The 68,876-nt window shown below is 54.3% G+C and overlaps 4 protein-coding genes, 2 pseudogenes and 1 gene segment (V, D, J or C); 6 read left to right on the top strand and 1 right to left on the bottom strand.

Moving 5' to 3' along the window:
* The first annotated feature begins 648 nt into the window (after nucleotides 1-648).
* On the top strand, nucleotides 649-1,501 carry LOC142595331 (feather keratin Cos1-1/Cos1-3/Cos2-1-like; annotated as a pseudogene).
* A 7,229-nt stretch (nucleotides 1,502-8,730) lies between these two features.
* LOC142595299 (T cell receptor alpha variable 26-2-like) lies at nucleotides 8,731-14,427 on the bottom strand. The segment is given in 3 exon segments: nucleotides 8,731-8,772; nucleotides 10,592-10,875; nucleotides 14,382-14,427. Coding segments are annotated over 3 exon segments (372 nt in total).
* Nucleotides 14,428-15,539: 1,112 nt separating this feature from the next.
* LOC142595178 (feather keratin Cos1-1/Cos1-3/Cos2-1-like) lies at nucleotides 15,540-16,301 on the top strand. The gene is made up of 2 exons (XM_075722763.1): nucleotides 15,540-15,618; nucleotides 15,994-16,301. Exons 1-2 carry the CDS (start codon nucleotides 15,540-15,542, stop codon nucleotides 16,299-16,301), a joined length of 387 nt encoding a protein of 128 aa, XP_075578878.1.
* A 13,651-nt stretch (nucleotides 16,302-29,952) lies between these two features.
* On the top strand, nucleotides 29,953-30,258 carry LOC142595258 (feather keratin Cos1-1/Cos1-3/Cos2-1-like). Its single transcript, XM_075722992.1, has one exon. The coding sequence runs from the start codon at nucleotides 29,953-29,955 to the stop codon at nucleotides 30,256-30,258; it is 306 nt and encodes a 101-aa protein (XP_075579107.1).
* Nucleotides 30,259-38,931: 8,673 nt separating this feature from the next.
* Nucleotides 38,932-39,694, top strand: LOC142595257 (feather keratin Cos1-1/Cos1-3/Cos2-1-like). Its single transcript, XM_075722991.1, has 2 exons — nucleotides 38,932-39,010; nucleotides 39,387-39,694. Exons 1-2 carry the CDS (start codon nucleotides 38,932-38,934, stop codon nucleotides 39,692-39,694), a joined length of 387 nt encoding a protein of 128 aa, XP_075579106.1.
* A 3,416-nt stretch (nucleotides 39,695-43,110) lies between these two features.
* Nucleotides 43,111-43,963, top strand: LOC142595256 (feather keratin Cos1-1/Cos1-3/Cos2-1-like; annotated as a pseudogene).
* Nucleotides 43,964-58,548: 14,585 nt separating this feature from the next.
* On the top strand, nucleotides 58,549-58,854 carry LOC142595250 (feather keratin Cos1-1/Cos1-3/Cos2-1-like). The gene has a single exon (XM_075722985.1). It carries the CDS (start codon nucleotides 58,549-58,551, stop codon nucleotides 58,852-58,854), a length of 306 nt encoding a protein of 101 aa, XP_075579100.1.
* The last annotated feature ends 10,022 nt before the right edge of the window (nucleotides 58,855-68,876 follow it).

Raw genomic sequence — 68,876 nt, 5'->3', positions numbered from 1 at the left:
ACCTGGTCACGTGTGCATGGCTTGCTTCATCACGCGATCAGAAGGGAACCCACAGGCTGTCCTACCAGAGCCTACAAGCACCTCCATCCCATGGCTAAAGCCCACATCCATGTCCATGGTACTCAGGGACAGACAGAGAGCAGGGAAAGGGCTTTGGTGTGGGCAGATGGGCTCAAGCTGGGCACGTTACTCTCATCACCTGCATCTCCCACTCTCACCCAGTGCCGAGCAGTCTTCCCTCAGCCACACTGAACCCTTGCAAAAAGGACACGCAGAAGAGGACTCTGTTCAAGTCCAACACTGTGCAGTGGTCCTGGACAGTGTAGACAGCCTTTGTTTGGGTGCCTTGAGTCTTCTCCATTAACTCAGGTGACTGGACGTCTAGATCTGTGTGTGTGTATGTGTGTTGTCTAAGCCAGTTTTTCAGTCTATCTTCAGTGTCCTTCACCGGACTCTTCCGGCATGTTGAGATGAGTCCTCTGCCCACGCTGATGTATTTTGCACCGGAAATGCTTGGGCCTCTCATCCTGTCATGCAAAATACGCCTTCACTGGGGAATGTGCCTGGCATAAAGCAGGAAATGAAAAGCAGCAATTGAGGAAGCCAAAACACAGCCCATAGCATCAGCTGGCATGTCTTGCATTCAAGATGAGCTTGTCAGAAAATAACCACCTCTACAAGGGATGCCTCTGGCAGCCTGGGGCAGGAAAGGTCCATGATAAAAGCCAGCCCAGCTCCTCGCTCTCTCATCCACTTCTCTTGCTTCCTTCTCCTTGGGAGTCAGGTGAGTCTGAAGCCCCTTCTCCTTGTCTGCTTTGTCTAAAAGGAGGTCTCACCTCAATGGACCTCTCAGCTGACACCAGCCTTGTCCTGTGCCCGATCTTGTGGGTGCTTGTTGTGGGAGAGGGAAGTGGTGAGAAAGTTAGCCATGGAGGGAAGCTGGGACTGTAGTGAGGTGGCTTCTAGACTAAGAGGCTGGGCAGTAGCTGCACAGGAGGTGGTGGGTCTTTTTGGGCCCTGTCAGGATGAGGCCAAGAAGCCCTCATACATCTCTGCACAGCCCCCAACTCCCGGTCCTGCATGGGCTTTGGCTCCCTCATGGTGTGGTGACAGGCTGCTCCTCATGCATCCCCGTGTTTTGCTTCCTCCCTGCCCTCTCTCCCAGGTGCCCCTCAGGCCCCAAGACATGTCCTGCTACGACCAGTGCCAGCCCTGCCAGCCCTGCCAGCCCTGCGGCCCGACCCCGCTGGCCAACAGCTGCAACGAGCCCTGTGTCAGGCAGTGCCAGAACTCCACTGTTGTCATTGAACCCCCTGCTGTGGTGGTGACCCTGCCCGGCCCCATCCTCAGCTCCTTCCCGCAGAACACCGTTGTGGGCTCCTCCACCTCCGCTGCTGTTGGCAGCATCCTCAGCTGTGACGGAGTGCCCATCACCTCCGGGTGCTGTGACCTCTCCTGCATTACCAGCCGCTACTGTGGCAGCAGATGCCCCCCCTGCTAAAGATGCTGGCAATCGACCATGATAAGGACCCCCAGGAACTCAGAACGTGGTGCTGGACACAGGATCAAACTTCATGCCATTGTTTTAAGAGCAGCTGACCATGTCTGACTTGCCCTGCAAGGGCAGACTGGAAGGGGCCAGCCTGGGCTCTCTGAAAACATGGCCAATGTCCACCTTTCCTGTATTCCACTCACCGTTTTTCTTTCTTTTCTATGTTGTCTTGTCCTCCTCTCAAAGCCTGCAGTGAGGACCCCAGAAACCAGCCTGCAGGGAGCTGCTAGCCTCTCTCCCTTTGCCAGGCAGGTCCCCACATGCCCTGTGGGAACTCTGCCACAGCAAAAGGGAAACAGCTTCTTGGCTGCTCCTGCTGCTCCCCTCACTGGGGACCTCCACTTGGAGGGACCTCATTTCCCTCTCCAAACTCATTAAAATTTGCTGCAACCCTGCCTGTGTCCATTAGGTGGTCTGACCATCTGCATACTGAGTGCTGATGAGGAAAGCCATTGCTTTGTGGAAGGAAATAGGTGGGGGCACAGGGCAACCCTTCATCACTGCTCGAGGCATTGGAGGGTGGGACGCACTGCAGCGATTCCTCTTCCAGGCACTGCCTCTTGAAGCTGAGGAAGATAATCCTAGTTACTCCGCTGCCAATGGCCATCAGTCCTTGCCTTGCTGCGTCTCTGCTCAGAATTACCCCCTTGGCCCTGGAGCACGCCATATGAACAGCAATCTGTTGTCCTCCAGAGAGGCACTGTGGGCATGTGGGAGGCCCTGGGGAGGTCAGCAGTCTCACAAACTCCCCTGTCCCTGGGAACGCAACACCCCCTTGGCTGAAGGCAGGCCCAGGACAGTGACTGTTGCATGAACATGCAGCGCTGCTCTGTGCTGCCTTGTCTGCCTCAAGCACAGCTTTCCTGAGGCCCAGCAGCTCTACAGACCCACAAGTGCCGCAATGCAACTCTGCTCTGGAAAGGTGCTGTGGGAGAGGAGATAACGCCCAGCTCCACAGGGTCATGTCACTGACAGTGGGATTTGATTCCAGCCTAAATCTACCCTCCTTTAGTTTTAAACCATTCCTCCTTGTGCTGTCACAAGAGGCCTTGCTAAAAAGATTCTCCCCATCTTTCCTGTAGGCCCCCTTTAAGTACGGAAAGGCTGCAATAAGGTCTCCTCACAGCCTTCTCTTCTCCAGGATGAACAACCCCAACTCCCTCAGCCTGGCCTTGTAGGAGAGGGGCTCCAGCCCTCGGATCATTTTTGTGGCCCTCCTTTGGACCCACTCCAACAGGTCCATGTCCTTCTTGTGCTGAGGGCTCCAGAGCTGGAGGCAGGGCTCCAGGTGAGGTCTCACCAGAGCAGAACAGAGAGCCAGAATGACCTCCCTTGACCTGCTGGCCACGCTGCTTTTGATGCAGCCCAGGATATGGTTGGCTTTCTGGGCTGCAAGCAAACATTGTTGGCTCATGTCCGGGTTTTCATCCACCAGGACCCCCAAGGCCTTCTCGGCAGGGCTGCTCTCAATCCCTTCATCCCCCACCCTGTATTGATATTGGGGGTTGCCCCATCCCAGGTGCAGGACTTTGCACTTGGCCTTGTTGAACCTGATGAGGTTCACACAGGCCCACCTCTCCAGCTTGTCCAGGTCCCTTTGGATGACATCTTGTCCTTCTGGCGTGTCAACTGTACCACTCAGCTTGGTGTCATCTGCAAACTTGCTGAGGGTGCACTCAATCCCACTGTCTATGTCATTGAGGAAGATATTAAACACCACTGGTCCTGGCACAGACCCCTGAGGGACTCCACTTGTCATCGGTCTCCATGTGGACATCGAGCCATTGACCACAACCCTCTGGATGCGACCACCCAACCAATTCCTTACCCACCGAACAGTGCACCCATCATATCCACTTCTCCCCAGTTTAGAGAGAAGGATGTTGTGGGGGACTGTGGTGGTACATCTCCCCCCAGCCCTCTGTTTTTCTGTTCTGTTTTTCCCCTTCACTTCGGCTGCTTTACAATCTCAGGAATTCCAGGCCGCAGCTTTTGTGTAGCGAGTTGGTCAGTTAAGTGCCCCTTAATTGTACCAGAAACTCGTACATGGCTGGAGCAGAGAGCGGCTCTGTTCTTATCAAGATTCGTATTATGGCTAACGAGGGGAACGAGAACAAACAGCTACCCCGGACAGCCTTGAAACAGGGTGGTATCATCATTGCTGGAATTCCAACAACAAGCCCACCCGAATTGTGGCTCGGATGGAAATTTACTGGTGATTAAAGTCAATCATCTCACAATCCTAGATATAGTACTAGATATACATATATACATATATATATACACACATTACATCATCCTTATCCATATAAACCGTTGACCAAGTCTGAGACTAGACCTAGCTTAACCTAGGCTCCTCTCTGAGAAGGATTTTAGAAAGCAAGGGGGTCTAGTCTAAACCTCGTGACCCAACGGGAGGGTTTCTGTATCCCCTACATACAATTTCTCTCTCTCTCTCTCATATAACACAATTTCCTTTATGCACTTTTCCTATGTACTAGATATACATATATACATATATACACACACATTACATTATCCTTATCCATATAAACTGTTGACCGAGTCTGAGACTAAGACTAGACCCAGCCGCACCTAGGCTCCTCTCTGAGAAGGAGTTTAGAAAGCAAGGGGGTCTAGTCTAAACCTCGTGACTCAACGGGAGGGTCCCCCTTATTCCATATACACGCAAGCCCTTTATCAATCATTCTAACTCAGTGTGATTTAAGTCTCTTTTATGCGCTTCTATGTAGTCATAGAGTGAACCTTGCCATCTGCGAATCTGTAACTAAGTCACGGTTTTGATCAATTTTGTCTAATCACTTTATTAATCGTTGATGATTGAGTGCTATTAAAAATATTATAATCAAATTCTGCGATTTGCTACAAGTAAATTCTAACTGTTACTAGATCAAACTGTGTAAAGTCACTCATTCATAGTGAATTGACACAATCAGCAGGATTCACAAACCTGCATTCGTGACACATTCTTACTGGGATCCATCTACACGCATGCTCCAACCTCATGGATAAAAACAAAATAAATTCCAAATTTCCAGTATAAATTTCCCCTGTTCCAGACTGCGTTCATTACCTTAATTTCTATCACTACACTCAGGAAGAGTTTCACTCCCTCTAGGTTCCTCCAGTCATCCTCCAAGTTTGTCTCCAGAGGCTCCCTCCTCTCTTCATCCTCCAGTCAAGTGTTAGTAGATTAGAAAACTCTTCCTTTAGCTTCTCATCTGAAGGCTGAAGAAGGTAATTTCTCTCAGCCTCCCCTCATGTCTTGTGTAACAGAAACACAGAACTGTTAAATTTAGAAGGGACCTGTGGCGGTCACCTGGTCCAACCCCCTGCTCAGGAACGCTCACCTAGAGCTGGTTGTCTGGCTTTTGAATGTCTCCAAGGATGGAGATGGCACAACATCTCTGGGCATCCTGTACCAGTGCTTCCTCTCCCTCACAGTCAAATGTTATTTCCTGATGTTCAGACAGAGCCTCCTGTGTTTTACATTGTGCCCATGGCCTCTTGTCCTGTCACTGGGCACCACGGAGAAGAGCCTGGCTGCACCTTCTTCACAGACTCCCATGAGATATTTGTACACATCGATAAGATCTTCCCTGAGACTTTTCTCTGTGCTGAACAGTCCCAGCTCCCTCAGCTGGGATCACCGTATGAGAGAACCTCCAGTCTCTTCATCATCTAAGTGGCACTTTGCCTGACTGTCTCCAGTGTGCCGGTGACATACGGTTCCCTAGTGAAAACGCACACACCTCCACCCTCGGCACTCACAAGCACACTCACATTCGTGCACCACCAAATGTCTGCGCAAGCCTTCAGCCCATCTAATAGCCCTGCCTGGAGCCTGGGCCCTCTTCCCCAGCCCCTGGGTCTCCTCCTTCTCTCTGGCTAGGCCAGCCTGATGTTCACTACCAAACAGATGCATGCAATCACCCACTCCTCTCACAATCACCCCCACACTCTTGGATCCCTCAAACATTGCCACGGCTTGGTAATATCAGCCTGTGACATGTTTTTCATTCTCCAGCTGCTGGCACCCAGACCTTGCTTACACCCGAGTCGCTCCAGCTGCTGGCACAGAGACTGACAGGTCCTGTGACCAGTGACCCCTGCTCCACTTGCTGGCACTTAGACCTTGCCGCACACACCCCAGTCCATCCAGTTGCTGGCACCCAGGCCTACAATGCCTGTGGCCTTTGGTTGTTTGCCCACTTACTGGCACCCAGACTCTCTCTCACACCAGTCTCTCCAGCTGTTGGCACTCCGACCTTGCAGCACTCACACATGGGAAAGGGAGTGAAGAGACACAGAAGGATGGTTAGGAAAGGGTTTAAGGCGGCAGCTGTGGTGGTCAGGCACAGGGCTCATCCCAACAAGTGCACTGACCAGCCCCTGCTAAGGTGCAGGTGCCTCCTTTTAAGCTTCCTCCTCTCTATTGCCTCCCCTTGCTCCTCCCCACTGCCCTCTTTGCCCCCACCTTTGACCCTTCCCCTAAGGGTGCCTGAAGAGGTGTTGCCTAGTCCCGCAGGACCACCCTCAAACACCCATAGTCCTCATGTTCCTCTTGTCACTTCTTGTCACTTGCAAAGCTGAGCCTCACCCACTTCAGAGCCACACCCAGTCTCCTAGTGGCCCATGGGTGAGAGGCTGCAGAGCTCTGGTCTCCCTCCTTGCCTCCCTTATCACTTACTCAGAGATTGGTGTCATGGTGTGCTTTGTTTGTCACTCTCCCTTTTACTTGTTCCCCCTTTGAAAGGAAAAGGGACTTGACCTGACAGCCTTAGTGAACCATCAGCTCTCACCTTCCTGCACAAGCCTTTGCAGTGACCACTGCTGAACTTGCTCAGGCGTGCGAGTTCCTCAGGACACTGGAAGGTCCCTGTCCACAGAGAAAATTGTGTCTCTTCAGTCAAGGTGTTACCTCAAACGTATATATTTCTCTTGGATGAAATGGAAATGGTGCAGGAGTTAGTAGTTAAGAAAGGATCACAGTGAAGAGTGGGAACTAACACATGAGAATTTTAGAATATTCAAGGTAGTAAATAATGCTTAGGCCAGATAAGAGGGTATCAGCAATGCATGCCTCACTAACGCGTACCTTCTCAGAAGAATACAAACCTGTAGAACTTCAAGGACTGACAGCGGAACTATCCTCCTACGAAGAAGGTTGTAAAGGGAAGGCCACAAATGTGGGGTCAGCAGTGATAAAAGGAACATCTTGCCCCAGAAGATGCTGAGAAACTGGGCAATTGCTGAAGCATGGTAACTGGGGGAAAGGTAATTCCGGCTGGGGGACATTGCCACCACTGACTCAATTGAGGGACGAAAAGACTAACCCCCCACTGCTTTTGAGCATGCGCAGTGAAGAAAAATCATACTGTAGATTTACAATTAAGCAGAAAAGGTACAGACCCATGGAAGAAGAGGATGCTCAGTCAGTGCAATGATTCCGTATTAGAAAGGAGTGGTGTGTTAACGGTCACATATAAATGTCAAATGAACTGCAGCAGGTGTGTTTGATTTGTGGAAATATTCCACCATGCACCCTGCGCAGAGTAAAACAACGTCTCCTCTCTAAATATACTTTGTGTGTTTTGGGAGTTATTCTAAATGACAGGTAACAAATGCTCTGGGGGGAAAGCCCATGTTGAGCTCACTCTTTCAAGCGCCTCCCTGCAACACCTGCAGCAACACTAAAGCATGGCAGTCACTTTTCAGGACACCTGAGAAGTTACAAACATGAAGAAAAAGGGAAAGATTGGCCAAATGAGCAATCAGTTGCAGATGTAACATGGGTGGGTGTAAAAAAGCACCCAGGTCACTTACAATGTCTGGAATGAGACAGTTTGCACCCCCATATTCCAAACTATTTCTTGTTTACCCTCCCAGCTGTCCTGTGTTTCCTGCAAGACCCTGGAACCTCTCTCACAGGTCTTTGTGCAAAGCACAGCACAAGGACAGACCTGAATTCCAGACCATTGTTTCCTTACCCATCAAGGTGGGAATGGGGCTTCTCATCCACCTCCCGGTACCTCACAGAGACACTTTTCTCCAGCTGTCTCACTCTCTTTGCCTCCTTCCCTTTCCCTCTGCCCTTGTTTCCCTTGGATGTATTCCCCACTCCCTCTCTTTCACAAAGCCTGAACTTCCTTTGTGAAGTCCTCACTGCAAACACCTGCTGGCATGGCCTACTGAGGTGACGTCACTCCAGGAATTAGAGCATGTTGGCCTGCCACCATGGCTGCTTTTCTCAGCTTTCCCCAGAGCTTCCCCTCTCCAGGGCCAGCTCTTTGCTTTCCAAAACAGACATAGCATAACAAGAGGTGATTGCCCAGAGGGACAAACTAGATCCCAGAAACGCACATCCCAGGAATGCAGCCACCAGCAGTTTTGTGCTGGGCAGGGAATCCACAGGGCCTCAGGGACACAGCGACTCCTCCCAGCCAAGCACTGGTGAGTCCCCAGAGCTGGAGGAGAGGCATGAAAAGCAGGGGGACAGCTCAAGGGGTTGAACAGAGAATCTTGTCCAGTGTCTGTCTGATGGGTCTTGGTCACATGTTGAGGCTTTTGCTGATCCCCAGGTGCAGGGTTAGGAGGACATTTTCCCTCCTTGGGCTTCTTTAAGTAGGAGGTAAAGCCACAGGAGCAGTCATGTCTGCTACCAAGAGCCCCCTTCTCCAACAGTGGTCACTGATGGATGCTGAGGAAAGAGTAAGAGCTGGACAAGCAGCTGGGCTACTTCTCCTGAATACTCACGGCTGTGTCCCACTCAGTTTCAGTGGCTCAGGTGCTTTCCTGAGTCTGCTCTGGCAATGCACCCTCGTGGCAAGGAAGGCCAACAGCATCCTGGGCTGCAGAAGGAAGAGCATTGCCAGCAGGACAAGGGACCTGCTCCTTCCTCTCTACTCAGTGCTGGTGAGGCCACCTCTGGAGTGCTGGGTCCAGTTCTGGGTGCACCAGTACAAGAAAGGTAAAGCCCGAGAAAGATACAGACAAAGCAAGGCCAGCAAAATGGTGCAGGGACTGGAGCATCTTTCCTGTGAGGAGCAGCTGAGAGGGCTGGCAGTGTTCAGCCTGGGGAAGAGAAGGCTCCTGGGGGATCTTGGCAACGTGTGTAAACAGCTGATGGGGGGGCATGAAGAAGAGAGTCTTCTGAGTCAGGTGTGCTTGGGACTCCACACCTCTGCCACGAGGAGGCTCTGTAGGGAAACAAATGGGAGGTATTAAAATACTTAGCCCAAGGAAAGACACCAAACCGCAACCCTTACCGTGTTCCAGGTTTGCAAGGACCAAGAGGAGGTCGTTCAGCACTGGGAGGCTTGTCTTTGGGCAGACAGGCCACAGCTGAAGAGCTGATAGCTTCTTCCAAGTGAGAAGGTGCTCGAGCATCCTCTCAAACACACCCCTCTGCTGTAGAAGTGCTGCCTCTCAGCTCCAGGAGAAGCAGCAGAGGCAGGGAAAGGGAAAGATCAAGGTGCTTTGGCCTGGAGTAGCATAGGAAGACAGGTGGAGACAGTGACAAAAGGTGATGATGGCGTGTGAACATGTGGCTTCTCCATGTGATCTCCTGGCCATGCCTGTTGCTCTGCCATGTTTGTCCAGCTGCCAGGAGTTCCCTGGAAACAGAGCTATGAAGTCCAGCTGTGACAGGGAGCAGGGCTGATCCTTCCCTCTGTGCCTCTGAAGCCTCTGGCCATGGGCTTTGAACAGCTGTGGCAGCTACTGGAGCCACACAGAGTTCCCCGGGGACTGGCTGGAGCCACAGTCTCTTCCCAGAGGCCTCCTTCCGGCTCTCACTCACCTCACACCTCCAGCCCCTTAGGGCAACTCAGCAAATCTGTTTCTGACTCACTCATCGAGTAGGAACCTGGCATCCCTTGAGGCTGGGGTCCGTGTGGCCAGTGCAAGCATTTGCCGTGTCTCCTGGGCCTCAGCTCCAAAGGTTCTGAATCCTGTCAAACAAGCTCATAGTCTCAACACTGAGCCACTGTGGGGAGCGCTTGAACGTGCCCCTCACCTCAACATCCCCTTCTCCGGTCGGTGTGGAGCTTGAACTCCTGACTCCATGGGGTGACTTTGTAGCACTAGCAGGAACGTTCTGCAAGCTCCCTGAAAGCCTGCAGCGTGAAGGGTTTAATTGTATTTCTGAGCTCTTACACAGTAACAAAATGTGAAACCCTTTCTTCCTCTTTCACGAGGAAAGTTCTGCCTTAGCAACTGGCGCGTGGAGTCCCTGTGTTTGCAGCGCAGAGCAGAGCACCTGCTCAGGGCTCCCTTGGCTGTCCTAGTGGGGAAAGTCAGAAGCCCGAGAAGAGGCCCTGCGTGTTGCGTGTCAGCAGTGGCCGGTGCATGTGGTGGGCCCGAGGGCTGCCGGCTGCCCGTGGGCAGGAGGATCTCTGCTGCCTGCCTCCCTGCACAGAGCAGAAAGGCGCTGCTCTTCACCGGGAGCCAGCGGCACCGCCAGCTGTAATCGCTCCTTCCCGGGCACTGCGGGACACCACGGCCGCTGCGGTTGCGGTTCCTCCCGTGCCACCGCCACTGTCGCAGGGGATTTCTGTCTGCGTAGAGGTGGGAGTGTGGGGGTGATTGGGTGCTGAGGGGCGGGAGAAGGTTTCTGCCTGGTGGGCAGCTCCGGAGCTGCGTTGGGGGACCTCCCGGGGCCGTGGAGCCTCTTCAGGTGTGAGGCTGCTGCCAGTGGCAGTGCCAGAACTGGTGGCAGTGCCAGTGTTGATGCTGAAGCCATTGCCAGGACGGGTGCCAGTACCGGTGTTGATGCTGAAGGCGTTGCCAGTACCAGTGCCGGTGCTGGTGATGCTGCTGAAGCTTTTGCCACTACCAGTGCCGGTGCCGAAGCCGTTCCCAGTACCGGCGGCGGTGGCGGCGCCAGGGGGCGGAGCGGCAGCGCCCCCTGTCGGTCCCGGCCGGGGCTGTCCCCCCGCCCCCCACACACACGCCCGGCCCCGCCCGCCGCGGTTCGTGCCCGCCCGCAGCCCCGGCTCCTCTCCCCGTGCCTCCCACGCCGCAGTAATACACCGCCGCGTCCCCGCGCCGGGGCCGGGAGAGCCGCAGGGCGCTGGACCGGCGGTCTGCCGCCACCGACAGCCGCCCCGGAGGGTCCTGCACTTCCTTGGAGTCTTTAACAATGAACGCGATGAATGCGGGGCCTTGGCCCGGGAGCTGACGGTACCAGTGGATAAAGTCGGTGATCCTTATGTTGGGGTGTGAGCAGTTGATGCTGATGTCGGTGTCCTCGGTGGTCTCTGCCAAGGGGTCCTGCTGCACCTGGGCTCTGCCCACAGCCACTGCACAGAAAGGAGAAGGGAAGCCCAAAGGTCATCAAAGATCGCCCAGCTCTGATTTTCCCACAGAAACTGTTGTGAAGAGTGGCAGTGAGACAGAGCCAAACTGGAACGGATGGAGAGCTGTTCAGCTGGCATGGAGAGTGATCCTGGTGTGGGTGTGTGGAGTGAGGGACAAAGGCTGGCAGGGAATTTGGAACTGGTGCATGCAGAGATGGGAAGAAAGTCAGGTGCATGGATGGATGGACGGACGGCGAGAGGGAGAGGCGACGGGAGAGTTGGGTGTGTTCCAGTGAAGGAAGGAGGGCTGAATTCAGAACAGAAATAAAGGCTGAATGCACGGGGGGATGAGAGGATGTATGGCACAGTGCAGGAAAGCAAACCTGTTGCCACAGCTAGGAAGGAAGCAGAGGGAGAGATGAGAGAGGGGTCTCAGAGTAGGAAGAGGGGTTAGGGATGGTAGCTGCATGGAGAGATGGCTCAGAAGAGGGGTGGATGCACGGATGAAGAGAGGAAGAGACAGTAGAGTAGTAGACAGTAGTACCCAGCGAGAGTGGGTGTTGCAGTGAAGGAGGGCAGAAATCAGGGCAATAGTAAGTGCGGAATTACCAGAGGCCAGAGTGCGTGCCCGGAGCAGCAGGCGCACGTGCCAGCCAAGTTGTGATGGTAGAGATGATGGGAACAAAGGAGGCTACGTAGGGGGGACTGCAGAGCTCTGGGAAAGGGGGAGCAGAGAGGGCAGAGAGGCCGGGAGGGGAAAGAGACGGTGCAGAAGGAGAGGCCCGAGCTGGCGCTGGGCTCCCTGGGGAGCAGCCCGGGCACAGAGCCTACCCCCCCGCCACCGCCGCCAGCCCCGCGCACCCAGCAGCACCGCGGCCAGCCCCGCCAGCCCTGCGCCCCGGCACCGCCGCATCCCGCCGCTCCGCCGCCCGCGCCTCGCTGCCCGCCGCCAGCCCCGGCTCTCCTCTCCTCTCCTCTCCTCTCCTCTCCTCTCCTCTCCTCTCCTCTCCTCTCCTCTCCTCTCCTCTCCTCTCCTCTCCTCTCCTCTCCTCTCCTCTCCTCTCCTCGCCGCTGCCGCCAGCTCCGCCCCGGGGCTGAGCCCTGCGCCGGCGCCGCTCGGGGGCTCGCCCGGGCTCCCAGTGCTCAGCGGCTCTGCACGGGCACAACTTTGTCTCCTGCAAGCCCACTCTGCCCGTCCTCTCCCACCAACAACAAGCCTGCCCAGTGCCCGCTCCAGCCTGCGGCAGCTGCAGGGCCCTCACCCGCCACATGCACCAGCTTCCCAGAGCTGCCTGCCACCGCAGGGGCTGCAAAGAGCAGCCACGCATTTCCTGCCCAGGGGAAGGAAGGAGCAGGCTGCAGAGCCTCCCTTCAGCTGCCTCTCCCCAGTGCCGGCACAAGGCCTGACAGCTCTGCTGAGGCCGAGGGGGTGTGAGGACAAGTGAGCCCATGGGTGTGCAGGGCTCAGGGAGGGCTGGGAAAGGATGGGAATCTCAGAATGCAGGTGAGAAGGCACCTCCAGAGGTCATCTAGATTCAACCCTCTGCTCAAATAGATCCAATCAGATTGGCTTGGCAAAACTCACATTCGGTCCATCCTTGAACACCTCCTGGGATGGTGTCCTGGTTGCGGCTGGGATAGAGTTAATTTTCTTCCTAGTAGCAGGCATAGTGCCGTGTGTTGGATTTAGTAGGAGAAGAATGTTGATAACACACTGATATTTTTAGTTGTTGCTCAGTACTGCTTATGCCAGTCAAGGACTTTTCAGCTTCCTATGTTCTGCCAGGCGCACAAGAAACTGGGAGGGGGCAGAGCCAGAATAGTTGATCCCAAATGACCCAAGGGCTATTCCATACCATATGGTGTCACGCTCAGTATAGAAAGTGGGGGGGTTTGGCCGGGGAGCAGCGATCGCTGCTCGGGAACTGTCTGGGTATCAGTCGGCAGGTGGTGAGCAATTGCATTGTGCATCACTTACTTTGTATAATATTATTATTATTATCATTATTATATTGTTATTATTATCATTACTATTTTATTTTATTTCGATTATTAAACTGTTCTTATCTCAACCCAGGAGTGTTTCTCACTCTTATCCCTCCAATTCTCTCCCCCATCCCATCAGGGTCTAAACCACGACAGATGGACATTGCACAGCCTCACTGGGAAACACCTTCCTTTTCTCATTATTTCTTTTAGCCTATTGCTTAATCAGCTTTCTCCATGTCCCAGTTGCTTCTTCACAGCCTCTACTCCTATCACTGACACCTTCCAGTATGTTGGTCCGTCTTTGTCTCCTCTGATTAAGTATTGTAGAAAGCAAGCAGGTCTTCCCTGAGCCATCTCTTCTCCAAAACAGGCAGGCCCGGTTCTCTCAGCTTCTCCTCGCATGTCATGTTTGACAGCGCCCTAACCCCTGGGTTGCCTCTGTTGGACTTGCATGGCTGTGTCGCTATCCTTCCTTGATGTGGGAGCCCCAGTCTGGAAGCAGCACTGGGGAGGTGGTCTCAAATGGGACAGAGGGGCAGGGACACTTCCCTGCACCTGCTGGCAACACTTTGGCTGTCACAGCTCAGGGTGCGGTTGGTCTTCCTTGCTGCAAGGGCACGCTGCTGTCTCACATTCAGCTAAGTGTCTCCTAAAACCACACATCCTTTTCTGTGCAACTGCTTCCTAGGCAGCCTGTCCCCAACGTGTCTGAGTGCGTGGTGTGGTTTCTAGCCCAGACGCAAAGCCTTGCCCTTGCTCTTTTTGGCCTTCATGAGGTTCCAGCCAGACCATTTCTTCATGGTCACAACCTTGGAGCCTGCTAGTCGAGCACATTTTCCACCCACCTTATCAGCCTCTTAATGAACCTATTCATCATCAGGAAGTACTGGAGAGGGAGTCAAAGGTCCTTCTAAAATCCAGGTGCACACATGTCCCCTGCCCTTCCTCTTCTCTAGACTTCCTCTCACATCATGAGAATGAGCAATGAGGTTGGCCTTGGGCAACAGTAGAGCTGCAGCTCAAAAGAGACTCCATGGAGAGGGGAATCAGGCCTGGCTGAGCTCTCCCAGCAGAGCTCCCTGGCACTTGGCTCACTAAGGTCCCCAAGGGAACGGGGGAAGCCCTTAGCTCAGTGCCTCCAAGCTGGAGCTGAGCTCAGGCTGACAGATATTCCGGAGGGGAGATGCACTTAGAAAATTTGCCCAGTGTGCAGAGCCCATGTGAGAAAGAGGGTCTGTTCTGGACATGGCTGTGGGAGAGCAGCAGGCTTTGGGGGATGCGGTCTCAAACCCAATGTCCCGTCCCTTCCCTCCCAGGGGCAGTTGCTGGGCACTCAGACTGACATTCCAATGCAGAGCATGAAGGTGTTTGTGGGCTGAAGCCCAAAGCAGTCCTCAGGTCTTTGGCTTTCCCTGCGCAAGCCACAGGGTCTGTCCTTCCACTCACAGCACAGCGACATCAGGCTTCATGTTCCTTTAATTCCATACCTGTTCAGGACAAGGTCTCAGCCCCTGCCTCACACAGCAGCACGTCGAAGGGCTGCACAAGGACATTTGGCATTGACATGGACATGAGAGGGGGCTGTGTCCCACACCAGGCACCACTGACGCTGCATTGGAAGCAGATCCACTGGGGGATGGCCAGCACGAGGTGGGCAGGATTCCTCAGCCTTTCTCCCTGCCCATGAAGCAATCCCCATCCTTTTGAACTCTCTAGCCCTGTGGAAGGCAGCGGTGTCCTGGCTTGGAGAGGCAGGGAGGGGGCACTGCCAGTTCTGCTGAGACACTCCCAATACTGTTACCATTGAACTAAAGTCAGGATCCAAGCTGGAGTGAACCTGTTGTTGTCGTGTCCTGAAATCGGCATCAGCGGAGCGTGAGCTTTGGAGGGGCAGGAAGAGGAGGTCTCAGGAGGCAGGGGTTGCATTTCCGTGCCTCTTCCCTGGCCAGATCTCGAGCAGGCTGCTGCCATCAGCACTCAGCTGCACTCAGGCTCCTTCTGACCCTGGGAACCTGCTGCTCTGTGGTGCTCATGGACAGAGCAGAGGAGAGTGTCCCTGCCATGAGCGGCACATTCCCTCCTGATGAGGGGCACACAAGGACACACACACATGGACAGTAGACACAAGTAAAGAACACACAGAGGAACACAACGAACCATGGACTCTGCTAAGGTCCCCTGGGGAGTGGGCAGTGTGAGGCAGGATGAGGTCAAAACCTAGGAGCACAACGCACACACCTGGGGAGGCAACAACAAGTGAGCATTGGGGTGATGTGAGGAGGGAGGGAAAGATAAGGACATAGGACGTCCTCATGCATGGGAGCCCATGGTGTTCACCTGAGGACAGCTGGACCTTCTTCCTCAGAACACCACTGCAAACAGCCCCACCGCAGTGACCCAGGCTGACATCACTTGCCTGCCCTGGACTCATCCAGCACTTGAGCTGAGACTTCTGCCAGCACTGCTGCATTCCTGTCCTACAAATGCCGCGGCCTTTCATCCAAGTGCTCAGAAGAATTCTTTCCTGGGAAATGGGCATGGCACAAATCTGGAAATGAAAAGGCAGCAGTGCAGGAAACCAAAACACAGCCCATGTCATTAGCTGCGCTGGTTTGCATTCAAGATGAGCTTGTCCGAGAATTGCTACCTCTGCCGCGGGTGCCTCTGGTCCTGCAGCAATGAAGGGCAGGTATAAAAGGCAGCGCAAGTGCCTGCTCTCTCATCCACTTCTCTTGCCTCCTTCTGCTTGGCAACTAGGTGAGTCTGAAGCCCCTTCTCCTCCTCTTCCAAACTGAGATCTCTCCCTGATGGACCTCTCAGCTGAAATTGGCTCTGTTCTTTGCTGCATTTCAGATCTTCTGGTCATGGGAGAGGGAAGTGGGGAGAAGGTCTGGTTAGAGAGAGGCTGGGATGTGGCTGCGGGGGCTTTTGGCTCATGAATTAGGAGAGAGTGTCCCTGGGCCAGGCTGCTCTTTGTAGGGTAATGGAGACCATGTGGCGCCTAGCGTATCCCTCTCACCACTGAATTGTGGCCTTGCCTCCTTTGTGACTGTGTAACCAGGCTGCTTCTCACCCACCCTTGTGCTCTGCTTCCCCCCTGCCCTCTCTCCCAGGTGCATCTCCAGCCCAGAGACATGTCCTGCTACAGCCCGTGCCTGCCCTGCCGGCCCTGCGGCCCGACCCCACTGGCCAACAGCTGCAACGAGCCCTGTGTCAGGCAGTGCCAGAACTCCACCGTCGTCATCCAGCCCTCCCCCGTGGTGGTGACCCTGCCCGGACCCATCCTCAGCTCCTTCCCGCAGAACACCGTTGTGGGCTCCTCCACCTCTGCTGCTGTTGGCAGCATCCTCAGCTCTGAGGGAGTGCCCATCTCCTCTGGGGGCTTTGGCCTCTCTGGCATTACCAGCCGCTACTGTGGCAGAATGTGCCTTCCCTGTTAAAGTTGCTGGGAATGCCCCAGGAACACACCTTGAGGAACTCAGAACATGGTAATACACAGGGGATCGGGGTTTCGGAGGTGTTTTCAGTATAGCTGAATGGTTTTGCCTTGTTTCCCCTTTTCTTTGTTTGCTTTGTATCCCCTTGGCAGCAAGGTCCCACCAAAGCCAGCCTGGTGGGGACCATCTGGCTCCTCTCCCTTGTATGGCACAGGCAGATGGACATCATGCAAGAACTCTCCATGCACAAGGACTGCAGGCTCTAGGCTCCCTGCACTGCTGTCCTCCACTCAGAGTGACTTTGTTTCCCTCTTTAGCCTCATTAAAGTTCTGCTGCACTCAGGCCTGGCCTCCATGTGGTCCTTCCCTCTGTGGACACTCCCCAAGGTGCCAAAGGGGAAGGGTCTTGCTCAGGGGTGGAAGCAGGTGAGGGCACAAGGAGACCCTTCTCCTTTCACAGAGGAATGGGAGGGTTTCACACGCTGTGGTGGCTCCTCTTTTGGGCACCGTCCCTGGGAACTGAGGAAGTCATCCGTGGCTGCTCTGCTGCCAGTGACCATCAGGCCTTGCCTTGCTGTGTCTCTGCCCAAAAGTGGCCGGAGAGGCAGGAGGCGGTGAGGCATCAGCAGCCCCGTCAGCTCTTGAGGAAGGGCTTTGGTCTTGCTGTGTCTGGAGCTGTACTGGGGTAGCAGCGGGTGGGTGTGGGCTCCAGAAGGCCATTTGTTTTGCAGAAAAGCAAGAGTGGCAAAGCAAGAAACATAGAATCATAGAATCATAGAATCATAGAATCATGGAATCATTTAGGTTGGAAAAGACCTTTAAGATCATCCAGTCCAACCATTACCCTAACATTACCACATGCACACTAAACCAATTAAGGGTAGACTAGACTAAACCATGTCCCAAAGTGCCACATCTACCCGTTGTTTGAACGCCTCCAGGGATGGTGACTCCACCACCTCTCTGGGCAGCCTCTTCCAATGATTCACCACCCTTTGCGTGAAGAAATTTTTCCTAATATCCAATCCAAACCTCCCCTGGCGCAGCTTGAGCCCATTTCCTCTCATCCTATCACTACCTACTTGGGAGAAGAGACCAACACCCACCTCACTACAACCTCCTTTCAGGGAGCTGTAGAGAGCGATAAGGTCTCCCCTCAGACTCCTCTTCTCTAAGCTAAACAACCCCAGTTCCCTCAGCCGCTCCTCAGAAGGCCTGTGCTCCAGACCCTTCCCCAGCTCTGTTGCCCTTCTCTGAACACACTCCCGCACCTCAATGTCTTTCTTGTATTGAGGGACCCAAAAGTGGACACAGTATTCCAGGTGCGGCCTCACCAGTGCCGAGTACAGGGACAAAATCACCTCCCTGCTCCTGCTGGCCACACTATTCCTGATAGAAGCCAGGATGCTGTTGGTTTTCTTGGACACCTGGGCACACTGCTGGCTCATGTTCAGCCGGCTGTTGACCAACACCCCCAGGTCCTTTTCGGCCAGGCCGCTTTCCAGCCACTTGGTGTCATTTGCAAATTTACTGAGGGTGCACTCAATCCCCTCATCCAGATCATTGATAAAGATATTAAACAAGGCTGGCCCCAAAACGGAGCCCTGGGGAACACCGCTCGTGACTGGCCACCAACTGGATTTAACTCCATTCACCACTACTCTCTGGGCTTGCCCACCCAGCCACTTTTTTACCCAGCAAAGACTACGCCCGACCAAGCCATGAGCTGCCAGCTTCCCAAGGAGAATGCTATGGGAACATATATGGAACACAACAGCCTTTGGGATTGCCCATAGCTGCTACTCCAGCTTCCTCTCCCCTCCACCACCCAGTCTAGGGGTCATGGCCAGCACACATGGGCAGCAGGAGCAGGGAAAAGTCACCCATGCTGCTGAGTGCACCAAGGGTGGAAATTGGATCTAAGCATGTGGGAGCTGAGGGCAGTCAGCACAGAAACAGGGACAGTGAAATGGTGTATTTCTGAGGGAGAGCAAATTGCTCTGATACAGAGCGTGCAGGAGAATGTGAGATCAGCAAGCACGAGGGTACTGGGTGCACTTCCCAAGAGAGCTGCAGGGGGGCTCAGAGCTCTTGACGGCTTCACTGGTCCTCCCGAAGAGTTTGTGCTCAGGAATTGGCTGCCATTCTCAGGGGAGAGGATTTTTTTCTATGTAAATCTCATCCCTTCTGGTGGGTGGAAATGTCTTGGCAGCTACTACAGTCTCATATCCTGTTTTCTGCATGAAAATCCAGATGTCTTGACAAAAGTGTACAAGTGGAAGAATGCAAATCCCCACACTGATGTCCTTCACCAACAAGGAATTACAGCTCATGAAGCGTATCTCAGCACGACTGAAGGCCAAAAGCTTTATAAGGGCCTTTCATTTCCATGGCTGACATCCTTTTTCCCTCATCATACTATTAATAACCATCACCTCCAGCAGCACAGTTGGACTTCCTAACCCTACTGCACTAAACCTTGTAACAAGCAGAAGTACCTCAGGTCCTTCGCAGTCATGATACCATCTGCAATTGTCCTTGTAGAAGAGGAAGGGATGGCATTTCTTCTGACAGACGAGTAAGCCCTTTGGCCAAAGCACCGCCAGAGCACTGCTACTGGCTCTTGCCATGACCTGTAGTTCGGCTGCGCAACCGAGGAGATTTGGAAGGGTAGGAAAAGGGCACAGGATCCATGCAGGTTTGACACTTCCAACTAAGGGCACTGTTGCCAGAGGTTGTTTTTTCTGATGGTGATTTAAATCGTGCTGTGGCTCCACTGTGTGGAAGGCAGGCACTGATCTGTCTCAACGTGTGCTGAGACTTCTGCCAGCACTGCTGCATTCCTGTCCTACAAATGCTGGGGCCTTATAGCATCATAGAATGCTTTGGGTTGGAAGGGACCTTTAGAGGTCATCTAGCCCAACCCCCCTGCTGTGAGCAGGGACAGCTTTAACCAGATCAGGTTGCTCAGAGCCCCGTGCAACCTGACCTGGAATATTTCTAGGGATGGGGCCTCCACTGCCTCTCTGGGCAACCCATTCCAGTGCTTCACCACCCTCACTGTAAAAAATTTCTTCCTTATATCCAGTCTAAAGTCTAGCCTCCTTTAGTTTGAAACCATTGCTCCTTGTGCTGTCACAACAGGCCTTGCTAAAAAGATTCTCCCCATCTTTCCTGTAGGCCCCCTTAAAGTACAGAAAGCCTGCAATAAGGTCTCCTCACAGCCTTCTCTTCTCCAGGATGAACAACCCCAACTCCCTCAGCCTGGCCTTGTAGGAGAGGGGCTCCAGCCCTCGGATCATTTTGGTGTCCCTCTTCTGGATCTGCTCCAACAGGTCCATGTCCTTCCTGTGCTGAGGCCTCCAGAGCTGGAGGCAGGGCTCCAGGTGAGGTCTCACCAGAGCAGAGCAGAGGGGCAGAATCCCCTCCCTTGACCTGCTGGCCACGCTGCTTTTGGTGCAGCCCAGGATACGGTTGGCTTTCTGGGCTGCAAGCACACATTGTTGGCTCATGTCCAGCTTTTCATCCACCAGGACCCCCAAGGCCTTCTCGGCAGGGCTGCTCTCAATCCCTTCATCCCCCACCCTGTATTGATATTGGGGGTTGCCCCATCCCAGGTGCAGGACTTTGCACTTGGCCTTGTTGAACCTGATGAGGTTCACACAGGCCCACCTCTCCAGCTTGTCCAGGTCCCTTTGGATGACATCTCATCCTTCTGGCGTGTCAACTGCACCACTCAGCTTGGTGTCATCTGCAAACTTGCTGAGGGTGCACTCAATCCCACTGTCTATGTCATTGAGGAAGATATTAAACAGCACTGGTCCCAGCGCGGACCCCTGAGGGACTCCACGTGTCACCGGTCTCCGTGTGGACATCGAGCCGTTGACCACTACCCTCTGGATATGACCATCCAGCCAATTCCTTACCCACCAAACAGTCCACCCATCAAATCCTTATCTCCCCAGTTTAGAGGGAAGGATGTTGCGGGGGACTGTCTCAAAGGCTTTACAGAAGTCCACATAGATGACATCTGTTGCTTTTCCCTTGGCCACTGATGCAGTCAGTCCTTCATAGAAAGACACTAGGTTGAGTCAGGCAGGACTTGCCTTGGTGAAGCCATGCTGGCTCTCTCGAATCACCTCCCTGTCCTCCCCGTGCTTTAGCATAGCTTCTAGGAAGATGTGTTCCATGATCTGCCCAGGCACAGAGGTGAGGCTGACAGGTGGGTAGTTCCCAGGGGCCTCCTTTCTTCCCTTGTTAAAAATGGGCACAACGTTTCCCTTCTTCCAGTCACCAGGGACTTCACCTGACTGCCATGACTTTTCAAATATCATGGAGAGTGGCTTGGCAACTACATCAGCCAATTCCCTCAGGACTTGGAGGTCCCATATACCTGTGTACGTTCAGGTTCCTCAGGAGGTCTCAAACCTGATCTTCCCTTACCGTGGGAGGGGCTTTACCCCCCTGGTCCCCATCTTGCGGTCTATCGGCTCGGGAGGGGTGAGGAGAGAGGTTGCCAGTGAAGACTGAGGGAAAGAAATTGTTGAGTGCCTCAGCCTTCTCCTCACCTGTTGATACCAGGTCGGCATTTGGGGGGGATATACTTTCTTTAACCTTCCTTATAAGAATAATACTCTTGTATTATTATGTGCAGAAACTGTTTTGTATGTGAGAACTTTGGCTGCAGGATAAACTCAGTCTGCTCATGGTGACAGAGGAGGCTGCAGGCAGCTCCCTCTCGCTACAGGCAATTACACCACGTGCACCTGCATGCAAAACACAAGAAGAAAAAACGCCAGCACATCAATTAGAACTGGGGAAAAGCAAAAAGAATGCATGAACTTTCACAGGATGGCCAAACCACTTTTTCAGCTGCTCTGTAAATTAGTGTTGCTTCTGCATTTCTCTGCCTTTTGAAGAGAGGGTATTTGCCTTACAGTGAGTCTAGAGCCAGGCTCACTGCTACATCACTCCTGATGTCCGAGCCTCAGCGTCTGTAGCCTGAGGGGAGTCTGGCTTGTCCCAGACACAGCCTTCTGCAGCCACCTGAGTGTGTCACTGTAGCAGGGCTCCCTTTGCAAGAGCAAGGGCTGCTCCCTGGAGATCACACAGGTCAGGTGGGAGCTTCTAACACTAGAGGATTTTTATTCTTCTCCTTGGAATGTGGGAATTCTTTGTGGGGCTGTGGCGATGGGCATGTTCTCTAGTTTTTATATTATTGTTCACACACAAATGTGAGACGTGGAGAGGCTCAATGTGTGGAAAGGCCATGACAGCTTCAACTCTGCTGCGGTTTCTCTCTGCCTCACAGTGAGAAAAACACTAGACTGAACCACTGTGAGACCCTTGAGCTCACTCAAGCTGATGGGGCTGGCCAGGGACTGATTTGTTGCCTTGACTGTAGGGTCTGAAGGACTTGCCTGGAGCTGTCCAGAGGGGCTGAGAGCTGGTGTTGGGCGTCCTGGTTCTCAGTGGTGTGCGTGCATGGTCGTGCTCATGTACATGTTCTTCTGGCTGTGCTCATGTGTGCATTCGCATGTACATGTGTGTGCCTCTGGTAAAACTCATGGCAACTGTGGCTGTGCACAAATGTTCTCTATGTGTGAGCAATTGTGTCCGCGATTGTGTGTCACAAATGCAGGTTTGTGACTCCTGCTGATTATGTGAATTTATTGTGAATGAGTGACTTAACACAGTTTGATTTAGTAGCAGTTTAGATTTTACTGTAACAAATCGCAGGATTTTGTTGTAATATTTTAATAGCACTCAGTTATCAGTGATTAATAAAGGGATTAGACAAAATTGATCAAAACAGTGACTTAGTTACAGATTGGAAGATGGCAAGGTTCACTCTATTACTACATGGAAATGCATCAAGGAAAATTAAATTACAGTGAGTTGGAACGATTCACAAAGAGATTGTGTATGCAGGGGATAAGGAGGACCCTCCCGCAGAGTCATGAGGTTCAGAATAGACCCCCTTGCTTTCTAAACTCCTTCTCAGAGAGGAGTCTAGGTGCGGCTGGGTCCAATCTTAGTCTCAGACTTGGTCAATGGTTTATAGGAATAAGGATAATGCAGCAGTGTAAGACTCACTTTAAAATCAAATTATACATCTACAGACTACTTAAACTGATTCACGCATGCATACACACAGACAAAAACGGGTAGATGTGGCACTTTGGGACATGGTTTAGTCTAGTCTACCCTTGATTGGCTTAGAGTAGACTTGGTGGTGTAGGTTGATGGTTGGACTGGATAATCTTGAAGGTCTTTTCCAACCTAAACGATTCTATGATTCTATGTATACTTATATAAAAAGATCTGGTATACCAGTTTAAAGATTCCCCTCGAGTTCAGTGAAATGCTCAGGTCTAATGTCTTGGCGTTTCTCAACGGGCGAGGGTTGAGCCTCAAGGAGTGAAGGGTTTCAGCCCAGGCTCCACTGTCAGTCAGCAATGGACCTCCGATTGTAGCAAACTGAGTCTGCTAGCTGTGAGAGGAGTCCTGCTCAGGGGGAGATGCTGGTGCAGCCCGCTGCAGTCCAGGAGAGCTCAAAGGGCCTCACTTAGGACTGCTGTTTTATAAAATCGTGAGATGATTTGCTTTAGTCACTGTGAATCTCCATCCAAGCCACGCTCTCAGTCGGTAATTACTGCTCTGTTTCAAAGCTGTCAGGGGGTAACTGATTGTTCTCACTCCCCTGTTCTCACTCCCCACTTCAACCACGTAAAGCTTTCTGATAAGGACAAGGCCACTCTCCGCTTCAACCATGTAGCAGTTTCTGGTACAATTACAGGGCACCTAACCGACCAGCTCACTACACAAGGCCGCGGTCTGGCAGGAATCCCTGAGGTTGCAAAGCGGTTGAAGAGAGAAAAAAAAAAAAGGGGGGGGGGGGATGCACCACCAGAGTGTGCATGTGATTTAGCACACACATGTGCCTTCATGCAGGAGAGGCAGCTGAGGAGAGTCACCGAGGCGAAGGGCTTGGGAGCAGACGCTCGTACCGGGGCACCCTTGCTAAGGCGGCAAAAAAACGCAGGGCAAGAGCGGGCAGCCCAGCCCCCAGCCTTGAGTGGGATAGGGCGAGCTGCTGACGTGCAGCAGCTCTGACGCAGCGTGGGCGGGGCCAGGAGTGAGGGCGGCCAAACCCCTACACCTATAAAAGCAGCCCCCAGGGAGCGCGGCGAACAGGACGGGCAAACAGGGCGTGGCGTGTCAGAAGGGCGTGGCGCGTCAGTTTGCGCGGCAGTTCGCGAGAGCAGGGCGGGTGGGGAGGGCCAAGTGACCCCCCTCCTAGTTCCAAAGGGAAACTCAGGCAGTGGTCACCATCCACCCAGGAGAACACCTGGCAGCCATGGTCACCACCCGCCCAAAAGCCTCTGCCAGAAGGAATGCGGGGACCCAGACGGAGCTCCCGCACAGACATGCAGCCGTCCAGGTCGCCGGCTGCGGGGAGTGCCTGAGCCTGTTACTTGTACAGCAGGGAAGTGGAGACGGCAAATGTCTTGGCTGTGAGCAGGGAGATGATCTGCTCAGCCTGGTGGCAGAGCTAAAGGAGGAGGTGGAAAGGCTGAGGAGTATCAGGGAGTGTGAGAGGGAGATAGACTGGTGGAGCCTCACCCTCCCGTCCCTGGGGCCAAGGCAGCAGGCGGAGGCCCCACAAGGAGCGCAGGATCCCCTGCCCTCTTGCTGGCAAGCAGAAGGAGGGGACCTAAGAGACGGGGGGGAATGGAAACAGGTTCCTGCCTGGGGTGGCATGAGAATCCCCTCCCGGCCTCCCTCCCCTTCCCAGCTGCCCCTACACAACAGATACAGGGCTCTGGAAGTTGAGGGCCAGGCAAGCGGGGAGGGAGGTGAAGGCGAAGGTCCAGCCAGGGAGTTGCCGAGGGCCAGTCAGTCAACCCCACGGATTACAACTGCCCCTGTTAAGAAAAAAAGGAGGGTAATTGTGGTGGGTGATTCCCTCCTGCGGGGAACTGAGGGCCCGATCTGCCGCCCGGACCCATCCCACAGGGAAGTCTGCTGCCTCCCTGGGGCCCGGGTTAGGGATGTTACTAGGAAACTCCCCGACCTCGTGAGGCCCTCCCATTATTACTCGTTGCTGGTTGTACAGGTGGGCAGTGATGAGATTGCATATAGAAGTCCTAAGGCAATGAAGAGGGACTTCAGGGCACTGGGGCGATTGGTCGCAGGATCGGGAGCGCAGGTAGTGTTTTCCTCTATCCCGTCAGTGGCAGCTAAGAGTGCTGAAAGCAACGGGAAAACTCACCTGATGAACAGGTGGCTCAGAGGATATTGCCGCCAGTGGAACTTTGGGTTTTTCGATCACGGGGAGGTTTACACGGCACCGGGCCTGCTGGCGGCTGATGGAGATGGGCTGTCTCCAAAGGGGAAAAGGATTCTCGCCCATGAGTTGGCAGGACTCACTGAGAGGGCTTTAAACTAGGTTTGAAGGGGGAAGGGGATATAAACAGGCTCGCTAGTGAGGAGCCCAGGGGCGGCATGGCAACGTTGGGGGCGAAATCGATAGCCCGGCTCAAGTGCATGTACACCAATGCACGTAGCATGGGCAACAAACAGGAGGAGCTGGAAGCCCTTGTGCAGCAGGATGGCTATGACATAGTTGCCATCACAGAAACGTGGTGGGATGACTCTCATGACTGGAGTGCTGCACTGGAGGGCTATAAGCTCTTCAGAAGGGATACGCAAGGAAGGAGAGGCAGTGGGGTGGCTCTGTGTGTTAGGGAGTGTTTTGACTGCATAGAGCTCGACAGTGGTGATGACAAGGTCGAGTGCTTATGGGTAAGGATGAGGGGAAAGGCCAGCAAGGCGGATGTCCTGTTGGGAGTCTGCTGTAGACCACCCAACAGGATGTAGAGCTAGGTGAAGTGTTCGATAAGCGGCTGGCAGAAGTGTCGCAATAGCTAGCCCTTGTTCTCGTGGGGGACTTCAACTTGCCGGACATCTGCTGGAAATACCATACAGCAGAGAGGCAGCAGTCTTGGAAGTTCCTAGAGCATGTGGGGGATAACTTTCTGACGCAGCTGGTAAGCGAGCCTACCAGGAGAGGTGCCTCACTTGACCTGCTGTTTATTTACAGAGAAGGGCTTGTGGGAAATGTCGAGGTCGGAGGCCGTCTCGGGCTTAGCGACCATGATATGATAGAGTTCTTGATTCTGGGTGATGCCAAGCGGAGGGGCAGCAAAAGTGTTACTATGGACTTCCGGAGGGCAGACTTTGGCCTGTTCAGGACGCTGGTTGGGAAAGTCCCTTGGGAGGCAGTCCTGAAAGGCAAAGGGGTCCAGGAAGGCTGGGCCTTCTTCAAGAAGGAAGTCTTAAGGGTGCAGGAGTGGGCTGTCCCCGTGTGCCGTAAGACCAACCGGCAGGAAAAATGACCGGCCTGGCTGAACAGGGAGCTTTTGTGGGGACTCAGGGAAAAAAGGAGAGCCTACCACCTTTGGAAGAAGGGGCGGGCAACTCAGGAGGAGTACAGGGATCTTGTTAGGTCCTGCAGGGAGGACATTAGAAAGGCAAAAGCCCAGCTAGAACTCAATCTGGCCAATGCTGTAAAAGATAATAAAAAATGCTTTTATAAGTACATCAGCAATAAAAGGAGAGCCAAGGAGGATCTCCATCCTTTGCTGGATGCGGGGGGGGGGAACATTGTCACCAAGGACAAGGAAAAGGCTGAGGTACTTAACGCCGCCTTTGCCTCTGTGTTTAACAGCCAGACCAGTCATCCCCAGGGTACTCAGGCCCCTGAGCTAGAGGATAGGGATGGGGACCAGAATGGAGCCCTCATAGTCCAGGAGGAAGCAGTTAATGACCTGCTACGCCACCTGGACGTTCACAAGTCTATGGGGCCAGATGGGATCCACCCAAGAGTACTGAGGGAGCTGGCGGAGGAGCTCGCCAAGCCACTTTCCATCATCTATCAGCAGTCCTGGTTAACAGGGGCGGTCCCTGATGACTGGAGGCTTGCCAGTGTGACGCCCATCTACAAAAAGGGCCGGAAGGAGGACCCAAAAAACTACAGGCCTGTCAGCCTGACCTCGGTGCCGGGAAAGATTATGGAGAGGTTCATCTTGAGTGAACTCAACAGGCAAGTGCAGGTCAGCAAGGGGATCAGGCCCAGCCAGCATGGGTTCATGAAAGGCAGGTCCCGCTTGACCAACCTGATCTCCTTTGATGACCTGGTGAGCTGCCTGGTAGATGAAGGAAAGGCTGTGGCTGTCATTTACCTGGACTTTAGCAAAGCTTTTGACACCGTCTCCCATAATATTCTCCTTGGCAAGCTGGAAGCTCATGCCTTGGAGGGGCGTAGTCTTTGCTGGGTAAAAAACTGGTTGGGTGGCCGAGCCCAGAGAGTAGTGGTGAATGGAGTTAAGTGCAGTTGGCAGCCAGTCACGAGCGGTGTTCCCCAGGGCTCTGTTTTGGGGCCAGCCTTGTTTCATATCTTTATCAATGATCTGGATGAGGGGATTGAGTGCACCCTCAGGAAGTTTGCAGGCAACACCAAACTGGGTGGGAGTGTCAATCTGCTGGAGGGTAGGATGGCCCAGCAGAGGGACCTGGACAGGCTGGACTGATGGGCTGAGGCCAACTGTATGAGGTTTAACAAGGCCAAGTGCTGGGTCCTGCACTTGGGTCAAAACAACCCCATGCAACGCTGCAGGCTTGGGGAAGAGTGGCTGGAAAGCTGCCTGGCCGAAAAGGACCTGGGGGTGTTGATCAACAGCCGGCTGAACATGAGCCAGCAGTGTGCCCAGGTGTCCAAGAAAACCAACAGCATCCTGGCTTGTGTCAGGAATAGTGTGGCCAGCAGGAGCAGGGAGGTGATTTTGTCCCTGTACTCGGCACTGGTGAGGCCGCACCTGGAATACTGTGTCCGGTTTTGGGCCCCTCAATACAAGAAAGACATTGAGGTGCTGAAGTGTGTTCAGAGAAGGGCAAGGAAGCTGGTGAAGGGTCTGGAGCACAGGCCTTCTGAGGAGCGGCTGAGGGAACTGGGATTGTTTAGCCTAGAGAAGTGGAGTCTGAGGGGAGACCTTATCGCTCTCTACAGCTCCCTGAAAGGAGGTTGTAGTGAGGTGGGTGTTGGTCTCTTCTCCCATGTAGTTAGTGATAGGACGAGAGGAAATGGACTCAAGCTGCGCCAGGGGAGGTTTAGGTTGGAAATTAGGAAAAATTTCTTCATGGAAAGGGTGGTCAGGCATTGGAACAGGCTGCCCAGAGAGGTGGTGGAGTCACCTTCCCTGGAAGTGTTCAAACAACGGGTAGATGTGGCACTTTGGGACATGGTTTAGTCTAGTCTACCCTTGATTGGTTTAAGAGTAGACTTGGTAGTGTAGGTTACTGGTTGGACTGGATGATCTTAAAGTTCTTTTCCAACCTAAACGATTCTATGATTCTATGATACTGGAGAGGGAGTCAAAGGTCCTTCTAAAATCCAGGTGCACACGTCCCCTGCCCTTCCCCTTCTCCACAGCACCCATTACCTCATGAGAAAGCAATGAGGTTGGCCTTGGGCAACAGTAGAGCTGCAGCTCAAAAGAGACTCCATGGAGAGGGGAATCAGGCCTGGCTGAGCTCTCCCAGCAGAGCTCCCTGGCACTTGGCTCACTAAGGTCCCCGAGGGAACGGGGGAAGCCCTTAGCTCAGTGCCCCCAAGCTGGAGCTGAGCTCAGGCTGACAGATATTCAGGAGGGGAGATGCACTTAGAAAATTTGCCCAGTGTGCAGAGCCCATGTGAGAAAGAGGGTCTGTTCTGGACATGGCTGTGGGAGAGCAGCAGGCTTTGGGGGATGCAGTCTCAAACCCAATGTCCCGTCCCTTCCCTCCCAGGGGCAGTTGCTGGGCACTCAGACTGACATTCCAATGCAGGGCATGAAGGTGTTTGTGGGCTGAAGCCCAAAGCAGTCCTCAGGTCTTTGGCTTTCCCTGCGCAAGCCACAGGGTCTGTCCTTCCACTCACAGCACAGCGACATCAGGCTTCATGTTCCTTTCATTCTGTACCTGTTCAGGACAAGGTCTCAGCCCCTGCCTCACACAGCAGCACGTCGAAGGGCTGCACAAGGACATTTGGCATTGACATGGACATGAGAGGGGGCTGTGTCCCACACCAGGCACCGCTGATGCTGCATTGGAAGCAGATCCACTGAGGGATGGCCAGCACGAGGTGGGCAGGATTCCTCAGCCTTTCTCCCTGCCCATCCTTTTGAACTCTCTAGCCCTGTGGAAGGCAGCGGTGTCCTGGCTTGGAGAGGCAGGGAGGGGGCACTGCCAGTTCTGCTGAGACACTCCCAATACTGTTACCATTGAACTAAAGTCAGGATCCAAGCTGGAGTGAACCTGTTGTTGTTGTGTCCTGAAATTGGCAGCAGCAGGGCGTGAGCTTTGGAGGGGCAGGAAGAGGAGGTCTCAGGAGGCAGGGGTTGCATTTCCGTGCCTCTTCCCTGGACAGATCTCGAGCAGGCTGCTGCCATCAGCACTCAGCTGCACTCAGGCTCCTTCTGACCCTGGGAACCTGCTGCTCTGTGGTGCTCATGGACAGAGCAGAGGAGAGTGTCCCTGCCATGAGCGGCACATTCCCTCCTGATGAGGGGCACACAAGGACACACACACATGGACAGTAGACACAAGTAAAGAACACACAGAGGAACACAACGAACCATGGACTCTGCTAAGGTCCCCTGGGGAGTGGGCAGTGTGAGGCAGGATGAGGTCAAAACCTAGGAGCACAACGCACACACCTGGGGAGGCAACAACAAGTGAGCATTGGGGTGATGTGAGGAGGGAGGGAAAGATAAGGACATAGGACGTCCTCATGCATGGGAGCCCACGGTGTTCACCTGAGGACAGCTGGACCTTCTTCCTCAGAACACCACTGCAGACAGCCCCACTGCAGTGACCCAGGCTGACGTCACCTGCTTGCTCTGGACCCATCCAGCAATTGAGCTGAGACTTCTGCCAGCACTGCTGCATTCCTGTCCTACAAATGCCGCGGCCTTTCATCCAATTGCTCAGAAGAATTCTTTCCTGGGAAATGGGCATGGCACAAATCTGGAAATGAAAAGGCATCAGTGCAGGAAACCAAAGCACAGCCCATGTCATTAGCTGCGCTGGTTTGCATTCAAGATGAGCTTGTCCGAGAATTGCTACCTCTGCCGCGGGTGCCTCTGGTCCTGCGGCAATGAAGGGCAGGTATAAAAGGCAGCGCAAGTGCCTGCTCTCTCATCCACTTCTCTTGCCTCCTTCTGCTTGGCAACCAGGTGAGTCTGAAGCCCCTTCTCCTCCTCTTCCAAACTGGGATCTCTCCCTGATGGACCTCTCAGCTGAAATTGCTCTGTTCTTTGCTGCATTTCAGATCTTCTGGTCATGGGAGAGGGAAGTGGGGAGAAGGTCTGGTTAGAGAGAGGCTGGGATGTGGCTGCGGGGGCTTTTGGCTCATGAATTAGGAGAGAGTGTCCCTGGGCCAGGCTGCTCTTTGTAGGACTATGAAGACTGTGTTCCTCCTAGCGCATCCCTCTCGCCACTGAATTGTGGCCTTGCCTCCTTTGTCACTGTGTAACCAAGGCTGCTCATCACCCACCCTTGTGCTCTGCTTCCTCCCTGCCCTCTCTCCCAGGTGCACCTCTGACTTTGAGACATGTCCTGCTACGACCAGTGCCTGCCCTGCCGGCCCTGCGGCCCGACCCCGCTGGCCAACAGCTGCAACGAGCCCTGCGTCAGGCAGTGCCAGAACTCCACCGTCGTCATTGAGCCCTCTCCTGTGGTGGTGACCCTGCCCGGACCCATCCTCAGCTCCTTCCCGCAGAACACCGTTGTGGGCTCCTCCACCTCTGCTGCTGTTGGCAGCATCCTCAGCTCTCAGGGAGTGCCCATCTCCTCTGGGGGCTTTGACCTCTCCTGCATTACCAACCGCTACTGTGGCAGAAGGTGCCCTCCCTGCTAAAGATGCTGGGAAACCCGTAGAAACACACCTTGAGGAAGTCAGAACATGGTGCTGGGCACGGGATCGAGATTTCGGAGGTGTTTTCAGTATAGCTGAATGGCTTTCCCTTTTTTCCCCTCTTCTTTGTTTGCTTTGTATCCCCTTGGCAGCAAGGTCCCACCAAGGCCAGCTTGGTGGGGACCATCTGTCATGCAAGAACTCTCCATGGACAAGGACCGCAGACTCTAGGCTGCCTCCGGGGCTCCCTGCGCTGCTGTCCTCCACTCAGAGTGACTTTGTTCCCCTCTTTTAACTCATTAAAGTTCTGCTGCATTCAGGCCGGGCCTCCATGTGGTCTTTCTCTCTGTCGACACTCCCCAAGGTGCCAAAAGAAAAAGGTGTTGCTCAGGGGTGGAAGGGAGGTGAGGGCACAAGGAGACCCTTCTCCATTCACAGAGGATTGGGAGGTTGGGACACCCTGCAGTGCCTCCTCTTTTGGGCACCATCCCTGGGAGCTGAAGAAGTCATCCTTGGCTGCTCGTGGCCATCAGGCCTTGCCTTGCTGTGCCTCTGCCCACATTTGGGACCAATGCCAGCCCTGACGGCCCTGCAGCCCGACCCCACTGGCCAACAGCTGCAATGAGCCCTGTGTCAGGCAGTGCCAGAACTCCACCATCATCTTTGAGCCCCCTGCTGTGGTGGTGACCCTGCCTGGCCCCATCCTCAGCTCCTTCCCACAGAACACCGTTGTGGGCTCCTCCACCTCTGCTGCTGTTGGCAGCATCCTCAGCTCTGAGGGAGTGCCCATCTCCTCGGGGGGCTTTGACCTCTCCTGCATTACCAACCGCTACTGTGGCAGAAGGTGCCTCCCCTGAGAAAGCTAATGGGCATAGCTCTTGGGAAGGCTCCCCAGGGACTACAGACATAGCGCTGAACAAAGAATGACTCTTCAGGCCATTGCTTTCACAGGAATTCACCATCCTGAACTGCTCCTGCAAATGCTGGCAGGAAGGGGCCAGCCTGCGTTTAGCTGGAAACATGGGCTGTGTCTCTCCACCCATGCTTCCACCTACCTCTTTCTTTCTCTTTTCATTCTTTTCTTCTGCTCCCCTGGGCTGCAAGGATCTCTGCAGGAAAGGCAGACAGATGCCCTGCATGAACTTCACCGTGGCCAAGGGTGAGAGTACGGTCTTTTACTTGCCCCTGGTGACCCCTGCATGCAGGGGCTCTGCTTGGAGTGACCTCGATTCCCTCTTTAGACTCATTAAAGATTTCTGCATCCCAGCCTGGGCCTCCAAGTGGTCCTTTCCTCCATGTATGCCCTCCCAAGCTGCTCAGGGAGAATGGATTTGCTCTTGGCAGGGGTGAGATGAGGGTATGAGGAGACCCTTCACTAATCCCAGAAGAATGGCAGGTTGGGACACACTGCAGAGGGTCCTCGTGGCAGCACTATCCCTTGGCAGTATGCCAAACCACCCAGACTACCTCAGAGCAAGTGGCCATCAGCCCTTGCCTTGCGGTGGCTCTGCCCAGCTCTAGCCCCACAGAGCCTGCAAACAAGGAGCGCAACCTCTGCTTTCCTCAAGTGAGAAGCTAGGACTCTGGGAGGCCATGGAGGCAAGCCACCCTGTAAGCTCGATAGGGAATGGGGCACCTCTTGCTCTAGTCAGTGCTGTGCTGGGGAAGGAGGAGAGGACAGAAGAGGTCCCCAAAGGACAGCAGGAGTGCCGATGGGTGGAATAGTCTCAGGGATGGCCCATGGCCTCACCTCCACCTTCTCCTCCCCACCATTGCCCATCTAGAGCCGTGGCCAGCACACATGGGCATGGGCAGCAGGGATCAGCCCCCCAAGGCAGCCCTACCACCACGCCTACAGCACTTGGCAGGGCCCACGTTTTGGCAGGCATGCAGGGCTGACATCATTCACAAGTCAGTATTGGGATTAACCACACTGGGTCACACACTAGAGTCCCTGGGAGCCCAACAGCCCCATGGGCCAGGGCAGTCCAAGGACAGTAACCAGTGCCCACAGCCCCATCGCTGCTCTGCGGTGCCTCGTCACCCCAAGCATGGATGGAGCAGCTTTCCTCAGGCCCAGCACCTCTAAGGTCCTGCTACGTCAGGACCAGCTCTGCTCCGGAAAAGCTCTGGAGCTTTTCTCACCCCAGGCCCCTTGAGATGTGAAGGTGACAACGGGACATGCTCAGCGCTACCTGTGAGGTGTCTATGGCAGGCAACTTGTGTTCACGAGGGTACCTCTTGCTTCCACTGATGCTCTTGGGCACTGGTTTGATCCAAAGCACACCAGAGGCCTCAGCCAGGAAGAGCCTGATGGACAGAACACAACCATCCATCCATCCATGCATGCATCCATCCATGCATCCATCCACAAAGGGGCCTGTGGCAACTGCCCTTTCCGCAGCTGGGAATTAGACAGCCTTTTCTTCTGGAGGATCAGGTTGTGAAGTCCTTTGCCAACATCCCCTCCTCTTGCCTGCCTGCCCAATGCTGAAGCAGGGTGACCGAGGTGTCAAGGCACTGATCCCAGCTCCCTTGCAAACAAGGTGAATGAGGACTCTGTAAGCCAAGCTCTGCAGGCCTCAGTGCCACAAAATGTCTGTCCCCGGCACATCCCGGTGGGAAATGCCCACTTTTCAGCCATCCCTCCACAGTTTACAGCTGCTGAGTAACAGGGCAAGTGGCAGCGTGGCACAGCGGGTCCCTACAGACAGTTGGGCTCTCCAGGGTCCCACAGCCCGCTGAACTCAAAACAGGGGCTCAGGCACGCAGGGCCCAGCAGGCCAGGTGAGGTGCCCTGCACTTTCCTCCTGCTTGAGACTTGGGGCAGGGCCACTGATCCCCTCCATCTCTTTGGCCGCTGGACACGTTCTTGTCATAGCCAGAGAACAAGGGCTCGCTCACCTCCTCCCACACAAGCCCCGCACTCTTGGCACTGGGGTGAATTGTGAATATCTGGGCAACCCAGCTCCTCACCCTGCCTGGGACCCCCAGAGTTCTCCACTCTCTCCCTGCCCCACAGGCAGCCCTAGGGCACAAGCACCATAGAACAGAATCATAGAATGGAAAGGACCTCTACGATCATCAGTCCAGTCATCAACCCAACACCACCATGCCCACTAAACCACGTCCCAGAGTGCCACATCTACCTGTTTTTTGAACACTTCCAGGGATGGTGACTGGGGACTCCTGCCCTGGGGACGCAGTGGCATATGCACTCATCAGCCCAACCACAGAGCACATGCTGGAGCATTCCCACCAGCACCCAGCTACCCAGCACCTCCAAGCCAGGCCGAGCTACTGCTCTGCTTGCAGCACGCTTGTCCCAGCACAGGCTATGCTCATGCTGGCCCAGCACCACAGGAGAAATCAAAGGTCAACAAGCTTCCTGGTGCAGAAAGGATGCCACAGCAGCAGAGGCAACTGGGAGAAGATGACAACAAAGCCCACTGCCCATGCTCCCAGCGCTGGCAGGAAGTAGACTTTCTTCATCGTGACAGTGGTTTTCGGTAGAGCAGTTTGCACATGGTGACATAATGATCAAAGGACGTGGCTGAGAGGGTCAGGAACTCAGTCATGCCCAGGAAGAAGCGGAAAAATGACTGTGCCAGGCAGCAGGAAACACAAATGATAGTCCTGGTGGCAAGGAAACTCTCCAGTGTTTTGAAGGCAATGGTGGTGGTGCAGCAGATCTCCAAGGAGGAAAGCCTGCCAAGGAAGACCTACATCGGGATCCTCAGAGAGCCCACTGCTCACTCCCCACAGTGACAAGGGTGAGGCTGTTCCCACCACGGTTCAGAGACACATGGGGAAGGCAAAGACAAGCAGGGCCACGTGCCACCTGGGGAGGCCACTGTGCTTGACTACCTTTGTGTTTGCTTCAGGGCAATGTACTGCCCTGCTTGGAACAGCTTTCTCATGTCCAGAGGCAATCAGCTGCTCAGGCAAGAGGGAAGAACCAAAGGTGTGCTGGGGTAAATCTTTTGTGTCTCTCGGTGTCAGAAGAATAAAATCAACCGCTGCTGCAAGGCAAGGTAACCACTTTACCCCAGATGAAAGTCTCGACCTGCCAGGGCTGAGGAGCAGGTGGTAGACCACAGTAAAGAGAACTTGGCAGAGCCAAGCCATTTCTGGTTTCTTGCAATGGACCTTTGCCATGTAAGGGCTGACTCCGGCTGCAACTCATTCTATGTCTGGTAATGCCTGGGTGCATGGGTTTCATAATTGCCCCATTCTTAATGCTTACTTTGAATGTCCAAGGAGCCTGTCAGCGGTAATAACAGCCTTGGGTGGAGATGGTGGTGCCTGTCCTTGGGAAGGGAAAAACCACTGGGAAAGTGTCCCCTCTGTGACACATTTCTGAGACGATGCTGGCAGGCCAGAAGGTGCCACGTTAACCCAGAACACTCTGAGCCCTTTCTGGGGAAGCAAGAGAGCCTTGTGGGAAACACCCGACTCCCCTCCCTGCCTTGCACAGAGCCTCTCAGTCTCCACAGGTAGCGCTGAGCGAGGGCGGCTCTTTGCTGCCTTCAGGAGCACTGATCCGCAGCCACCATCACGGAGAAGAGGTGCTGAGCTCTGTTGGGTGTGGCTGAGCTGGAGTGAGTTTTCCCCATAGCAGCCCTCATGGTGCTGTGCTTTGGACTGGTAGCAAGAAAGGTGTTGACAACACACCGGTGTTTTGGCTGCTGCTGAGCAGTGCTCCACAGCATCAAGGCTGTCTCTCCAATATTCCCCCATCTGGCTGGGGGCGGGTAAGAACTGGGGAGGGGGCACAGCCTGACCCAAAGTGATCAAAGGGATATTCCATACCATATGATGTCTGCTCAGCAATAAAAGCTATGGAAAGGAGGAGGAGGGGGGTGATCCGTTCTTATGATGTTTGTCTTCTGGAACGACCGTTATGTGTGCTGAAGCCCTACTTCCCAGGCAGTGGCTGGACATTGCCTGCTAATCGGCAGTAGAGGATATATCTTCTGTTTTCCTTTGCTTCTGTGCGCGACCTTTGCTTTTGCTTTATAAAACTGCCTTTATCTTGACCCATGAGTTTCTTCCATCTTATTCCCCTCCATCCCCGCACCATGTCCTGCTGGTTGAGGGCAGGAACGGAGCGGCTGGGTGGGCACCTGGTGCCCAGCCAAGGTCAGCCCACCCCATGAGCCCAGGCACTGACTGCAAGGAGGACCTGGGGATGCCGGTGCCGCTGTCGATGCTGAAGCCCTTCCCAGTACCGGTGGCGGTGGCGGTGCCAGGGGGCGGAGCGGCAGCGCCCCCTGTCGGTCCCGGCCGGGGCTGTCCCCCCGCCCCCCCCACACACGCCCGGCCCCGCCCGCCGCGGTTCGTGCCCGCCCGCAGCCCCGGCTCCTCTCCCCGTGCCTCCCACGCCGCAGTAATACACCGCCGCGTCCCCGCGCCGGGGCCGGGAGAGCCGCAGGGCGCTGGACCGGCGGTCTGCCGCCACCGACAGCTGCCCCGGAGGGTCCTGCACATTCTTGGAGTCTTTAACAGTGGCCACGATGAATGTGGGGCCTCGGCCCGGGAGCTGACGGTACCAGTGGATAAAGTCGTTGGTGTTTATGTTGGGGTGTGAGCAGTTGATGCTGATGCTGGTGCCCTCGGTGGTCTCTGCCGAGGGGTCCTGCTGCACCTGGGCTCTGCCCACAGCCACTGCAGAAGAAGAAGGGAAGCCCAAAGGTCATCAAAGATCGCCCAGCTCTCATTCTCCCAGACAAACTGTTGTGAAGAATGGAAGTGAGACAGAGCCAGACTGGAACGGCTGGAGAGCTGTTCAGCTGGGATGGGGAGTGATCCTGGTGTGGGTGTGTGGAGTGAGGGACAAAGGCTGGCAGGGATTTTGAAACTGATGCATGCAGAGATGGGATGAAAATCAGGTGCATGGATGGATGGACGGACGGCGAGAGGGAGAGGTGACGGGAGAGTTGGGTGTGTTCCAGTGAAGGAAGGAGGGCTGAATTCAGAACAGAAATAAAGGCTGAATGCACGTGGGGATGAGAGGATGTATGGCGCGGTGCAGGAAAGCAAACCTGTGCCCACAGCTAGGAAGGAAGCAGAGGGAGAGATGAGAGAGGGGTCTCAGAGCAGGAAGACGGTTAGGGATGGTAGCTGCATGGAGAGATGGGTCAGAAGAGGGGTGGATGCACGGATGGAGAGAGGAAGAGTAGCCAGCGAGAGTGGGTGTTGCAGTGAAGGAGGGCTGAAATCAGGGCAATAGTAAGTGGGGAATTACCAGAGGCAAGAGTGCGTGCCCGGAGAAGCGGGCGCACATGCCAGCCAAGTTGTGATGGTAGAGATGATGGGAACAAAGGAGGCTACGTAGGGGGGACTGCAGAGCTCTGGGAAAGGGGGAGCAGAGAGGGCAGAGAGGCCGGGAGGGGAAAGAGAGGGTGCAGAAGGAGAGGGCCGAGCTGGCGCTGGGCTCCCTGGGGAGCAGCCCGGGCACAGAGCCTACCCCCCAGCCACCACCGCCAGCCCCGCGCACCCAGCAGCACCGCGGCCAGCCCCGCCAGCCCTGCGCCCCGGCACCGCCGCATCCCGCCGCTCCGCCGCCCGCGCCTCGCTGCCCGCCGCCAGCCCCGGCTCTCTGCTCCGGCCGCGCCGCCTCCTCTCCTCTCCTCTCCTCTCCTCTCCTCTCCTCTCCTCTCCTCTCCTCTCCTCTCCTCTCCTCTCCTCTCCTCTCCTCTCCTCTCCTCTCCTCTCCTCTCCTCTCCTCTCCTCTCCTCTCCTCTCCTCTCCTCTCCTCTCCTCTCCTCTCCTCTCCTCTCCTCTCCTCTCCTCTCCTCTCCTCTCCTCTCCTCTCCTCTCCTCTCCTCTCCTCTCCTCTCCTCTCCTCTCCTCTCCTCTCCTCTCCTCTCCTCTCCTCTCCTCTCCTCTCCTCTCCTCTCCTCTCCTCTCCTCTCCTCTCCTCTCCTCTCCTCTCCTCTCCTCTCCTCTCCTCTCCTCTCCTCTCCTCTCCTCTCCTCTCCTCTCCTCTCCTCTCCTCTCCTCTCCTCTCCTCTCCTCTCCTCTCCTCTCCTCTCCTCTCCTCTCCTCTCCTCGCCGCTGCCGCCAGCTCCGCCCCGGGGCTGAGCCCTGCGCCGGCGCCGCTCGGGGGCTCGCCCGGCCTCCCAGTGCTCAGCGGCTCTGCACGGGCACAACTTTGTCTCCTGCAAGCCCACTCTGCCCGTCCTCTCCCACCAACAACAAGCCTGCCCAGTGCCCGCTCCAGCCTGCGGCAGCTGCAGGGCCCTCACCCGCCACATGCACCAGCTTCCCAGAGCTGCCTGCCACCGCAGGGGCTGCAAAGAGCAGCCACGCATTTCCTGCCCAGGGGAAGGAAGGAGCAGGCTGCAGAGCCTCCCTTCAGCTGCCTGTTTAGCCTGTTTCTTATCAGAACTCCCCATGTTCCAGCAGCTGTTCATTGCCTCTACTCCTGCCACAAAGCACTTCCAGGGCCTACTCCATCTCCTCTCTTTCCTTTCAAACAGGTACTTCCTGGACCTGCTGGGAACAAGTTGGCTAACAGAGATGAGTGTAGCGTGTGTTTCCTGTGGTTGGGTGTTTTCCCCAAACTTGCAGGAAGTGCCATCCTTCCCATTATTCCTGGTGTTCATGAAAATGTTCAAGAGTATTGGTCCTACTAAGTGTCTTGTAGCTGGGCTTTGCACTACTCTTTGAGCCTGATAGTCCAGCCAATGTTGCACCCACCTTATCAGCATCTTCATGAATCCATTCATCTCCAGTTTGATCATAAAGGAGGTACGAGAGAGGCTGTCAAAGGTCTTCCTAAACTCTAGGTGCATGCATCCGCTGCCTTTTCCTTGCCCACAGTACCTGTTACCTCAGGAGAAAGCAATGAGGTTTGCCACCAGCTAGGAATCTAGCTTCCTTCCAGCAAGTAAACACACAAACACACAGGCTCACGCACACCTGCATGGAATCATGCACAAATTTGTGCTCCCATGTCCATCCATGCAAACACAGCTGCACACAAAAGCACACAAGACAGGAACACCCACAGGAACACAACCAACCCTCAGGACTCTGCTGAGGACACCTGGGGACAACTGTGGCAATGCTAGAGCATTGTGGGCAAGGACAAGGCCCCAGGCATGCCCATGGCATCACCTGTGTGCTCACAGACTGCACAGAGAGGGACTGAGTCAAAACAGGTCAGAATTTTTTCCTGAGGGCAGTGTTAGGCAGGATGGGGTCAAAACCTAGGAGCACAACGCACACACCTGGGGAGGCAACAACAAGTGAGTATTGGGGTGATGTGAGGAGGGAGGGAAAGATAAGGACATAGGACGTCCTCATGCATGGGAGCCCATGGTGTTCAGCTGAGGGTGGCTGGACCTTTTCCTCAGAACACCACTGCAGACAGCCCCACCACAGTGACCCAGGCTGACGTCACCTGCTTGCTCTGGACTCATCCAGCACCTGAGCTGAGACTTCTGCCAGCACTGCTGCATTCCTGTCCTACAAATGCTGGGGCCTCTCATCCGAGGGCTCAGAAGAAGCCTTCATTGGGAAATGGGCATGGCACAAATCTGGAAATGAAAAGGCATCAGTGCAGGAAACCAAAGCACAGCCCCTGTCATTAGCTGCGCTGGTTTGCATTCAAGATGAGCTTGTCCGAGAATTGCTACCTCTGCCGTGGGTGCCTCTGGTCCTGCGGCAATGAAGGGCAGGTATAAAAGGCAGCGCAAGTGCCTGCTCTCTCATCCACTTCTCTTGCCTCCTTCTGCTTGGCAACCAGGTGAGTCTGAAGCCCCTTCTCCTCCTCTTCCAAACTGGGATCTCTCCCTGATGGACCTCTCAGCTGATATTGGCTCTGTGCTTTGCTGGGGCTTGGAGCATCTTGCCACAGGAGCAGAAGTGGGGAGAAGGTCTGGTTAGAGAGAGGCTGGGATGTGGCTGCGGGGGCTTTTGGCTCATGAATTAGGAGAGAGTGTCCCTGGGCCAGGCTGCTCTTTGTAGGGCAATGGAGACCATGTGGCTGCTGGCACAGTGTCCAGCTCCCTTCTTAGTAGTACCTTGCCTCCTTTGTCACTGTGTAACCAGGCTGCTTCTCACCCATCCTTGTGTTCTGCTTCCCCCCTGCCCTCTCTCCCAGGTGCATCTCCAGCCCAGAGACATGTCCTGCTACAGCCCGTGCCTGCCCTGCCAGCCCTGCGGCCCGACCCCACTGGCCAACAGCTGCAACGAGCCCTGTGTCAGGCAGTGCCAGAACTCCACCGTCGTCATTGAGCCCTCTCCTGTGGTGGTGACCCTGCCCGGACCCATCCTCAGCTCCTTCCCGCAGAACACCGTTGTGGGCTCCTCCACCTCTGCTGCTGTTGGCAGCATCCTCAGCTCTCAGGGAGTGCCTATCTCCTCTGGGGGCTTTGACCTCTCCTGCATTACCAACCGCTACTGTGGCAGAAGGTGCCTCCCCTGTTAAAGATGCTTGGGAAAAACCCAGGGAGACACCTTGAGGAACTCAGAACATGGTGCTGGGCACAGGATTGATCTTTTGGATGTTGTTTTCAGCATAGCTGACCGACCTTGCCTTTCTCTCCCTTTTCTTTGTTTGCTTTGGTTTGCAGTGGCAGCAAGGTTCCCTCAAGGCAAGCCTCGTAGGAATCGTCTGTCTCCTCTTCAGTCTCATTAAAGTTCTGGTGCATTCAAGCCTGGCCTCCATGTGGTCCTTCCCTCTGTGGACACTCCCCAAGGTGCACAGGAGAAGGGTGTTGCTCTGGGGTGGAAGGAAGGTGAGGTCACAAGGAGGCCGCTCTCTTTCAGAAGGACTGAAGACCAAAAGCCCTTCTGCGGTGTCTTCCTTCCAAGGGTGCTGGAGGATTTCCAGCTGCTGGGCAGAGACCACTGCTCCCTCTACACTGTCATGTCCTATGGCCACAGCTTGCCTACCTGCAACCCGCTGTGCTATGGGGCCATCCTGCATCAGGCTGTGTGCATCTGGCTGGTGGCAGGGACATGGCTGGCCGGGTCCCTGCCTCCTGCTCTGCATACAAGACTCACTTCCCAGTTGTCTCTCTGTGCCCACAGGCACATCTGCCACTTCTTCAGTGTTGCGCCAGCCGTGCTGGCCATGGCTTGTGCTGGCACTTCTGCAAACAAGGCTGTGATTATCTTCAGTGTTGGCAGTGTGGCCCTCCGCTGCTTCGTCTCCGCCTTCACTTCTTACAGGCGCAGAGCAAGAGTGATCCTGTGGCTCTGCTGTGCAGAAGGCAGGCACAGAGCTGCCTCAACCTGTGCTTCCCATTTCACCCCGCTCCTGCCATGCACGCTGCCCAAATGAGCTCTCGAGGGAGAGGGATTCTCTTCTGACTTCTGTGCTGTGCTTTACACCTCACTCTTAGTAAACAAAATGGATCAAGATCCCTTCAGGGAACATGTCCTTCCAGCCCTGTGGGACCAGCTCAGATTCCAGACATCTTCATGTAGGAGCTTATTCCACCCAGACTCCCTGCCCTGCAGGGAAGAACCTCAGAGCCATCTTTGTTACCGGCATAATTCATAGAAATAGCTGTATAGTATATGTATCCATACATAGAATTCATCAAATCACAGAATGGTTTGGGTTGGAAGGGACCCTGAAAGAACATCTAGTCTAACTCGCCCACCATGGGCAGTGAAATCTCTCATTAGGTCAGCTTGCTCAAAGCCCCATCTAACCTGACCTTGAACACTTCCAATGATGGGGCATCCACAACACCTCTGGGCAACACCTTCCAGGGTCTCACCGCTTTCATTGGAAAATATTTCATCTTTATACCCAAGCTAAATCTACCCTCTTTCAATTTAAAGCCATTGGCCCTTGTCCTGTCACTACAGGCCCTGGCAAAACATCTTTCTCTCTTTTTCTTATAAGCCCCCTTTAAGTACTGAAAGGCCTCAAGAAGGCCTCCCCAGAGCCCTTCCCTCTCCAGGCTCAACAACCCCAACCTCTCTCAGACTTTCTTCATAGGAGATGTGTTCCAACCCCCTGTTCACTTTTGTGGCCCTCCTCTGGACCTGCTCTAACATACCCTACAGACTCTTCCCACAGTCAGTGAAGAGACATCATAGAATCATAGAATCGTTTAGGTTGGAAACGACCTTTAAGATCATCCAGTCCAACCAGTAACCTACACTACCAAGTCTACTCTAAGCCAATCAAGGGTAAACTAGACTACACCATGTCCCAAAGTGCCACATCTACCCGTTGTTTGAACACTTCCAGGGAAGGTGACTCCACCACCTCTCTGGGCAGCCTGTTCCAATGCCTGACCACCCTTTCCATGAAGAAATTTTTCCTAATTTCCAACCTAAACCTCCCCTGGCGCAGCTTGAGTCCATTTCCTCTCGTCCTATCACTAACTACATGGGAGAAGAAACCAACACCCACCTCACTACAACCTCCTTTCAGGTAGTTGTAGAGAGCGATAAGGTCTCCCCTCAGCCTCCTCTTCTCTAGGCTAAACAACCCCAGTTCCCTCAGCCGCTCCTCAGAAGGCCTGTGCTCCAGACCCTTCACCCGCTTCCTTGCCCTTCTCTGAACACACTTCAGCACCTCAATGTCTTTCTTGTATTGAGGGGCCCAAAACCGGACACAGTATTCCAGGTGCGGCCTCACCAGCGCCGAGTACAGGGACAAAATCACCTTCCTGCTCCTGCTGGCCACACTATTCCTGACACAAGCCAGGATGCTGTTGGTTTTCTTGGACACCTGGGCACACTGCTGGCTCATGTTCAGCCGGCTGTCAGCCAACACCCCCAGATCCTTTTCGGCCAGGCAGCTTTCCAGCCACTCTTCCCCAAGCCTGTAGTGCTGCATGGGGTTGTTGTGACCGAAGTGCAGGACGCGGCACTTGGCCTTGTTAAACCTCATACAGTTGGCCTCAGCCCATGGGTCCAGCCTGTCCAGGTCCCTCTGCAGGGCCATCCTACCCTCCAGCAGATTGACACTCCCACCCAGTTTGGTGTTGCCTGCAAACTTCCTGAGGGTGCACTCAATCCCCTCATCCACATCATTGATAAAGATATTAAACAAGGCTGGCCCCAAAACAGAGCCCTGCTCTTCAATTCACACACAGGACTTATCCCATCCCACAGCAGATGTGCACAGTAAATGGGACAAATCATCTTTCTGGACACACTGATCCTGCAACTGAGCGATCATGGCCTCTACACTCCCCAGCTGGCATAATCCCACAGCAGGGCCTGCCTACCTGGTCACGTGTGCATGGCTTGCTTCATCACGCGATCAGAAGGGAACCCACAGGCTGTCCTACCAGAGCCTACAAGCACCTCCATCCCATGGCTAAAGCCCACATCCATGTCCATGGTACTCAGGGACAGACAGAGAGCAGGGAAAGGGCTTTGGTGTGGGCAGATGGGCTCAAGCTGGGCACGTTACTCTCATCACCTGCATCTCCCACTCTCACCCAGTGCCGAGCAGTCTTCCCTCAGCCACGCTGAACCCTTGCAAAAAGGACACGCAGAAGAGGACTCTGTTCAAGTCCAACACTGTGCAGTGGTCCTGGACAGTGTAGACAGCCTTTGTTTGGGTGCCTTGAGTCTTCTCCATTAACTCAGGTGACTGGACGTCTAGATCTGTGTGTGTGTATGTGTGTTGTCTAAGCCAGTTTTTCAGTCTATCTTCAGTGTCCTTCACCGGACTCTTCCGGCATGTTGAGATGAGTCCTCTGCCCACGCTGATGTGTTTTGCACCGGAAATGCTTGGGCCTCTCATCCTGTCATGCAAAATACGCCTTCACTGGGGAATGTGCCTGGCATAAAGCAGGAAATGAAAAGCTGCAATCGAGGAAGCCAAAACACAGCCCATAGCATCAGCTGGCATGTCTTGCATTCAAGATGAGCTTGTCAGAAAATAAACACCTCTACGAGGGATGCCTCTGGCAGCCTGGGGCAGGAAAGGTCCATGATAAAAGCCAGCCCAGCTCCTCGCTCTCTCATCCACTTCTCTTGCTTCCTTCTCCTTGGGAGTCAGGTGAGTCTGAATCCCCTTCTCCTTGTCTGCTTTGTCTAAAAGGAGGTCTCACCTCAATGGACCTCTCAGCTGGCACCAGCCTTGTCCTGTGCCCGATCTTGTGGGTGCTTGTTGTGGGAGAGGGAAGTGGTGAGAAAGTTAGCCATGGAGGGAAGCTGGGACTGTAGTGAGGTGGCTTCTAGACTAAGAGGCTGGGCAGTAGCTGCACAGGAGGTGGTGGGTCTTTTTGGGCCCTGTCAGGATGAGGCCAAGAAGCCCTCATACATCTCTGCACAGCCTCCACCTCGCGGTCCTGCATGGTCTTTGGCTCCCTCATGGTGTGGTGACAGGCTGCTCCTCATGCATCCCCGTGTTTTGCTTCCTCCCTGCCCTCTCTCCCAGGTGCCCCGCAGGCCCCAAGACATGTCCTGCTACGACCAGTGCCAGCCCTGCCAGCCCTGCCAGCCCTGCGGCCCGACCCCGCTGGCCAACAGCTGCAACGAGCCCTGTGTCAGGCAGTGCCAGAACTCCACTGTTGTCATTGAACCCCCTGCTGTGGTGGTGACCCTGCCCGGCCCCATCCTCAGCTCCTTCCCGCAGAACACCGTTGTGGGCTCCTCCACCTCCGCTGCTGTTGGCAGCATCCTCAGCTGTGACGGAGTGCCCATCACCTCCGGGTGCTGTGACCTCTCCTGCATTACCAGCCGCTACTGTGGCAGCAGATGCCCCCCCTGCTAAAGATGCTGGCAATCGACCATGATAAGGACCCCCAGGAACTCAGAACGTGGTGCTGGACACAGGATCAAACTTCATGCCATTGTTTTAAGAGCAGCTGACCATGTCTGACTTGCCCTGCAAGGGCAGACTGGAAGGGGCCAGCCTGGGCTCTCTGAAAACATGGCCAATGTCCACCTTTCCTGTATTCCACTCACCGTTTTTCTTTCTTTTCTATGTTGTCTTGTCCTCCTCTCAAAGCCTGCAGTGAGGGCCCCAGAAACCAGCCTGCAGGGAGCTGCTAGCCTCTCTCCCTTTGCCAGGCAGGTCCCCACATGCCCTGTGGGAACTCTGCCACAGCAAAAGGGAAACAGCTTCTTGGCTGCTCCTGCTGCTCCCCTCACTGGGGGCCTCCACTTGGAGGGACCTCATTTCCCTCTCCAAACTCATTAAAATTTGCTGCAACCCTGCCTGTGTCCATTAGGTGGTCTGTCCATCTGCATACTGAGTGCTGATGAGGAAAGTCATTGCTTTGTGGAAGGAAATAGGTGGGGGCACAGGGCAACCCTTCATCACTGCTCGAGGCATTGGAGGGTGGGACGCACTGCAGCGATTCCTCTTCCAGGCACTGCCTCTTGAAGCTGAGGAAGATAATCCTAGTTACTCCGCTGCCAATGGCCATCAGTCCTTGCCTTGCTGCGTCTCTGCTCAGAATTACCCCCTTGGCCCTGGAGCACGCCATATGAACAGCAATCTGTTGTCCTCCAGAGAGGCACTGTGGGCATGTGGGAGGCCCTGGGGAGGTCAGCAGTCTCACAAACTCCCCTGTCCCTGGGAACGCAACACCCCCTTGGTTGAAGGCAGGCCCAGGACAGTGACTGTTGCATGAACATGCAGCGCTGCTCTGTGCTGCCTTGTCTGCCTCAAGCACAGCTTTCCTGAGGCCCAGCAGCTCTACAGACCCACAAGTGCCGCAATGCAACTCTGCTCTGGAAAGGTGCTGTGGGAGAGGAGATAACGCCCAGCTCCACAGGGTCATGTCACTGACAGTGGGATTTGATTCCAGCCTAAACCTACCCTCCTTTAGTTTAAAACCATTCCTCCTTGTGCTGTCACAAGAGGCCTTGCTAAAAAGATTCTCCCCATCTTTCCTGTAGGCCCCCTTTAAGTACGGAAAGGCTGCAATAAGGTCTCCTCACAGCCTTCTCTTCTCCAGGATGAACAACCCCAAGTCCCTCAGCCTGGCCTTGTAGGAGAGGTGCTCCAGCCCTCGGATCATTTTTGTGGCCCTCCTTTGGACCCACTCCAACAGGTCCATGTCCTTCTTGTGCTGAGGGCTCCAGAGCTGGACGCAGGGCTCCAGGTGAGGTCTCACCAGAGCAGAACAGAGAGCCAGAATGACCTCCCTTGACCTTCTGGCCACGCTGCTTTTGATGCAGCCCAGGATATGGTTGGCTTTCTGGGCTGCAAGCAAACATTGTTGGCTCATGTCCGGGTTTTCATCCACCAGGACCCCCAAGGCCTTCTCGGCAGGGCTGCTCTCAATCCCTTCATCCCCCACCCTGTATTGATATTGGGGGTTGCCCCATCCCAGGTGCGGGGCCTTGCACTTGGCCTTGTTGAACCTCATGAGGTTCACACAGGCCCACCTCTCCAGCTTGTCCAGGTCCCTTTGGATGACATCTTGTCCTTCTGGCGTGTCAACTGCACCACTCAGCTTGGTGTCATCTGCAAACTTGCTGAGGGTGCACTCAATCCCACTGTCTATGTCATTGAGGAAGATATTAAACACCACTGGTCCCGGCACAGATCCCTGAGGGACTCCACTTGTCATCGGTCTCCATGTGGACATCGAGCCATTGACCACAACCCTCTGGATGCGACCACCCAACCAATTCCTTACCCACCGAACAGTGCACCCATAATATCCACTTCTCCCCAATTTAGAGAGAAGGATGTTGTGGGGGACTGTGGTGGTACATCTCCCCCCAGCCCTCTGTTTTTCTGTTCTGTTTTTCCCCTTCACTTCGGCTGCTTTACAATCTCAGGAATTCCAGGCCGCAGCTTTTGTGTAGCGAGTTGGTCAGTTAAGTGCCCCTTAATTGTACCAGAAACTCGTACATGGCTGGAGCAGAGAGCGGCTCTGTTCTTATCAAGATTCGTATTATGGCTAACGAGGGGAACGAGAACAAACAGCTACCCCGGACAGCCTTGAAACAGGGTGGTATCATCATTGCTGGAATTCCAACAACAAGCCCACCCGAATTGTGGCTCGGATGGAAATTTACTGGTGATTAAAGTCAATCATCTCACAATCCTAGATATAGTACTAGATATACATATATACATATATATATATACACATTACATCATCCTTATCCATATAAACCGTTGACCAAGTCTGAGACTAGACCTAGCTTAACCTAGGCTCCTCTCTGAGAAGGATTTTAGAAAGCAAGGGGGTCTAGTCTAAACCTCGTGACCCAACGGGAGGGTTTCTGTATCCCCTACATACAATTTCTCTCTCTCTCTCTCATATAACACAATTTCCTTTATGCACTTTTCCTATGTACTAGATATACATATATACATATATACACACACATTACATTATCCTTATCCATATAAACTGTTGACCGAGTCTGAGACTAAGACTAGACCCAGCTGCACCTAGGCTCCTCTCTGAGAAGGAGTTTAGAAAGCAAGGGGGTCTAGTCTAAACCTCGTGACTCAACGGGAGGGTCCCCCTTATTCCATATACACGCAAGCCCTTTATCAATCATTCTAACTCAGTGTGATTTAGGTTTCTTTTACGCGCTTCTATGTAGTCATAGAGTGAACCTTGCCATCTGCGAATCTGTAACTAAGTCACGGTTTTGATCAATTTTGTCTAATCACTTTATTAATCGTTGATGATTGAGTGCTATTAAAAATATTATAATCAAATTCTGCGATTTGCTACAAGTAAATTCTAACTGTTACTAGATCAAACTGTGTAAAGTCACTCATTCATAGTGAATTGACACAATCAGCAGGATTCACAAACCTGCATTCGTGACACATTCTTACTGGGATCCATCTACACGCATGCTCCAACCTCATGGATAAAAACAAAATAAATTCCAAATTTCCAGTATAAATTTCCCCTGTTCCAGACTGCGTTCATTACCTTAATTTCTATCACTACACTCAGGAAGAGTTTCACTCCCTCTAGGTTCCTCCAGTCATCCTCCAAGTTTGTCTCCAGAGGCTCCCTCCTCTCTTCATCCTCCAGTCAAGTGTTAGTAGATTAGAAAACTCTTCCTTTAGCTTCTCATCTGAAGGCTGAAGAAGGTAATTTCTCTCAGCCTCCCCTCATGTCTTGTGTAACAGAAACACAGAACTGTTAAATTTAGAAGGGACCTGTGGCGGTCACCTGGTCCAACCCCCTGCTCAGGAACGCTCACCTAGAGCTGGTTGTCTGGCTTTTGAATGTCTCCAAGGATGGAGATGGCACAACATCTCTGGGCATCCTGTACCAGTGCTTCCTCTCCCTCACAGTCAAATGTTATTTCCTGATGTTCAGACAGAGCCTCCTGTGTTTTACATTGTGCCCATGGCCTCTTGTCCTGTCACTGGGCACCACGGAGAAGAGCCTGGCTGCACCTTCTTCACAGACTCCCATGAGATATTTGTACACATCGATAAGATCTTCCCTGAGACTTTTCTCTGTGCTGAACAGTCCCAGCTCCCTCAGCTGGGATCACCGTATGAGAGAACCTCCAGTCTCTTCATCATCTAAGTGGCACTTTGCCTGACTGTCTCCAGTGTGCCGGTGACATACGGTTCCCTAGTGAAAACGCACACACCTCCACCCTCGGCACTCACAAGCACACTCACATTCGTGCACCACCAAATGTCTGCGCAAGCCTTCAGCCCATCTAATAGCCCTGCCTGGAGCCTGGGCCCTCTTCCCCAGCCCCTGGGTCTCCTCCTTCTCTCTGGCTAGGCCAGCCTGATGTTCACTACCAAACAGATGCATGCAATCACCCACTCCTCTCACAATCACCCCCACACTCTTGGATCCCTCAAACATTGCCACGGCTTGGTAATATCAGCCTGTGACATGTTTTTCATTCTCCAGCTGCTGGCACCCAGACCTTGCTTACACCCGAGTCGCTCCAGCTGCTGGCACAGAGACTGACAGGTCCTGTGACCAGTGACCCCTGCTCCACTTGCTGGCACTTAGACCTTGCCGCACACACCCCGGTCCATCCAGTTGCTGGCACCCAGGCCTACAATGCCTATGGCCTTTGGTTGTTTGCCCACTTACTGGCACCCAGACCTCTCTCTCACACCAGTCTCTCCAGCTGTTGGCACTCCGACCTTGCAGCACTCACACATGGGAAAGGGAGTGAAGAGACACAGAAGGATGGTTAGGAAAGGGTTTAAGGCGGCAGCTGTGGTGGTCAGGCACAGGGCTCATCCCAACAAGTGCACTGACCAGCCCCTGCTAAGGTGCAGGTGCCTCCTTTTAAGCTTCCTCCTCTCTATTGCCTCCCCTTGCTCCTCCCCACTGCCCTCTTTGCCCCCACCTTTGACCCTTCCCCTAAGGGTGCCTGAAGAGGTGTTGCCTAGTCCCGCAGGACCACCCTCAAACACCCATAGTCCTCATGTTCCTCTTGTCACTTCTTGTCACTTGCAAAGCTGAGCCTCACCCACTTCAGAGCCACACCCAGTGACCCAGTGGCCCATGGGTGAGAGGCTGCAGAGCTCTGGTCTCCCTCCTTGCCTCCCTTATCACTTACTCAGAGATTGGTGTCATGGTGTGCTTTGTTTGTCACTCTCCCTTTTACTTGTTCCCCCTTTGAAAGGAAAAGGGACTTGACCTGACAGCCTTAGTGAACCATCAGCTCTCACCTTCCTGCACAAGCCTTTGCAGTGACCACTGCTGAACTTGCTCAGGCGTGCGAGTTCCTCAAGACACTGGAAGGTTCCTGTCCACAGAGAAAATTGTGTCTCTTCAGTCAAGGTGTTACCTCAAACGTATATATTTCTCTTGGATGAAATGGAAATGGTGCAGGAGTTAGTAGTTAAGAAAGGATCACAGTGAAGAGTGGGAACTAACACATGAGAATTTTAGAATATTCAAGGTAGTAAATAATGCTTAGGCCAGATAAGAGGGTATCAGCAATGCATGCCTCACTAACGCGTACCTTCTCAGAAGAATACAAACCTGTAGAACTTCAAGGACTGACAGCGGAACTATCCTCCTACGAAGAAGGTTGTAAAGGGAAGGCCACAAATGTGGGGTCAGCAGTGATAAAAGGAACATCTTGCCCCAGAAGATGCTGAGAAACTGGGCAATTACTGAAGCATGGTAACTGGGGGAAAGGTAATTCCGGCTGGGGGACATTGCCACCACTGACTCAATTGAGGGACGAAAAGACTAACCCCCCACTGCTTTTGAGCATGCGCAGTGAAGTAAAATCATACTGTAGATTTACAATTAAGCAGAAAAGGTACAGACCCATGGAAGAAGAGGATGCTCAGTCAGTGCAATGATTCCGTATTAGAAAGGCGTGGTGTGTTAACGGTCACATATAAATGTCAAATGAACTGCAGCAGGTGTGTTTGATTTGTGGAAATATTCCACCATACACCCTGCGCAGAGTAAAACAACGTCTCCTCTCTAAATATATTTTGTGTGTTTTGGGAGTTATTCTAAATGACAGGTAACAAATGCTCTGGGGGGAAAGCCCATGCTGAGCTCACTCTTTCAAGCGCCTCCCTGCAACACCTGCAGCAACACTAAAGCATGGCAGTCACTTTTCAGGACACCTGAGAAGTTACAAACATGAAGAAAAAGGGAAAGATTGGCCAAACGAGCAATCAGTTGCAGACGTAACATGGGTGGGTGTAAAAAAGCACCCAGGTCACTTACAATGTCTGGAATGAGACAGTTTGCACCCCCATATTCCAAACTATTTCTTGTTTACCCTCCCAGCTGTCCTGTGTTTCCTGCAAGACCCTGGAACCTCTCTCACAGGTCTTTGTGTAAAGCACAGCACAAGGACAGACCTGAATTCCAGACCATCGTTTCCTTACCCATCAAGGTGGGAATGGGGCTTCTCATCCACCTCCCGGTACCTCACAGAGACACTTTTCTCCAGCTGTCTCACTCTCTGTGCCTCCTTCCCTTTCCCTCTGCCCTTGTCTCCCTTGGACGTATTCCCCACTCCCTCTCTTTCACAAAGCCTGAACTTCCTTTGTGAAGTCCTCACTGCAAACACCTGCTGGCATGGCCTACCGAGGTGACGTCACTCCAGGAATTAGAGCATGTTGGCCTGCCACCATGGCTGCTTTTCTCAGCTTTCCCCAGAGCTTCCCCTCTCCAGGGCCAGCTCTTTGCTTTCCAAAACAGACATAGCATAACAAGAGGTGATTGCCCAGAGGGACAAACTAGATCCCAGAAACGCACATCCCAGGAATGCAGCCACCAGCAGTTTTGTGCTGGGCAGGGAATCCACAGGGCCTCAGGGACACAGCGACTCCTCCCAGCCAAGCACTGGTGAGTCCCCAGAGCTGGAGGAGAGGCATGAAAAGCAGGGGGACAGCTCAAGGGGTTGAACAGAGAATCTTGTCCAGTGTCTGTCTGATGGGTCTTGGTCACATGTTGAGGCTTTTGCTGATCCCCAGGTGCAGGGTTAGGAGGACATTTTCCCTCCTTGGGCTTCTTTAAGTAGGAGGTAAAGCCACAGGAGCAGTCATGTCTGCTACCAAGAGCCCCCTTCTCCAACAGTGGTCATTGATGGATGCTGAGGAAAGAGTAAGAGCTGGACAAGCAGCTGGGCTACTTCTCCTGAATACTCACGGCTGTGTCCCACTTAGTTTCAGTGGCTCAGGTGCTTTCCTGAGTCTGCTCTGGCAATGCACCCTCGTGGCAAGGAAGGCCAACAGCATCCTGGGCTGCAGAAGGAAGAGCATTGCCAGCAGGACAAGGGACCTGCTCCTTCCTCTCTACTCAGTGCTGGTGAGGCCACCTCTGGAGTGCTGGGTCCAGTTCTGGGTGCACCAGTACAAGAAAGGTAAAGCCCGAGAAAGATACAGACAAAGCAAGGCCAGCAAAATGGTGCAGGGACTGGAGCATCTTTCCTGTGAGGAGCAGCTGAGAGGGCTGGCAGTGTTCAGCCTGGGGAAGAGAAGGCTCCTGGGGGATCTTGGCAACGTGTGTAAACAGCTGATGGGGGGGCATGAAGAAGAGAGTCTTCTGAGTCAGGTGTGCTTGGGACTCCACACCTCTGCCACGAGGAGGCTCTGTAGGGAAACAAATGGGAGGTATTAAAATACTTAGCCCAAGGAAAGACACCAAACCGCAACCCTTACCGTGTTCCAGGTTTGCAAGGACCAAGAGGAGGTCGTTCAGCACTGGGAGGCTTGTCTTTGGGCAGACAGGCCACAGCTGAAGAGCTGATAGCTTCTTCCAAGTGAGAAGGTGCTCGAGCATCCTCTCAAACGCACCCCTCTGCTGTAGAAGCGCTGCCTCTCAGCTCCAGGAGAAGCAGCAGAGGCAGGGAAAGGGAAAGATCAAGGTGCTTTGGCCTGGAGTAGCATAGGAAGACAGGTGGAGACAGTGACAAAAGGTGATGATGGCGTGTGAACATGTGGCTGCTCCATGTGATCTCCTGGCCATGCCTGTTGCTCTGCCATGTTTGTCCAGCTGCCAGGAGTTCCCTGGAAACAGAGCTATGAAGTCCAGCTGTGATAGGGAGCAGGGCTGATCCTTCCCTCTGTGCCTCTGAAGCCTCTGGCCATGGGCTTTGAACAGCTGTGGCAGCTACTGGAGCCACACAGAGTTCCCCGGGGACTGGCTGGAGCCACAGTCTCTTCCCAGAGGCCTCCTTCCGGCTCTCACTCACCTCACACCTCCAGCCCCTTAGGGCAACTCAGCAAATCTGTTTCTGACTCACTCATCGAGTAGGAACCTGGCATCCCTTGAGGCTGGGGTCCGTGTGGCCAGTGCAAGCATTTGCCGTGTCTCCTGGGCCTCAGCTCCAAAGGTTCTGAATCCTGTCAAACAAGCTCATAGTCTCAACACTGAGCCACTGTGGGGAGCGCTTGAACGTGCCCCTCACCTCAACATCCCCTTCTCCGGTCGGTGTGGAGCTTGAACTCCTGACTCCATGGGGTGACTTTGTAGCACTAGCAGGAACGTTCTGCAAGCTCCCTGAAAGCCTGCAGCGTGAAGGGTTTAATTGTATTTCTGAGCTCTTACACAGTAACAAAATGTGAAACCCTTTCTTCCTCTTTCACGAGGAAAGTTCTGCCTTAGCAACTGGCGAGTGGAGTCCCTGTGTTTGCAGCGCAGAGCAGAGCACCTGCTCAGGGCTCCCTTGGCTGTCCTAGTGGGGAAAGTCAGAAGCCCGAGAAGAGGCCCTGCGTGTTGCATGTCAGCAGTGGCCGGTGCGTGCGGTAGGCCCGAGGACTGCCGGCTGCCCGTGGGCAGGAGGATCTCTGCTGCCCGCCTCCCTGCACAGAGCAGAAAGGCGCTGCTCTTCACCGGGAGCCAGCGGCACCGCCAGCTGTAATCGCTCCTTCCCGGGCACTGCGGGACACCACGGCCGCTGCGGTTGCGGTTCCTCCCGTGCCACCACCACTGTCGCAGGGGATTTCTGTCTGCGTAGAGGTGGGAGTGTGGGGGTGATTGGGTGCTGAGGGGCGGGAGAAGGTTTCTGCCTGGTGGGCAGCTCCAGAGCTGCGTTGGGGGACATCCCGGGGCCGTGGAGCCTCTTCAGGTGTGAGGCTGCTGCCAGTGGCAGTGCCACAACTGGTGGCAGTGCCAGTGTTGATGCTGAAGCCATTGCCAGGACGGGTGCCAGTACCGGTGTTGATGCTGAAGGCGTTGCCAGTACCAGTGCCGGTGCTGGTGATGCTGCTGAAGCTTTTGCCACTACCAGTGCCGGTGTCGATGCCGAAGCCGTTCCCAGTACCGGCGGCGGTGGCGGTGCCAGGGGGCGGAGCGGCAGCGCCCCCTGTCGGTCCCGGCCGGGGCTGTCCCCCCGCCCCCCACACACACGCCCGGCCCCGCCCGCCGCAGTTCGTGCCCGCCCGCAGCCCCGGCTCCTCTCCCCGTGCCTCCCACGCCGCAGTAATACACCGCCGCGTCCCCGCGCCGGGGCCGGGAGAGCCGCAGGGCGCTGGACCGGCGGTCTGCCGCCACCGACAGCCGCCCCGGAGGGTCCTGCACAACCTTGGAGTCTTTAACAATGAACGCGATGAATGTGGGGCCTTGGACCGGGAGCTGACGGTACCAGTGGATAAAGTCGTTGGTGTTCATGTTGGGGTGTGAGCAGTTGATGCTGATGTCGGTGTCCTCGGTGGTCTCTGCCAAGGGGTCCTGCTGCACCTGGGCTCTGCCCACAGCCACTGCACAGAAAGGAGAAGGGAAGCCCAAAGGTCATCAAAGATCTCCCAGCTCTGATTTTCCCACAGAAACTGTTGTGAAGAGTGGCAGTGAGACAGAGCCAAACTGGAACGGATGGAGAGCTGTTCAGCTGGCATGGAGAGTGATCCTGGTGTGGGTGTGTGGAGTGAGGGACAAAGGCTGGCAGGGATTTTGGAACTGGTGCATGCACAGATGGGAAGAAAGTCAGGTGCATGGATGGATGGATGGACGGCGAGAGGGAGAGGCGACGGGAGAGTTGGGTGTGTTCCAGTGAAGGAAGGAGGGCTGAATTCAGAACAGAAATAAAGGCTGAATGCACAGGGGGATGAGAGGATGTATGGCACAGTGCAGGAAAGCAAACCTGTTGCCACAGCTAGGAAGGAAGCAGAGGGAGAGATGAGAGAGGGGTCTCAGAGTAGGAAGAGGGGTTAGGGATGGTAGATGCATGGAGAGATGGCTCAGAAGAGGGGTGGATGCACGGATGAAGAGAGGAAGAGACAGTAGAGTAGTAGACAGTAGTACCCAGCGAGAGTGGGTGTTGCAGTGAAGGAGGGCAGAAATCAGGGCAATAGTAAGTGCGGAATTACCAGAGGCCAGAGTGCGTGCCCGGAGCAGCAGGCGCACGTGCCAGCCAAGTTGTGATGGTAGAGATGATGGGAACAAAGGAGGCTACGTAGAGGGGACTGCAGAGCTCTGGGAAAGGGGGAGCAGAGAGGGCAGAGAGGCCGGGAGGGGAAAGAGACGGTGCAGAAGGAGAGGGCCGAGCTGGCGCTGGGCTCCCTGGGGAGCAGCCCGGGCACAGAGCCTACCCCCCCGCCACCGCCGCCAGCCCCGCGCACCCAGCAGCACCGCGGCCAGCCCCGCCAGCCCTGCGCCCCGGCACCGCCGCATCCCGCCGCTCCGCCGCCCGCGCCTCGCTGCCCGCCGCCAGCCCCGGCTCTCTGCTCCGGCCGCGCCGCCTCGCCTCGCCTCGCCTCGCCTCGCCTCGCCTCGCCTCGCCTCGCCTCGCCTCGCCTCGCCTCGCCTCGCCTCGCCTCGCCTCGCCTCGCCTCGCCTCGCCTCGCCTCGCCTCGCCTCGCCTCGCCTCGCCTCTCCTCTCCTCTCCTCGCCTCGCCGCCGCCGCCGCCGCCGCCGCCGCCGCCGCCAGCTCCGCCCCGGGGCTGAGCCCTGCGCCGGCACCGCTCGGGGGCTCGCCCGGCCTCCCAGTGCTCAGCGGCTCTGCACGGGCACAACTTTGTCTCCTGCAAGCCCACTCTGCCCGTCCTCTCCCACCAACAACAAGCCTGCCCAGTGCCCGCTCCAGCCTGCGGCAGCTGCAGGGCCCTCACCCGCCACACGCACCAGCTTCCCAGAGCTGCCTGCCACCGCAGGGGCTGCAAAGAGCAGCCACGCATTTCCTGCCCAGGGGAAGGAAGGAGCAGGCTGCAGAGCCTCCCTTCAGCTGCCTCTCCCCAGTGCCGGCACAAGGCCTGACAGCTCTGCTGAGGCCGAGGGGGTGTGAGGACAAGTGAGCCCATGGGTGTGCAGGGCTCAGGGAGGGCTGGGAAAGGATGGGAATCTCAGAATGCAGGTGAGAAGGCACCTCCAGAGGTCATCTAGATTCAACCCTCTGCTCAAATAGATCCAATCAGATTGGCTTGGCAAAACTCACATTCGGTCCATCCTTGAACACCTCCTGGGATGGTGTCCTGGTTGCGGCTGGGATAGAGTTAATTTTCTTCCTAGTAGCAGGCATAGTGCCGTGTGTTGGATTTAGTAGGAGAAGAATGTTGATAACACACTGATATTTTTAGTTGTTGCTCAGTACTGCTTATGCCAGTCAAGGACTTTTCAGCTTCCTATGCTCTGCCAGGCGCACAAGAAACTGGGAGGGGGCAGAGCCAGAATAGTTGATCCCAACTGACCAAAGGGCTATTCCATACCATATGGTGTCACGCTCAGTATAGAAAGTGGGGGGGGACTGGCTGGGGAGCAGCGATCGCTGCTCGGGAACTGTCTGGGTATCAGTCGGTGGGTGGTGAGCAATTGCATTGTGCATCACTTCCTTTGTATAATATTATTATTATTATCATTATTATATTGTTATTATTATCATTACTATTTTATTTTATTTCGATTATTAAACTGTTCTTATCTCAACCCAGGAGTGTTTCTCACTCTTACTCCTCCAATTCTCTCCCTCATCCCATCAGGGTCTAAACCACAACAGATGGACATTGCACAGCCTCACTGGGAAACACCTTCCTTTTCTCATTATTTCTTTTAGCCTATTGCTTAATCAGCTTTCCCCATGTCCCAGGTGCTTCTTCACGGCCTCTACTCCTATCACTGACACCTTCCAGTATGTTGGTCCGTCTTTGTCTCCTCTGATTAAGTAGTTGTAGAAAGCTAGCAGGTCTTCCCTGAGCCATCTCTTCTCCAAAACAGGCAGACCTGGTTCTCTCAGCTTCCCCTCGCATGTCATGTTTGACAGCGCCCTAACCCCTGGGTTGCCTTTGTTGGACTTGCATGGCTGTGTCGCTATCCTTCCTTGATGTGGGAGCCCCAGTCTGGAAGCAGCACTGCGGAGGTGGTCTCAAATGGGACAGAGGGGCAGGGACACTTCCCTGCACCTGCTGGCAACACTTTGGCTGTCACAGCTCAGGGTGTGTTTGGTCTTCTTTGCTGCAAGGGCACGCTACTGTCTCACGTTCAGCTAAGTGTCTCCTAAAACCACACATCCTTTTCTGTGCAACTGCTTCCTCGGCAGCCTGTCCCCAACGTGTCTGAGTGCGTGGTGTGGTTTCTAGCCCAGACGCAAAGCCTTGCCCTTGCTCTTTTTGGCCTTCATGAGGTTCTAGCCAGCCCATTTCTTCATGGTCACAACTCTTGGAGCCTGCTAGTCGAGCACATTTTCCACCCACCTTATCAGCCTCTTAATGAACCTATTCATCATCAGGAAGTACTGGAGAGGGAGTCAAAGGTCCTTCTAAAATCCAGGTGCACACATGTCCCCTGCCCTTCCTCTTCTCTAGACTTCCTCTCACATCATGACAATGAGCAATGAGGTTGGCCTTGGGCAACAGCAGAGCTGCAGCTCAAAAGAGACTCCATGGAGAGGGGAATCAGGCCTGGCTGAGCTCTCCCAGCAGAGCTCCCTGGCACTTGGCTCACTAAGGTCCCCAAGGGAACGGGGGAAGCCCTTAGCTCAGTGCCTCCAAGCTGGAGCTGAGCTCAGGCTGACAGATATTCCGGAGGGGAGATGCACTTAGAAAATTTGCCCAGTGTGCAGAGCCCATGTGAGAAAGAGGGTCTGTTCTGGACATGGCTGTGGGAGAGCAGCAGGCTTTGGGGGATGCGGTCTCAAACCCAATGTCCCGTCCCTTCCCTCCCAGGGGCAGTTGCTGGGCACTCAGACTGACATTCCAATGCAGAGCATGAAGGTGTTTGTGGGCTGAAGCCCAAAGCAGTCCTCAGGTCTTTGGCTTTCCCTGCGCAAGCCACAGGGTCTGTCCTTCCACTCACAGCACAGCGACATCAGGCTTCATGTTCCTTTCATTCCGTACCTGTTCAGGACAAGGTCTCAGTCCCTGCCTCACACAGCAGCACGTCGAAGGGCTGCACAAGGACATTTGGCATTGACATGGACATGAGAGGGGGCTGTGTCCCACACCAGGCACCGCTGACGCTGCATTGGAAGCAGATCCACTGAGGGATGGCCAGCACGAGGTGGGCAGGATTCCTCAGCCTTTCTCCCTGCCCATGAAGCAATCCCCATCCTTTTGAACTCTCTAGCCCTGTGGAAGGCAGCGGTGTCCTGGCTTGCAGAGGCAGGGAGGGGGCACTGCCAGTTACAATGAGACACTCCCAATACTGTTACCATTGAACTAAAGTCAGGATCCAAGCTGGAGTGAACCTGTTGTTGTGTCCTGAAATCAGCAGCAGCGGAGCGTGAGCTTTGGAGGGGCAGGAAGAGGAGGTCTCAGGAGGCAGGGGCTGCATTTCCGTGCCTCTTCCCTGGACATATCTCCAGCAGGCTGCTGCCATCAGCACTCAGCTGCACTCAGGCTCCTTCTGACCCTGGGAACATGCTGCTCTGTGGTGCTCATGGACAGGGCAGAGGAGAGTGTCCCTGCCATGAGCAGCACATTCCCTCCTGATGACGGACACACAAGGACACACACACATGGACAGTAGACACAAGTAAAGAACACACATAGGAACACAACGAACCATGGACTCTGCTGAGGTCCCCTGGGGAGTGGGCAGTGTGAGGCAGGATGAGGTCAAAACCTAGGAGCACAACACACACACCTGGGGAGGCAACAACAAGTGAGCATTGGGGTGATGTGAGGAGGGAGGGAAAGATAAGGACATAGGACGTCCTCATGCATGGGAGCCCATGGTGTTCAGCTGAGGGTGGCTGGACCTTCTTCCTGAGAACACCACTGCAAACAGCCCCACCGCAGTGACCCAGGCTGACATCACTTGCCTGCCCTGGACACATCCAGCACTTGAGCTGAGACTTCTGCCAGCACTGCTGCATTCCTGTCCTACAAATGCTGGGGCCTCTCATCCGAGGGCTCAGAAGAAGCCTTCACTGGGAAATGGGCATGGCACAAATCTGGAAATGAAAAGGCATCAGTGCAGGAAACCAAAGCACAGCCCCTGTCATTAGCTGCGCTGGTTTGCATTCAAGATGAGCTTGTCCGAGAATTGCTACCTCTGCCGCGGGTGCTTCTGGTCCTGCGGCAATGAAGGGCAGGTATAAAAGGCAGCGCAAGTGCCTGCTCTCTCATCCACTTCTCTTGCCTCCTTCTGCTTGGCAACCAGGTGAGTCTGAAGCCCCTTCTCCTCTTCCAAACTGAGATCTCTCCCTGATGGACCTCTCAGCTGAAATTGCTCTGTTCTTTGCTGCATTTCAGATCTTCTGGTCATGGGAGAGGGAAGTGGGGAGAAGGTCTGGTTAGAGAGAGGCTGGGATGTGGCTGTGGGGGCTTTTGGCTCATGAATTAGGAGAGAGTGTCCCTGGGCCAGGCTGCTCTTTGTAGGGTAATGGAGACCATGTGGCGCCTAGCGCATCCCTCTCACCACTGAATTGTGGCCTTGCCTCCTTTGTGACTGTGTAACCAGGCTGCTCATCACCCACCCTTGTGCTCTGCTTCCCCCCTGCCCTCTCTCCCAGGTGCATCTCCAGCCCAGAGACATGTCCTGCTACAGCCCATGCCTGCCCTGCCGGCCCTGCGGCCCAACCCCGCTGGCCAACAGCTGCAATGAGCCCTGTGTCAGGCAGTGCCAGAACTCCACCGTCGTCATTGAACCCTCTCCTGTGGTGGTGACCCTGCCCGGACCCATCCTCAGCTCCTTCCCGCAGAACACCGTTGTGGGATCCTCCACCTCTGCTGCTGTCGGCAGCATCCTCAGCTCTGAGGGAGTGCCCATCTCCTCTGGGGGCTTTGGCCTCTCTGGCATTACCAGCCGCTACTGTGGCAGAAGGTGCCTCCCCTGTTAAAGATGCTGGGAATGCCCCAGGAACACACCTTGAGGAACTCAGAACATGGTAATACACAGGGGATTGAGATTTTGGAGGTGTTTTCAGTATAGCTGAATGGTTTTGCCTTGTTTCCCCTTTTCTTTGTTTGCTTTGTATCCCCTTGGCACCAGGTCCCACCAAAGCCAGCCTGGTGGGGAACATCTGGCTCCTCTCCCTTGTATGGCACAGGCAGACGGTCGTCATGCAAGAACTCTCCATGCACAAGGACTGCAGGCTCTTGGCTCCCTGCACTGCTGTCCTCCACTCAGAGTGACTTTGTTTCCCTCTTTAGCCTCATTAAAGTTCTGCTGCACTCAGGCCTGGCCTCCATGTGGTCCTTCCCTCTGTGGACACTCCCCAAGGTGCCAAAGGGGAAGGGTCTTGCTGAGGGGTGGAAGCAGGTGAGGGCACAAGGAGACCCTTCTCCTTTCACAGAGGAATGGGAGGGTTTCACACGCTGTGGTGGCTCCTCTTTTGGGCACCGTCCCTGGGAACTGAGGAAGTCATCCGTGGCTGCTCTGCTGCCAGTGACCATCAGGCCTTGCCTTGCTGTGTCTCTGCCCAAAAGTGGCCGGAGAGGCAGGAGGCGGTGAGGCATCAGCAGCCCCGTCAGCTCTTGAGGAAGGGCTTTGGTCTTGCTGTGTCTGGAGCTGTACTGGGGTAGCAGCGGGTGGGTGTGGGCTCCAGAAGGCCATTTGCTTTGCAGAATGGCAAGAGTGGCAAAGCAAGAAACATAGAATCATAGAATCATAGAATCATAGAATCATAGAATCATAGCATCATGGAATCATTTAGGTTGGAAAAGACCTTTAAGATCATCCAGTCCAACCATTAACCTAACATTACCACATCCACACTAAACCAATTAAGGGTAGACTAGACTAAACCATGTCCCAAAGTGCCACATCTACCCGTTGTTTGAACGCCTCCAGGGATGGTGACTCCACCACCTCTCTGGGCAGCCTCTTCCAATGATTCACCACCCTTTCCGTGAAGAAATTTTTCCTAATATCCAATCCAAACCTCCCCTGGCGCAGCTTGAGCCCATTTCCTCTCATCCTATCGCTAACTACATGGGAGAAGAGACCAACACCCACCTCACTACAGCCTCCTTTCAGGTAGTTGTAGAGAGCGATAAGGTCTCCCCTCAGACTCCTCAACTGCAGACTAAACAGTCCCAGTTCCCTCAGCGGCTCCTCAGAAGGCCTGTGTTCCAGACCCTTCACCAGCTCCGTTGCCCTTCTCTGAACACGCTCCAGCACCTCAATGTCTTTCTTGTGTTGAGGGACCCAAAACTGGACACAGTATTCCAGGTGCGGCCTCACCAGCGCCGAGTACAGGGGGACAATCACCTCCCTGCTCCTGCTGGCCACACTATTCCTGATACAAGCCAGGATGCTGTTGGCCTTCCTGGCCACCTGGGCAGACTGCTGGCTCATGTTCAGCTTGCTGTCTACCAACACCCCCAGGTCCTTTTCGGCCAGGCCGCTTTCCAGCTACTTGGTGTCATCTGCAACCTTACTGAGGGTGCACTCAATGCCCTCATCCAGATCATCGATAAAGATATTAAACAAGGCTGGCCCCAAAACGGAGCCCTGGGGAACACCGCTCGTGACCGGACACCAACTGGATTTAACTCCGTTCACCACTACTCTCTAGGCTCGGCCACCCAGCCACTTTTTTACCCAGTGAATAGTACGCCCATCCAAGCCATGAGCTGCCAACTTCCCAAGGAGAATGCTATGGGAACATATATGGAACACAACAGCCTTTGGGATTGCCCATACCTGCTACTCCAGCTTCCTCTCCCCTCCACCACCCAGTCTAGGGGTCATGGCCAGCACACATGGGCAGCAGGAGCAGGGAAAAGTCACCCATGCTGCTGAGTGTGCCAAGGGTGGAAATTGGATCTAAGCATGTGGGAGCTGAGGGCAGTCAGCACAGAAACAGGGACAGTGAAATGGTGTATTTCTGAGGGAGAGCAAATTGCTCTGATACAGAGCGTGCAGGAGAATGTGAGATCAGCAAGCACGAGGGTACTGGGTGCACTTCCCAAGAGAGCTGCAGGGGGGCTCAGAGCTCTTGAGGGCTTCACTGGTCCCCCCAGAGAGTCTGTGCTCAGGAATTGGCTGCCATTCTCAGGGGAGAGGATTTTTTTCCATGTAAATCTCATCCCTTCTGGTTGGTGGAAATGTCTTGGCAGCTACTACAGTCTCATATCCTATTTTCTGCATGAAAATCCAGATGTCTTGACAAAAGTGTACAAGTGGAAGAATGCAAATCCCCACACTGATGTCCTTCACCAACAAGGAATTACAGCTCATGAAGCGTATCTTAGCATGACTGAAGGCCAAAAGCTTTATAAGGGCCTTTCATTTCCATGGCTGACATCCTTTTTCCCTCATCATACTATTAATAACCATCACCTCCAGCAGCACAGTTGGACTTCCTAACCTTACTGCACTAAATCTTGTAACAAGCAGAAGTACCTCAGGTCCTTCGCAGCCATGATACCATCTGCAATTGTCCTTGTAGAAGAGGGAGGGATGGCATTTCTTCTGGCAGACGAGTAAGCCCTTTGGCCAAAGCACTGCCAGAGCGCTGCTACTGGCTCTTGCCATGACCTGTAGTTCGGCTGCGCAACCGAGGAGATTTGGAAGGGTAGGAAAAGGGCACAGGATCCATGCAGGTTTGACACTTCCAACTAAGGGCACTGTTGCCAGAGATTGTTTTTTCTGATGGTGATTTAAATCATGCTGTGGCTCCACTGTGTGGAAGGCAGGCACTGATCTGTCTCAAGGTGTGCTGAGACTTCTGCCAGCACTGCTGCATTCCTGTCCTACAAATGCTGGGGCCTTATAGAATCATAGAATGCTTTGGGTTAGAAGGGACCTTTAGAGGTCATCTAGCCCAACCCCCCTGCAGTGAGCAGGGACAGCTTTAACCAGATCAGGTCGCTCAGAGCCCCATGCAACCTGACCTGGAATATTTCTAGGGATGGGGCCTCCACTGCCTCTCTGGGCAACCCATTCCAGTGCTTCACCACCCTCACTGTAAAAAATTTCTTCCTTATATCCAGTCTAAAGTCTAGCCTCCTTTAGTTTTAAACCATTATTCCTTGTCCTGTCACAACAGGCCTTGCTAAAAAGATTCTCCCCATCTTTCCTGTAGGCCCCCTTAAAGTACAGAAAGCCTGCAATAAGGTCTCCTCACAGCCTTCACTTCTCCAGGATGAACAACCCCAACTCCCTCAGCCTGTCCTCGTACGAGAGGTGCTCCAGCCCTCGGATCATTTAGGTGTCCCTCTTCTGCATCTGCTCCAACAGGTCCATGTCCTTCTTGTGCTGAGGGCTCCAGAGCTGGAGGCAGGGCTCCAGGTGAGGTCTCACCAGAGCAGAGCAAAGAGCCAGAATGACCTCCCTTGACCTGCTGGCCGTGCTGCTTTTGATGCAGCCCAGGATACGGTTGGCTTTCTGGGCTGCAAGCACACATTGTTGGCTCATGTCCAGCTTTTCATCCACCAGGACCCCCAAGGCCTTCTCAGCAGGGCTGCTCTCAATCCCTTCATCCCCCAGCCTGTATTGATATTGGGGGTTGCCCCATCCCATGTGCAGGGCCTTGCACTTGGCCTTGTTGAACCTGATGAGGTTCACAGAGGCCCACCTCTCCAGCTTGTCCAGGTCCCTTTGGATGACATCTACTCCTTCTGGTGTGTCAACGGCATCACTCAGCTTGGTGTCATCTGCAAACTTGCTGAGGGTGCACTCGATCCCACTGTCTATGTCATTGATGAAGATATTAAACAGCACTGGTCCCAGCGCGGACCCCTGAGGGACTCCACTTGTCACTGGTCTCCGTCTGGACATTGAGCCGTTGACCACTACACTCTGGATGTGACCATCCAGCCAATTCCTTATCCACCAAACAGTCCACCCATCAAATCCATGTCTCCCCAGTTTAGAGAGAAGGATGTTGTGGGAGACTGTCTCAAAGGTTTTACAGAAGTCCACATAGATGACATCCGTTGCTTTTCCCTTGGCCACTTACACTGTCACACCTTCATAGAAAGCCACTAGGTTGAGTCAGGCAGGACTTGCCCTTGGTGAAGCCATGCTGGCTGTCTCGAATCACTTCCCTGTCCTCCCCGTGCTTTAGCATAGCTTCTAGGAGGACCTGCTCCATGATCTGCCCAGGCACAGAGGTGAGGCTGACAGGTGGGTAGTTCCCAGGGGCCTCCTTTCTTCCCTTGTTAAAAATGGGCACAACGTTTCCCTTCTTCCAGTCAGCAGGGACTTCACCTGACTGCCATGACTTTTCAAATATCATGGAGAGTGGCTTGGCAACTACATCAACCAATTCCCTCAGGACTTGGAGGTCCCATATACCTGTGTACGTTCAGGTTCCTCAGGAGGTCTCGAACCTGATCTTCCCTTACAGTGGGAGGGGCTTTACCCCCCTTTACCCCCCTGGTCCCCATCTTGCAGTCTATCGGCTCGGGAGGGGTGAGGAGGGCAGTTGCCAGGGAAGACTGAGGCAAAGAAATTGTTGAGTATGTCAGCCTTCTCCTCACCTGTTGATACCAGGTCGGCATTTGGGGGGGATATACTTTCTTTAACCTTCCTTATAACAATAATACTCTTGTATATTTATGTGCAGAAACTGTTTTGTATGTGAGAACTTTGGCTGCAGGATAAACTCAGTCTGCTCATGGTGACAGAGGAGGCTGCAGGCAGCTCCCTCTCGCTACAGGCAATTACACCACGTGCACCTGCATGCAAAACACAAGAAGAAAAAAGGCCAGCACATCAATTAGAACTGGGGAAAAGCTAAAAAGAATGCATGAACTTTCACAGGCTGGCCAAACCACTTTTTCAGCTGCTCTGTAAATTAGTGTTGCTTCTGCATTTCTCTGCCTTTTGAAGAGAGGGTATTTGCCTTACAGTGAGTCTAGAGCCAGGCTCACTGCTACATCACTTCTCATGTCCCAGCCTCAGCGTCTGTAGCCTGAGGGGAGTCTGGCTTGTCCCAGACACAGCCTTCTGCAGCCACCTGAGTGTGTCACTGTAGCAGGGCTCCCTTTGCAAGAGCAGGGGCTGCTCCCTGGAGATCACACAGGTCAGGTGGGAGCTTCTAACACTGGAGGATTTTTATTCTTCTCCTAGGAATGTGGGAATTCTTTGTGGGGCTGTGGCGATGGGCATGTTCTCTAGTTTTTATATTATTGTTCACACACAGACGTGAGACGTGGAGAGGCTCAATGTGTGGAAAGGCCATGACAGCTTCAACTCTGCTGCGGTTTCTCTCTGCCTCACAGTGAGAAAAACACTAGACTGAACCACTGTCAGACCCTTGAGGTCACTCAAGCTGATGGGTCTGGCCAGGGACTGATTTGTTGCCTTGACTGTAGGGTCTGAAGGACTTGCCTGGAGCTGTCTAGAGGGGCTGAGAGCTGGTGTCGGGCGTCCTGGTTCTCAGTGGTGTGTGTGCATGGTCATGCTCATGTACATGTTCTTCTGGCTGTGCTCATGTGTGCATTCGCACATACATGTGTGTGCCTCTGGTAATACTCATGGCAACTGTGGCTGTGCACAAATGTTCTCTGTGTGTGAGCAATTGTGTCCGTGATTGTGTGTCACAAATGCAGGTTTGTGACTCCTGCTGATTATGTGAATTTATTGTGAATGAGTGACTTAACACAGTTTCATTTAGTAGCAGTTTAGATTTACTTGTAACAAATCGCAGGATTTTGTTGTAATATTTTAATAGCACTCAGTCATCAGTGATTAATAAAGGGATTAGACAAAATTGATCAAAACAGTGACTTAGTTAAGATTGGAAGATGGCAAGGTTCACTCTATTATTACATGGAAATGCATCAAGGAAAATTAAATTACACTGAGTTGGAATGATTCACAAAGAGATTGTGTATGCTGGGGATAAGGAGGACCCTCCTGCAGAGTCATGAGGTTCAGGATAGACCCCCTTGCTTTCTAAACTCCTTCTCAGAGAGGAGTCTAGGTGCAGCTGGGTCCAATCTTAGTCTCAGACTTGGTCAATGGTTTATAGGAATAAGGATAATGCAGCAGTATAAGACTCACTTGGAAATCAAATCCTACGTCTACAGACTACTTAAACTGATTCACACATGCATACACACAGCCATGGATACATGTATACATGCATAAAAAGATCTGGTATACCAGTTTAAAGATTCCCCTCGAGTTCAGTGAAATGCTCAGGTCTAATGTCTTGGCGTTTCTCAACGGGCGAGGGTTGAGCCTCAAGGAGTGAAGGGTTTCAGCCCAGGCTCCACTGTCAGTCAGCAACGGACCTCCGATTGTAGCAAACTGAGTCTGCTAGCTGTGAGAGGAGTCCTGCTCAGGGGGAGATGCTGGTGCAGCGCGCTGCAGTCCAGGAGAGCTCAAAGGGCCTCACTTAGGACTGCTGTTTTATAAAATCGTGAGATGATTTGCTTTAGTCACTGTGAATCTCCATCCAACCCACGCTCTCAGTCGGTAATTACTGCTCTGTTTCAAAGCTGTCAGGGGGTAACTGATTGTTCTCACTCCCCTGTTCTCACTCCCCTGTTCTCACTCCCCACTTCAACCATGTAAGGCTTTCTGATAAGGACAAGGCCACTCTCCGCTTCGACCATGTAGCAGTTTCTGGTACAATTACAGGGCACCTAACCGACCAGCTCACTACACAAGGCCGCGGTCTGGCAGGAATCCCTGAGGTTGCAAAGCGGTTGAAGAGAGAAAAAAAAAAGGGGGGGGAGGGGGGCGGATGCACCACCAGAGTGTGCATGTGATTTAGCACACGCATGTGCCTTCATGCAGGGGAGCATGAAGGTGTGTGTGACTGGTCTGCATATACGTAATTGTGTGGGCATAGGTGCATGGGCATAGTGCTTTTGTGTGTGTACATCTGTGTGCCAGTACATGTGAGGAGGAATAGGCAGCGAGTACTTCAGACATTTCCCTATCACTTGTGACTAGATGCCCTTCCTCGCCGAGCAAGTAGCCCACATCTACTTAGCCTTCCAAGCACCTCCATCTCAGGGTTAAACCCCGTTTCCATGTCCAAGGTACTGAGGGGCAGAGAGAGAGCAGGGAGAGGGCTCCTCTGTGGGTGAATGGGCTCAAGCTGGGCACATGACTCTCCTCAGCTGCATCTCCCCCTCACACCCACTGCACGTTGGTCTCCCCTCAACCACATTAGAGCCTCAGACACAGGACTTAGAGAAGATGGCTCTGTCGAGTCCAACCCCTGGGTGGTGGGTTAATGAGGAGGGTGTGGGCATGTTCTTATCCTGATGATGCTGATGACTCTGATGTATGCTCTCCCTATATGGAGCTAAACTGCAGAGATGTTACACTGTGTGTGTGCACACAAAGCCCCCCTTTGTGGAAGTAGAGCGCTGGCTGTGAGGGGGAAAGAAAATTGGGATCATGAGCTGTCAATACCTACTAGGTGGATGGAGAGGAAGCAATGTCAGGCAATTGTGTACAGCTTGAAGTGAGTCAGCAAGGTGAGATCCGTTTGTCCTCCCTTCTCCTGACATCGCGGCATCCAGAGCTCCTCCAATACATCAACCTCTTTCCAACATTCTCGCTCAGCCAAGGGGACCGTGGCTTTTTGTGGAGGATGGTGCACGAAGAGATGTCGTTTGGATCATGTGCATTGGCTGAGCTGGTGAGTGAAGCCTGCCCAAGACATAGAGCAATGACGTGCAATGCCTTGCACGTTTAAGGAGAGCCAGATGAAGGGGGATTTCTCTGCTCTTTAGCCACATGAGATTTCTGGTCTGTAAATCCCTAAGGAGGAAGAAAGGAGTGAAAGGGATCCTTCAGATGGGGGTTCAGCTCCACCTGTCTTAGACACCCACTTGGGGATGAGATCGGTTCTCCCCTAGAGAACTGGTCAAGAATCCTCCCTCGTCTGCAGGGAGAGCATAGATTAGACCCTGCATTTGTGCCGGCTTCTTTCTCAGCAGAGGTGCCTCGCATGGGATTCAACTCAGAGGGATTTTGCCTTCAAGCACTGAGGCATGGATACCTCTGCCCTAGTTCATATGTCCAACTTATTCATCTGAGCTGCTTGCTAGACTCCTGCCTGAGTCCTCAGAGAGCCCTGGCACTCCTGGAGGGCTTTTAGCCAGTACCAGTGGATGTATTCATCGGTGTTTATGTTGGGGTGTGAGCAGTTGATGCTGATGTCGGTGTCCTCGGTGGTCTCTGCCAAGGGGGTCCTGCTGCACCTGGGCTCCGCCCACAGCCACTGCACAGAAAAGAGGAGTAAGAAAGGTCATCAAAGATCACCCAGCTCCAACATACCTTTTCCTGAGAAATCTTTAGGAAAAGTGGCAGAGAGACAGAGCCAGACTGGAACGGATGGAGAGCTGTTCAGCTGGGATGGAGAGTGATCCTGGTGTGGGTGCGTGGAGTGAGGGGAAAAGGCTGGCAGGGAATTTGGAACTGATGCATGCAGAGATGGGATGAAAGTCAGGTGCACGGATGGATGGACGGACGGTGAGAGGGAGAGGTGATGGGAGAGTTGGGTGTGTTCCAGTGAAGGAAGGAGGGCTGAATTCAGGACAGAAATAAAGGCTGAATGCATGGGGGGATGAGAGGATGTATGGCACAGTGCAGGAAAGCAAAGCTGTGCCCGCAGCAGGTATGAAGGAAGCAGAGGGAGAGATGAGAGAGGGATCTCAGAGTGCATGGAGAGATGGGTCAGAAGAGGGGCGGATGCACGGATGAAGAGAGGAAGAGACAGTAGAGTAGTAGACAGTAGTACCCAGCGAGAGTGGGTGTTGCAGTGAAGGAGGGCAGAAATCAGGGCAATAGTAAGTGCGGAATTACCAGAGGCCAGAGTGCGTGCCCGGAGCAGCAGGCGCACGTGCCAGCCAAGTTGTGATGGTAGAGATGATGGGAACAAAGGAGGCTACGTAGAGGGGACTGCAGAGCTCTGGGAAAGGGGGAGCAGAGAGGGCAGAGAGGCCGGGAGGGGAAAGAGACGGTGCAGAAGGAGAGGGCCGAGCTGGCGCTGGGCTCCCTGGGGAGCAGCCCGGGCACAGAGCCTACCCCCCCGCCACCGCCGCCAGCCCCGCGCACCCAGCAGCACCGCGGCCAGCCCCGCCAGCCCTGCGCCCCGGCACCGCCGCATCCCGCCGCTCCGCCGCCCCGCGCCTCGCTGCCCGCCGCCAGCCCCGGCTCTCTGCTCCGGCCGCGCCGCCTCCCCCTCCCCTCCCCTCCCCTCCCCTCCCCTCCCCTCCTCTCCTCTCCTCTCCTCTCCTCTCCTCTCCTCTCCTCTCCTCTCCTCTCCTCTCCTCTCCTCTCCTCTCCTCTCCTCTCCTCTCCTCTCCTCTCCTCTCCTCTCCTCTCCTCTCCTCTCCTCTCCTCTCCTCTCCTCTCCTCTCCTCTCCTCTCCTCTCCTCTCCTCTCCTCTCCTCTCCTCTCCTCTCCTCTCCTCTCCTCTCCTCTCCTCTCCTCTCCTCTCCTCTCCTCTCCTCTCCTCTCCTCTCCTCTCCTCTCCTCTCCTCTCCTCTCCTCTCCTCTCCTCTCCTCTCCTCTCCTCTCCTCTCCTCTCCTCTCCTCTCCTCTCCTCTCCTCTCCTCTCCTCTCCTCTCCTCTCCTCTCCTCTCCTCTCCTCTCCTCTCCTCTCCTCTCCTCTCCTCTCCTCTCCTCTCCTCTCCTCTCCTCTCCTCTCCTCTCCTCTCCTCTCCTCTCCTCGCCGCTGCTGCCAGCTCCGCCCCGGGGCTGAGCCCTGCGCCGGCGCCGCTCGGGGGCTCGCCCAGGCTCCCAGTGCTCAGCGGCTCTGCACGGGCACAACTTTGTCTCCTGGAAGCCCACTCTGCCCGTCCCCTCCCACCAACAACAAGCCTGCCCAGTGCCCGCTCCAGCCTGCGGCAGCTGCAGGGCCCTCACCCGCCACATGCACCAGCTTCCCAGAGCTGCCTGCCACCGCAGGGGCTGCAAAGAGCAGCCACGCATTTCCTG

This window comes from Pelecanus crispus, chromosome 18 (assembly GCF_030463565.1).
Source record: "Pelecanus crispus isolate bPelCri1 chromosome 18, bPelCri1.pri, whole genome shotgun sequence".
Lineage (NCBI taxonomy): Eukaryota > Metazoa > Chordata > Aves > Pelecaniformes > Pelecanidae > Pelecanus > Pelecanus crispus.
Note: the sequence above shows the minus strand (reverse complement) of the source record. Positions and strands in the feature narration are given on the sequence as shown.

Bases quoted from the DNA above. Each gene is read 5' to 3' on its own strand.
- LOC142595178 (XM_075722763.1), top strand. From the start codon at position 15,540: ATGAAGGGCAGGTATAAAAGGCAGCGCAAGTGCCTGCTCTCTCATCCA. The intron at 15,619-15,993 runs GTGAGTCTGAAG...TCCAGCCCAGAG, and splicing joins TCCTTCTGCTTGGCAACTAG to ACATGTCCTGCTACAGCCCG.
- LOC142595258 (XM_075722992.1), top strand. From the start codon at position 29,953: ATGTCCTGCTACGACCAGTGCCTGCCCTGCCGGCCCTGCGGCCCGACC.
- LOC142595257 (XM_075722991.1), top strand. From the start codon at position 38,932: ATGAAGGGCAGGTATAAAAGGCAGCGCAAGTGCCTGCTCTCTCATCCA. The intron at 39,011-39,386 runs GTGAGTCTGAAG...TCCAGCCCAGAG, and splicing joins TCCTTCTGCTTGGCAACCAG to ACATGTCCTGCTACAGCCCG.
- LOC142595250 (XM_075722985.1), top strand. From the start codon at position 58,549: ATGTCCTGCTACAGCCCATGCCTGCCCTGCCGGCCCTGCGGCCCAACC.